Raw genomic sequence first — 72,089 nt, 5'->3', positions numbered from 1 at the left:
CGCGCAGCGCTGGCCTGGGCCGTGGGCAGCATCCCAAGTGCAGGTCCTGGTGCCATGGCAGCTTCTCGAAGGCACTGGGTGACGCCTGCCTGCTCCAAAGCACCCGTGTAGCCACCCACAGCTGTGCTACCTGCTCCGGCAGCTCTCAGAGGACATCCAAGCTGCTGGCGCGGAGGGGACACCCAGGCTAAGGCCCGCGAAGCCCAGGGTGGCAGTTTTCTACCCGACACAGGTACCAACTGGACCAACTGGGACACATAAGCAGATGTAGAGATGTAGAAAGCTACAGGGAATCTTTGATATATTTCTTTTTATCTTCACTTTATCTACAATAGTAATGATAGCCCAGCGCCCACTCCCATTTCCATTTCCATGTCCAGCAGCAATGCCAAAAGGCCCTGCAAATCCAGCCCCCTCAGGCTTGTGCTCTGAAGCTGAACAGTGACTTCATTGCTAAAAGGAGGAGTTTTCCAGCCTCGCTCTCAGTTCAGCCATCAAGCCATCGAACAAAAGTGAATAACCGTTGGCTTCAATTCTGTTGGTTCATTGCTGCCATTGCAATGAAATTGCAATATGACCTCTAAAATATTAACGTTTGGATTTCACGTTACCTTGCTGGCGTGCAGTTTTTATCCATAGCTTACCTGTTGTCCCAGGATTAAAGACTTCCTCCCTTCCCACACGCTCAGCCCGCTCCCGACCTCCATCCCGCTCCGTTACCCGCGCCCCGTGCTTTTCCCGGCGGGAGAACATCACTTCCCTCTCCCTGCTTACGGGGCCGCCTTGTGCCAGCCCAGCTCCCACGAGGGAGCTGCCCAGAGCCACCTGGCTCCAGCACAAGGGGCTCCCCAACCTGAGGAGAGCGGCAGAGCGCGGTGCCAACCAGCCCAAAGACAAAACCAAAGTGCTCCAAGGGGCACCAGCCCAGCTCAGACACAGCCAGGGAGAGGGCACCAAGTTTCTGTCACGGGCTGGGAGAAGTTTGTGCAAGGTTACTGGAAGATTACACAGAAGGGGAAGGGTGATTTGCTGCGGCTAATCTGCTCCAGCAATTCATTACTGTGAGCAAGGGAAATGTACCCCAGTTGTATTTAGTATTAGTGCTTCTCAATCTCCAAAGGATATATCATCTTTAGAAAGAAATCCCAACAGCTGAAAATCTGGATGTTGAGAAATATGCCATTAAATTACAAAGTAAATTATGCAAGCCTCTTGTGTGCGGTTCTGCTCTCAAAAAGCATTAGCAGCTTTTTCAGCTCTACACCAACAAGAGAGCAATTTCTCTACTTACAGACGCACAGTGAATAAGATATAAAAAGGTCCTCAAGAAAAATAGCTAGCTGGCATTTTCTGATAGGAGAGGCACAGAAGGAGTTAAAAACAGCACAGCATAGCCAGCAATTGAGAAGTAAATTAGTATGAGAAATTAAGCTGGGAGGCAGCCTCTGTCACACCAAGTTAGGTTGCAGACACCCCAAAAGCAAAATTAATCCAGGAAAGAAGGATAAATATCCCTTAATAATCCAAGCCAAATACAAAAACAAGAATATTTTTAGCTGGATACCAAATTCATGCCATCTTGAGGGAATTACCTGCTTGCTCAGGTTCTGCTCTCTGTCCCTACATGTGCAGACCAGAAGGGAAAGCATTAAGGTAACAGAAGAAGCCAGGGCACCGAACTGAAGTTTCTTATTCACTCTAAACTGTATACATTTTCAAGTACAGTTGATTTTCACTCCTCCAGATCTGATGCTGGTATCACGAAACATATATTAATTTTCAAAGTATACTTGCACAATTAAATTAATTACTTTAATAAAAGCCCAAAGTTAAATTTATAAACCTGAATGCAGGTTTTGGAATTGGTGTTCATTCTCAGAGTCACCACACTCTGCAGTAGGGTATGGACTAGCACAAATCTAATTTACCTGATACTACTCTAGCATTTCTTAAGACAGGTCTTGAGTGCTTTTATGACGCTTGGTATATCAGGTCTTTCATGTCTATGTGCTAGGAATTATACATCAACTACCAAGTTAAAAATAAATGTATAGTTTAAAGCAACACAAACCAAACAACCTTTCATCCCTACTGCTTTACCAAGTATTAAGCTTAAGTAGTTTTACAAAATCTAAACTGAGGATAATTTGCTTTCGTCTCTTTACTTGTTTAAGCCACTGAAGGCAGCCAAGTCACTTAGCTCTGGTTTCTGCCCAGTGCTCTTTCAGGTGCAAAGTAGCATATAATGAGTACATGCGCTTTGAAATCCATAATGAAAGACTTAAGCACTCATATAAAGCTGGGTTTAGACATATTTAGTCTCTGAAGCAAATAAGTTATCATACATCTTAGTGACTGTTGCTCTTAAGGGGACTTTTATTTCAATGACTAAAACACCACAAACTAAAGGGGATTTAAAATAACAGAATGAACGCCCGCTCTACAGTTCCAATACTAACACTGTGACATCAAGTGCCTTTTACTTTTAGGCTGAGAAAAAAACTTTTCCTTTCATACTTTTTGTTTTATAACCATTAGTGATATTTGGAAATAAAGATATAAAAATCCAAAAGAACTGATGGGTGTGGAAATAACTATCCATGGAAAGCAGAAAGTCTAAAGATAGACTGGACACATGGAAGGTATCACGCTGAAAAGCTCAGAAAACTTGTCTGAAGTTATTCTGCCAATCAGCAGGATTTTTTGAGACAAAAAGGGAAACAAAATCAACATTAATTTAGTGAGTGTTTTCTTGGCTTGCATAGTGGCTATTTTTAGTTCTCTAGTACTGACACAAGGACTATACGTGAGCCAGCTACTCCTCCTACAGGTCAGCCGACTGCTATCCTGGGCATGCAGAAAGCAATCTTGGTGTCTCAGAAGGCTGCGACTTTTTCGTCAACGTCCCTGCAATATTATAGGCAGCACAGTATTGCTGAAGGGAAAAGAGCATTATCATTCTGCTGTCCATTTCAAAAGATATTAAGCTGTGATCTCAACTGTTGCATCCATTACAGAGCCTATAGTACATTTTATAAGGGTTGGTTCTTTAACCTGAAGGCTTTGGCCAAATTCCACCTCAGTTACTGTCCACCTGAAAATTCTCATTAAATTAAATTGACCCTTCTAATCCCTTACACTGGTGTGTAGCAGTAGCCTGAACAGCTAAGAACTTCCTAGCTTTCATCTTAAAAGTGGTTCACTCAGGGCTAGATTAAGAATACTAATACACTTAACCTGCATAGGATAACTTGCTGCAGCGAGTATTTGTAGAATGCTTCAACATACACTTACCCCAGAAATATCGAAGTGAGAGGCACACTTTCATACCAGGGCACACTGTATACAGAAAAGAAACCAGGTAAGATTATGTCCCATAATTTGCTGAGGAATCCACCGACAGATAGTGTAAGCTGTTGCAAGTGAAGGCTGAGGATCTGAGTACAGACCTTTAAAGCACTAACTTTTTTATTAAAAAACGCTCTACACAAGCCACAACATTTCTGCTTTTCATACAAGCGAGAAATGTTTGTCATCTAGTTGTTATACGGACTATAAATTCATGGGATCATGTTACAGCTTTTGTTCTTTTGCTTGCAACACTTACTGGGGACATTTAATTTGGATTGCCCAGAATGACAGTGAACAGCTAAAGTGTATTCAGTACTTCAGGCTTTTGATAGAATAGATCTTATGCAGCACGTCTACCCTTCAAGAAAGCTTTCAGTGAGACATTATGCATAATTAGGCAGGGTGGAATAAGCACTAAGAACAATTCCTTAAAATATTTCTGGCAGCGAAGTGCTTGTCTTTCTTGATCGCCCCGTTCTGTAGAAAAGCTGAGAAGTGGGGAAACAAACCCGGGAGGTGCTGTGGCTTGGGCCCCAGCATCCTTGGATCTCACGGGTTGTCTGGATACGCCTGCCTTCCAAATACCTTCAGCAGCCACTGTCTCCTTTGGCTTCCTAGCGGCGCGGGTGCTGCCACCCTCCCCTCGTGGGGCTCTCCCTGGGGCCCAAGCAGAGCCGGGGACAATCCTGTGGCAGCGACTCCTGTGTGAGATGAGACCTCCGCACGGCAAGCCAGGTCCTCGCAGTGATCTGGGGGAAGAAGAGGGATAGATTCCTCAGAGGCAATAGTGAAATACATCCACGCTAATAAAAGCCTTTTCAGGTTTTGGCTTCAGAATAATATTTAGCTGACCAAAGTGAGGATTGCTGCGTAGCTTGTTGATAATGAGAGTCTCAGTCACCAAAGGGCTGAACAACTGAAGTATGGAACTTACTTATTTAACATATTTAAGCATAAATAAATCAACATGTTTCGGAATAAAATGGCTCATGCAGCAATTTCTGTATAGCAGTGCCGTAGAGACAGTATTTATACTACCTTCCAACAGATGTTTATCACTTTCACAGATTAATTTTATGCTACGACAGGACATTCAGTGCCTAGACACTTCAGTGACATTGAAGCAAAAGGGAATTGTGGCAAGGAGAACAAAGGCCACGTAAATTCGCCAGGTCTACAAAGGCAGCGGGCGCAGCAGGGAATTAAAGGGTAGTCCGAAGGCCCAGGCTTGGACAAACACCTACCTTGTCCTCGTCTCGTGTGCTTTTATCAGAGGGCTTGTGCACAACTCTGAAGCGGCCCAATTGCTGTTTCCTAGTCGGTGCCACTACGCTACAGCAGGTACTGCAATATATGCTCCTCTGTTGAGGACAAGCAGTTTGCATTTGCTGGCAAGGCTTCCTTGAAGTCCCGTGACAACCCATGTGCTTGAAAACAGGCAGATAAATCAACAGATAAATAAACAAGGAGATAAGTAAATTCCAAGATTAATCCCGAGGACCAGCGCGGCTGCACGTGTAAGTGCCGGTGCCGAGAGAACGGTCACTGCTACCGCTCAGCCTATAGACTCGTGTGCTCACGGCAGCCTTTTATATCACCCGAGAAGTGAGGAGCTGCTGCTCAGGCTCACACCCAAGCCATGTTTGCATGACCTTTTGCTTAGCTGATTGCTTTGGAGCTTCATTAAACGGCTGACTAAATACTTTTTTTATATATAAATATGAATGATCTCTGCCTTCTATATCTCCCTGATTTCCTAAGAATGCCAGACGTTTCCCAGTAAAGGCATTCATTAGCAGAGGCTTGTGTGAGTGGTATTTTAGTGCATTCATCCTTTAGGTCTCAGCATAGGCAGATGAGGACCATGTAATATCATGGAAAATGTCTACTCAACTGTAATTAACAAATGAGGTACAAATTTTGTCTAATTTGGCATATTTGAGCCTGCTCCCTTTCTAAACTGTTGCACCACAGCGACAGAACTGCTGTGGCAGAGCCCAGCAATTTCAGCTTCAACTGCTGCTGGATCTTAGTCTTTTCCACTCTTATGCAATACAGCTGTTGAGCAGAGCGGGCACGTTATTCTGCATTTCCATTTAATCTTTAATTGTAAACAGTGTGTGGGGGCGTGCAGGGATTGAACTCTCTTCATCACAGCTTTTGGAAGTTTGAGGAAGGAATTTCTCAAACACGAATTGAAAGGTAGTTTGAACTATTCCCATTTCACACCAGCAAAGCTAAAAGCAGAATGTTGCTTTTGCATACTGGGATGAGATAACATGGAAGGCCAGGAGGGGAGATTTCATTCTGCCTCTAAAATATACATATTAGTTCAACATGATCTTACACAATTTGACAAGTGTATTTTCATTATTAATAAGACGAAATGTAGGGCTTCTAATTAAGTGGAAAACAAATCAGTGTAAACTACAGCCAGAGCACACAAACCTATCACATTTTAAATTTAATAATAAATCACTTCTCTAAAGCCCAACTGATTTGTTGCATGTTCTTAGCTGATGGGAATTCTTCATTCGTGCATCCTTTTAAGCTCATTTGCTGCTTTCTGTCCTACTATTCTTAGTGCTGATATAAAGCACTTTTTCCCCCCACCACGAATGCCTGTGTTGAAATGTAGCTATCAAAATGATTAGCAGGTAACAAAAAGCCTTAGCATCACTCTCATTAATTTGGGGAAAGTGGGGTAATTTACAAGTGAAATGAAATGTCTAATATGAAACAGACAGTAAATTAGAACTGCACTGCTGGACTGTAAAAACAAAACACTAGAGAGAAAAAAAGCATGTTACAAATTTCAACTGGAAAAATGCTAAATAGCCCTTCCCCACAGGAGTTTCTGGAAACAAGTAACTAGTTACTTCAAAGAGATTTTAAATGCTATCTAGTGTGGAATTTGTCACAGGACTGCAACTATTCAGAGAAAATCTTTACCAAGTAAAGGTATATCTGCTTACACATAAGCTTAACTTGACCCTACGCATGTGAAGCAATGACTGTTGCAACTCTGAGCATTACGTGTAGTTCTGCTTGGCCACATCTACGGAACAGAGTGAACAGAGAAACATCCATGAGCGACAGAAAGGTACCACACTCGGAAAACCGAATGTAAATCACAGGGTGCATTAACACGCTTTTCCCTGTGATCTTTGGATACAAAGTGGTTGTAGTTACTTAAAAAAAAAAAAAAAAAACTTATGTGGAAAAATTAATACCATATAAAGTGATTTAGTCTGTAATAAAGACTCTTCAATTGCCATCCTTACTCAGCTTCATAAATCCTCACCTCTTTCAATCTTGGCTAACACATATCTGATAGTTCATATGATTTAATAGGTTTCATAGTTAATAAATTTCTTAGCAACCAGGGGAAAAAAATTGTTTCTGTGTTTAAGACAAGGATTTCAAGTGTCTTATGGCATTTTCTAGAGAATATGGGTACAACATAAATCTTTCTCTAGAAATTTCTGAATTACCAAATATATGCCAATCTCCCTATGTAATGGCAAGTTGTTTTCAAGTGTAGAGCCTTTTGAAAACTCCAGCCTAAATGCCAACAAGTACCACATTATCTTGTTTGGAAAAGTCCTCGGTTTTGCACAAATGACTAGGATGGGTCCAGATAGTCAGGAAACACACTCTTCCTTGCTTTCATTTGAGAAAAGTCACTGTGCTATGCTCCTTTCACGTGTAGAAATGGGAAGAAACAGGAGCAGCTCTTTTTACTAAGTGTTCTTACCTCAGGATAGCAAAGAATGCTGTAGTTGTTCTACTAATTCTTTTTTTTTCATGTACATTAATGTGTATCAAAATGTGTATATACTCTGGCACATCCCAAAGTCGAGATGCATTGAAAGTTCAGAAAGCATCTTTCTAAAATGTATTACAAAATTCATTAGAGGATAGTACAGAAGATCTATGCCATGTTACCATAAAATTATAACTGTTAACTGTTACTTACACAAAGCATTCTTTCACATTTAAATCAAAATCAAATTGTTTCAGCTAACTTATTCCTTAGAAAGTTAAAGCTAGGCATAAACATGCCAGATGAGATATTTTCTGAGAAATATATGCTGAAGAAAGCAGCATGTCAAGCATATGAATAAAGAATCCTACGTGAACCAAAGAAAAAACTGTAAACATTTTCCAAAGCCAAACAGAATTATCACCTGAGCGAGTATTTATTTGCCAGCATACATATCATATTCATCAGTGTTATCACAATGATCGAATTATGATTTTAAAAGTAGAAGATTCACAACATCAACAAAAACTAAGAAATAGAAAGAAATTAGGAAAACTTATGAAACTTGGAAACAGAGGAAGGAGGAGTGTGTTAGGGTCAGAATTGGCCTCTCAAAAATAAAAAGCTTTTTCCTTCTCATTATAATGTACTCTCAACTGCAGTTTCAACTGTTGATCAAGCATTACTGTCTTTTAAAAAGTGACATCTATTTGTTTAACACGTAGTGAATTCAAAAGGAAAGCAACAACAACCCATTTAAAGTCCACCCCCCTCCCTTTTTTCAAATATTTTCCATCGATCAAGTTCAAATGCAGAGAGCTACATTCCAGATGTAGGAAATAGTTTCTGACTTAGCCCGGAGACACCCATTCAGTCTTGAAATTAACAGGCACATCCTTCACCGAACGATCAGCGCAAGCAGAGAGAGCAAACAAAACACAGTTGCAAAGCTTCGAGTACGTAAAATTACTATTTTAATGTTGTGACAGATCCATGGTTTGAAAATATACTACAGCATGTTTCCAACAAATTAACATGGAATTAAAGTTACCTGTGCTGTATTGGTAAATATAACCACAAATAGCTGGTGGCATTTTGCCTCTCCCCAAAATCAGAACTGTAATGAAATACATACGCTGAAAGACCAGCTTTTTCTAGAAAGAGAGCTGACAAGATTAACTAATTTTACACACTGGAAACCCTCAAGATTAACACACACGAGCATAGAATGTTAAAAGTCGTTTTTTTGCTAGTTAATAATAAAGAAAACAAACCAACAAGTATCTGACAATACACAACTGGAGATACTGTACATACAACGTGACGCGTAATTATAAAACCCTCCGGGGATTTACAATTTGACACCCAATGTCCAGATCTGCATATTCGTTGCCAGAACTCCGTTTTCACACTGAAGCGCCATGAAAAGCATGTCTTCATCTGGATTAGGATGACAGTTCCAAACAAAGTCTTAAGAACTTAATAGGCCATGTAAACAGTTTAAAAACAAATCATTCACTCTGATTTTGTTACTGTCAAAATGTGAAACCAATTTTTGAGAATTCTATTTACTTAAAATGTAATAGAAAAAAAAAGATGATCAAGGAATTCTGAAAGCAGTGGCAAATTCAGTCACACACATTAGTTAGAGGCTCCAGGTTTCCATACAGAAATTAAAGTATAAAGCTGAAGAGGCTCTAAAAACAATATAAGCAAATCAATGAAAGAAAATAAAATGAACATTGATGTTCCAACTTCAAAGAGGACAGAAATGCTTTTTGCAAATGTTTGGGAGTGGAGTATGGTTGGTACCTGACTGCAATATACTCTTTTTTTTTTCCTGCAATTTTTAACAGACTGATATATAAAAATAATTTTCTGATTTCTGTGCCAAAAAGGACTTTCAAATAAGACCTATTCCCTTTAAAACTTCTCGGTGTCTCAAATATTTAAGGCTATACATGCACTGTATTTTAAGGATTTTCAAGTTGAAACAGTAGTTGAAAATAGTGTTATATTACATAAATTATACAATAAGAAGGATACTAGTAGGAAATGTACCTACAATGCAGCATGAGTCCATTTCTGTAAGACCAGTATACACTAGATAGTATTATATAATATCAGGACTTTAGACAGAGAAAAGCTTGAATATAACTGTGTTATCAAAGTTGTAAACTTCTGACGTGTATAAAATGGGTAAAATAGGCTAATTTGACAGCACTGTTTATTTATATTTGTTTTGTGAGTTTGCTTAAAACACACAAAGAAATACAAATCAAACACTTTGCTACTGACACAATAGTGCACAACCAGTAAGAAAAGAGGTATCTTGAATTCTCAGCTGTGAATCACATTTACAGAAGCCTATTTTCGTATTTGTTCAAAGAGATTCATTATATTATTTCTGTCTTTAAGCAACAGTAAGTCCAAACATTATTTGCCCCAAGAATTAGAAGGAGACGTGGATCTTTGGTTAACACCATGTGACTTGCATCAGACACAGGAATCAATTAAGAATAAACAGTTGTATGAGGAGGTTTCTTGGAAAGGGGCACAAGGAAGGAAGAGGGATTGCCTAAAATAAATAAATAGAAATGCATTATGTTGAACTGAAGGGCCATTTAAATCCTCCTGTCCTAGGAATAATCCTGTTAAGACATCTCTTGAATTGCAGTGACATTGTTTACACGCGATAACATCAGTTTCTCTAAGTATTAGTTTTGTACAAAAAGAAACAAGGCACCGAGTGCATCGGTGGTGTACAGACTGTATAAAAGTATGCCAGAAAATGCTACATACCGTATATTTAATACACTCTTTAAAATGCCATGAATGTGTGCTATCTCTACGCAATATAATGCTTCACAAATCCAATCTTTTATATCCCTATCAAAGAATGAATTAAAATGTGACAGACATTTTAATAATCTTGCTGATAACAGCACAATTCAATATTTGCATGTCAGTTATTAGCTTATAGTCACCAGCAAACAAGTTCAAAATTGCGGGAGGTCCAGGGAACTATAATGTATAACTACAATTTTGGGACAGAGCCAGCAGCCTTTACTCATGACAGATGTCCTGCTAAGGATGGAGAAGAGGCTCCGTTTTACCACTGCTGTTCATGTTCATGGTACCTTTCTGAGAGTCGTCGCAGACACAGATGGAGCTGCTTATGGGCAAGGTACTACACAGCATGAAAGAAGCGTGGTGAACCCAGGACCTGAGTGAAAGGCAGTAGGGTTCAGGCCCTTAGTTGTTATTTTAGCACTTAGATTGTTTAACAGTGATATAGCGTTGCTCATAGAGCATTTAATATTACATTGTTAAATCACCTGATACAAAAATAGGTAAGAAAGCTCTGTAAGAAAGTATATATACCATATAAGGAGAAACTTCTCCTTAAAAAAAACAAAGAAAGGGAAGAATTGAATAAAAGTTTTCACTAATTACACTTTGTCATGAAAATCACATTATAAACGGTTATCAGAAATGAAACAGTACCAAGCAGTAATGAACCTTGTGGTTTACTGGAAAGGACAGCAAACTAGCTGTATAGTAAGAAAAATTCATTGCTCTACCTTCTGCTTTGTTAATATTCCCTAACACATTCAACTGCTTAGCCATTTTCTTAAACGTTCATAACAAGCCATCTGCAAAATTCACTATCAAACCTTGTTCAAAGCCCAGCTCCTTGATTGCACTATGGCATAGAAATTACCTTACATCACAGAAGCTATGGTAATGCTTCCAGTTAAATCTGTACAACTTATGCTTTAGAAATCAAAAGTTATAAATCAATCCCTTTAAACAGCAGGCATGAAGCAAATATCCACAAGTTTTGGAAAGCACAGCAAAAGAATTACCTCGATACAGTGGGCAAGACTCCTGTCCTTAGGAATCAGAGAAAAAAGGATGACATTAATTACATCCCTGAATGTCCATGAGGTTTTCCTTCATAGTATTATATTAATGCTTCTGCTCTCCTGAGTGGGATTCTCAGAGACAGCCATGTCCTCCTGAGCAGGATTCTCAAGAGAGAAACATGTCTTAGGGGCTTTAGACCAACTGTGCCAGTAGGTGCTTCCAAGACAGTAAACCAAACCAACCCGTAGTGCCGCTGGCTCGTCCTGCTCGCTATTAGGTTAGCCTTGCCTGTCTCCTGGGCATAGCTAGTTCCTGGTTTCCATTGCTAAAGCAGCAGCACTTTCCCAACTCCTGGCATGTTCAGCTTGTAAGGACTTTATTCTACATTGTACCAGCAAATGTAGCAAAACCAGCAAAAGCCTGTCCATCAGAACTGAGCCAGCATATGTCAGACCACGTTATTCAGTTGCACCATGTTGTATCTGGACTAAACCTGTTAACACCAATATAACTGTGCCATATTTAGAGAGATATGAAGTTTGGAGCACAAGCTTTCTGCAACCTGAGGAAAGGAAGAAAGGAGGAAATCCTACTTGAACTTGTGGAGGAACAGTAATAAATTCTTAAGGCTATATTGATCTGTACCATTGTAGGCCAGTGGGCATCCATCCTGAACACTATTCACCTTTCTTGTATCTGTAAAATGTATTAGATAGCATAAAGTGCTTATGCAAATCTTTGAATACATGCGGTTTCCACAGCTGTTTCTCTGAAAAGGCTTTCCAAGGACCACGAGGCTCCACGAGTGGAATCTGCATCACTGTAGATAGCACAGTAACAATCCATCACTTATTTTAATGCTGTCATTCTCAAATGATATCATTTCATCAGGTGTTGATCACTGACAAGCAAATTCTCCTTCTTCTACCTTAAAAACCACCAACAAAATAGTCCAAAATCCAGCTTTGGTGTACTACAAAACCTGGCAGTTTAATTAAGTAGCCCCAAAATAAAGAACACTCCTAGTTGACATGTTCCAACAGTGAACAGTAAAGAGAAACAAAAAGAAGAGATAATAATTAAGCACTTGAATTTGTAACAGTCTCCTGATATTTGCTTTTTATCTCCGTTCGTAATTGGAATTACATTTGCTTAGGTGGCAGGAGGCAAGCTGTATCAGCTCTCTAATCTGCTGATCCTATTACACTTCCAGGGTCAAGCCGATCCTCCTGTTGATGGCCCCTGAGTTGCTCTCATTAACATTAATGGGAGATATGCATGCCTATTAAAGGGAGAATTAAATGAATGTTTAGCTGCTACTAAAAATCCAGCTTACGGAGGAAGTAAGTCTGCCTTACAGTTCACAAGCATAATATTAATATTAGAGATGGGAGGGCAGTACCCCAGAAAGAGGAATGAATAGGGTAAAGGGCTCAGCACAGCTCTCAGTTAAATCAAAGGGCATCATGTCAGTTAAATCAAAGGGTTGTTAGTTTCAAATCAGAACAACTAAGGCCAAAAGCCTTTCTTTAAAACATAATTGCCTGACTTTGTCACAAACTTTCTCACAGAATTATGTTGTGTGATCTTTATTCAATTCATACATTAAAATGTCTTCAAAAAAAAAAAAAAAAAAAAAAAAAAAAAAAACGGAAAAAAGTTTTTCTTTCCTCATCACATTAAACCTCCAATGCCTTGCATTTTGGAAACCATCAGGAGTTGCACCAGTACCTTATTGCAGAAGGTGCAGAGTGCCCCTGACTTCCAATGTCAAGTGCCTTCCATGAGTTTCTCAGGATGTTGTAGAGTTCATAGAAGAAAGTCATTGGCAAAAAAGGAGAGAAAAATCAGTGACATAAATACAGATTTTAGGCCAACAACAAAGGCATATTTGATCCAAAGATGTGGAAAATAGGAAGGTATTGAGGCTGGCCATCAGGAATAGGTTTACAGGTGAAAACATTCTCTGCAGCAGATACTGCAAAGTCTGTTTTCAGCTTGAGCATCTCTAAACTGATAAACAGACTCTTCAGCTGCAGTAACAGCACACACACAAACTCCCAGAGATCACCATATTTTGAAATCTTGTTGTTATCAATGAGGTTGAAGGATTTTCATTAGACTAGGAATTTACGTCATACTTCCCACGCAGCGGGATCTCAGGCGGCTGCACCGCGCTTCACGTTCGCCTGCCGGACCACGGTCTCGCCGTTACCACAGAGCAAAAATGGAACCCACCACTTTTTCTATTATTCTCTAAGAGGTACCTTTGAGAAGAGCAATGTGCAGCGTTCTAGACTTTAATCCAAATAGATCATATGCAGAAAGGATGAAATATTTTCAAGTAAAGAATCTGTAAGAACTTGATTGTTCTACAATAATTTAAGGCTATGTTATCAGGCAGGAAACAGATTCAAGAATTATAGCCTTTACATGGTACCTTGGCACGCAGAGAAGCAGTTAAATAATCTGCTAAGATCTTCCAAGTAATAATTGTACTTTTGAATGAAAGTAACAAAAAATATAAAAAAGCAGCACTGTCCATTCTGAGGAAAACAAATGCCTCGAGCCATCTCCATTATTTGTCTTGTATGAAGCCTGCTCCATGCTTGAGACTTAACTGAGTACATAACCTTCCCCACTAAACTTCTATGCATGAACCATGATGCTGGGTTTAACAAGACTTTATCTAAAGGCAGATTTAAAATAGAGAGTAGTTTTGCATAAAGCAACAAGTAAAACAAAATGGCTGCCATGTTGTAAATAATTCATAAAAATCCTATAGCAAATTCCAATAACTAGTGTGACTGTTTTTGCATGGGAAACCCTTATTTTACTGCCTAAAATTATACTTTCATTTCCATCCTTCATACATTCATTTCTACCTTTGTACAGTACAAATCCATATAAGCCATACTATTTTTTGTAAAGCACAAATTGAATCTAGATACCTCAGGAAAAGACACGTGATATAGAAATCTGCCAAATACATCCCAAATACAAAAGGCTGTTATAAATCTGCTGTGTCTAAGTTAAGATACCCCTGTCTTATGTGAATGATTAGCACGTAAAACTGAAGTATTGCACCCTACGAACTGAAATCCAAGTCATGACACTGTTAAGTTGAGCATGGATTCTGTCACAAGTTACCTGCTGCGCCTTCCAAATTGACTTGATTGGAAAATTAACCCTCCACTTGAAACAGTTTGCTCAGGACTTGTTAAGTACTGCACACTGTTTTATAAAGAAAAACTATATGAGTCAGCTATTAACACACAACTTTCAGTTTTACTAAGTAGCATCCCAACAGCCACAAAGAAAATGAGTAAAAGTCCTTCTGTATCTGTTGGAGATCTGCCTTTAATGGCAGTTTAGGCTCAGGCATTTGACTCATGCTTATAAAATTAATGTTGATTTTTATTAAATTCTACACTTCACATTTCGTTTCACAACCTGGCTAGCAAAAAGGACTGAAATTCACAGCTTATATTAGTGTAAGACAATTTCTGCTTAAAGAAAGTTAGAATCATATCTATTCAGTAGATAAGGCTTCTGCAAATGAAGCAATAGTACAATATCAAAAAACAAGCCATATAATAAGGTATTTTAAATCTAAATCAATTGATCTAAATCAAATCTAAATATTGATCTAAATCAATAAAAACTGAAAACCTGGTTCTCCAAATAAACCCTCCAAAGGCACCAAATAAACTAGGAAGTGGAATTATAATATCTTTTAAAAATGATCTTGTGAAGTTGTTAGTAATGTGAGAATTGGAGTATCATATTAAATACCTTTACTATAATAAACTCACTGTCTGCAGTCTCACTGTACTTGCCCGTATACCCTAAAGCCAGGACTGTTGAAAGGTATTATAAAGAAATTCAAGAGAAAAACATTTGTCCTAATGAGAATACTCGAGAGTACCACTAATTCACACACACACGCACACACAAAGTAAGAAAATAAATAAAAAAAAAAAAATCAAAATTACACTCTTCTACTCAGAAGCACTGCAATAGCCACTGAATTCTCATATTAGTAAGACATCATTATTTATAAGAAATATAGATTTGCTTACTTTCCATACACCAACAATTAAATGAAACTTATAACTACATGAAATGAATTGGGAAGCCTTTTAAAAAGCATTTACCTGATAATCCACAACTTCAGTAACCTGAACAGGACCTGGCAGTCAGCAAGGTAAGTGTGCCAATAGTCAAAGTGCTAGGGCCAAAGGGGGACCTCAGAAGCACAGCTGCTTTGCTCACGTCGGCAGAAGCTGTGGGGTTTCTGAAGGCAAACCTTCTCGTGATAATGTGGCTTCCTTTGCAGCTGTGTCGTCCCGGCAAAGCTGCAGCTCCCAACCTGAACGTGGGCAAAGCAAATTGCTTTTTGGGTGTGAGCGTTCATTCAACTGTTGGCAAGTTACTGGGAAAAAAAAAATTACTTGCTGATGTTCTCTTCTCTGAGAAGAAAGGTTCTAACTCCTGGTCTTCCCTCTGCTTCCACTAAACACCATACAGCAATCCCTAAAATAGTTCCTAAGTGGCTCAAGGGGATGGCCACTTCAACCAAAGTTGTTTATTCTGAGTAGCTCAGCAGCTGCCACTTCTTCACAGTCTTTTGACCTACCTCCTGACATTCTAGAGAAACTCATATCAATTCATTTAATGAAAAGACATCTTAGTAAAGTCGTCCTCTGTGACTTCCTACATTGGAATACATGAATACAGGAAGTGCTTTCAACAGAAAGTTACACAGTTTTACAGTACAACCTGTCTAAGGAGATTTGGAAGGGACCAGACTAATCATCTGGTCTCTTTGGATTAGGCAGAAGTACAGGCAGGAGGGAAAAACCCAGTTTACGCCATATACAGAGCTCATTCCTGTCACAGATTGAAAAAACATTTAATTTATGTCAAAGTTCACATGATGCCCCAATGCTAAAATTTTTCAAACCAACTGCATATTAAAAATGAAAAGTTAGTTGCATTAAGCTCCTGGAAATAAACTCAGTGTAAAACAACAGTATATTCATATATTCTATATTACTAAATGTTCTTATCCATTTTTTTGTTATTATTTTTCTTTTTTGCTATACAGATCAACAAGTTTTTCTCATAGTGCAAATTATTGACCCTTTATCTGAATGCAGGCGGTTTGGAAGCTACAAGTATGAGACTAAAAAAAAAAAACTGAACACAAGGAGGAACTTACATTAATTTGGAGAGTCTTACATAAAATATCTCAGAATGGAAAAACACAAAACAAACCCAAACCAATACAGCCTCGGGTGGATGGGGGAGGGACTGCTAGCATATTTGTGTAAAGTAAGGGTTCTGTGACACCAACAAAGCGTGTCTGACACTATGCAAAGATGATGTATTAAATCGCTCTGTTCTGCATGTTGTGCACTCTTCAAGACGGAATGTTGACTTCAATTTTCAATTTTTACTTCCACAAAAAAATCTCTTGATTGTGACCAAACGATGATCATCTCAAAAGACAAAACTCCCTTAAACCACAACTGTACTTTGCACCATCCATCCATCCATTAGGATTCGAGTAAAGTGTGCCATCTACATACTTGTTGTCCTTTAGATTCCTTCATTTCAGTCCAGTGATTGAGTTCATCTTCTCCTGAGCTGTTAAGACCTAAGGAAATCCACCCTATCATCTCTTTTCGCTTCATGCTGCGTTTATTATATACAGACAGTATGAGTGTCACATCTGAAAGCTGAAACAGGGCCACTTGAAAAACGAAGGTTTCTTTGTATACTGGATTTGGCTGCCCTCGACGGATTGATGTTTTGCATTTGGACATCTCTTGCCCCATGGAGTTCAGCAGTGTTAATTTAACATACGTATCTACAAAACAGAGCACATTTTAGAATGTCAGATATCTTAGATAAAAGTGTTAGATAATGAGATGTTATATAAGGATATGGTGTATACCAGGGTGATTGAACATAGCTTACTTTAGACACATGAAAAAGATGACAAAAGCAAAATATTACAAGCATGATAACAACTTAACTAGCTTCTGTACTAGGTAAGTGGGTTAAAGGTATACCCCATAATCCTTCTTCCTATCACCCCCTACTTGTTCTAAGCAAACTTAAATTGCATTAACACTTAGCAAGCTCCAACTAGCCACAACACCGTAAAGCAAACCACTGAACTCTCAGAGAATAAGAATAAACAAAGAAGAATGAAGACAACTAATCAAGAGAAAAAACAACAACGTTGATGTGTAGCGATAATATCAACGCAGCCAGAATGGAATGCTTAATAATAATCTCTGCATGGATGTGGTTTCTCACTTTTTTTTAATTATTTTACTCATATTCAAGAGCCAAACATAGCCAAGTGTATTTAAAGGCGGAGGCTTACACAATAGAACAAATCTCTTAGGTCCTAAATTCATGATAAAGGCATTTAATATGTCTTTAAAGAGAAAAAAATGTTTTGCTTAATTTAATATTGTTGTTTAAAACATTGCTTGTATGGAAGTACACTTAAGAAGTCGATGCAAGTACATGGTTAGCATACTCCAAATTTCAGTCTTTGGATACACACTCTTATTTTTAAAGCTTTTTATTTGACTAGAATCATCAAGCCATGTTACTGTGCATTTCACAAAGGTGTAATTGATTTTAAGAAACGTACAATTGTAGAAAACCTTAAGAAAACTGATTCCTTCAAGTTAATGAATAAAGTTTTTAAGAGCCTGGAGTCTCACTGCATGTTTTCACTGCTCAGGTACACTGAAATCCCATCATCCATACTCAGAGATAATGCAGCTTCTGCATTAAAGAGTGCCACAGATAATAAACATATACTTTTGTAAACCAATATGGTAGGCAGCTGTGGATAGCTTTACTGCTGGCAAGTTTTCTTTTGCATGAAAAAGACAACATCCAGTTAGTCTCTACAGGAACTCACCTCGGATTATATAAACCTGTCCACCTATCAAGTGTTTTAGACAACAGAACAGTCCGTCTGACAACAGGGGGTGGAAAGCAGTAAAAGAAATAATGACCAGATGTCAATAGTTGGGTGAGAGAGGATTAAAGGTTAAAGTTTAAGAGGAAACACTATTCACAGGAGCGGCAGAACACAAAACCTCAGCAGCAGAGATCAGAAAAAGGATTGAACAAAAGGATTGTTGGGTAAAATTTAATGAAATGAAATTTTTGTGCAGTTTTCGTGTAATCTTTAACAAAAATTACACTGTTTACATAGTGGGATATCTTATCACTAATAGCTACTGGGTTTTAAAGCACACTGAACATATAAAGAACCATGCAAATGGTTAGGTTATAAAAGACTAGGTAAAATTCACTGTATCCATTTTATCAAACCTCATACTTTTTCATGCAAACTCCAGCATATTTAGAAAAACTGCACACAGTACTTATACTCCATATACTAAATGCAACAAAATGAAAAATCATTGAATTGAAAACTAATCCTATAAATACATACTGCTTTTGGCCTTAGCTTTTATCATTTACATGACATGACTGTAATACCTCACTTCTCAAACAGTGCTGGTCTTGGTCATGAGAATAAGTCTGTAGTAAAATCTACTTCTTTTCTCGGACATAACAGTAACTGTCACGCAGAGGAACCAAGAGGCATTCTAACATCGGCTCTGATTGTGTACAGAAGTCAGCCAGTTTGCTTGCACTGAGCTCCTTGATAAGGTACAACATATCGTATAAGCAAGGGGAGGGGAGTATACACTATCAAGAAGTGGAAATGTAGGATTCGATATGTATTTGCTTCAAAAACATTCCACACTACTTGCATAGGCTTGCAACCTCTGGGATACAGAAAAGATCACTTATGGGAAAAAAAGTAATTGCTGCCCTTTCCAGGTAGTTTCTCAGGAAGCAAACAAAACTGGAGCTCTGCATGTGCTTGGCAGCTCTCCTAAGGGTTTGTTTTGTCAGGGAGCACTGACAGTCCAAACTACAGGCTTGGTCAAGCATTCCATCACCAACCCTACGTGCCTGAGTCTCCTTTCTGTAGGAAGGAGGGCACACAGAGAAGCTGCTACATCCCCACAATGCATTCTCATCTCTGCAGCCCCTTCTCTCCAGATCTTTTCCTTTCATTCTTTCCCCTGCTATGGAGTCATGGAGCCTTTCTAGCTTTCTCCATTGCTTCAAACAGGTGACTTTGGAGCAGCTCCCTAATTATACAGAAGCACCTCGGATTCTTCTTTGTCTTTCCTTCTCTAGCCACGTTAACAAAGTCTGGCTCCGTCAGAGTGAAAAGGATACAAAAAACGAAAGCAGAGCAAGGCCAAACCAAATGTAATTAATGAACAGAACAAAACATGGGTTAAGAAGGAAAGATGATCTGTCTCATATTGCGGGGCTCACTGCTAAAGTCTGAAGACAAGGTCAGATGCACAAACCACTTTTACAATGTTGGCCGCCTGTTGGGTAACCTACTGATGCTACAGAAATGTGGGTGTTAAAAACACAGGAAGAGAGCCCAAACCCTGAGCTTCCCGATAGAACCAAGAGCAGTTGGTCTGGCTACAATTTATGTAAATCGGACTGATTATCTTGAAAGCACTTCCTGCTTTCCCTCATCACTAGACTCTCTCAGCCTATAGCAAGGAATTACAGAGTAAGAATATTCTATGCATGCGACATATTCCATCTGGCTTAAATTTAGAAGTATACAAAGTTCACAGATATTTCAGACAAATGTGTGTTTGAATGAATGTTTGAACACTCAGTTTAAGTCCCTTCTGATGATGAAACTTCCTTCTGTGTACTATATATGCCAAAAGTCACAACTGAGTTCTATGTTGCCTTCTCTGACATTGCCAAACTACTTATATTACCTTCATACATGTGCAATTAAAGACTGCACTACCAACTTCCCTAGGAAGAGCAAGAGCTGTTCACTGTGTTTATATCAGTTATTAGCTGGCATATACTTTCTCTTTAAACACTGCAACTTTTTATTCTTGACCTGTCATATGAGGCATTAGTAATTTAGCAATTAATTATTACAATAAAAGTAATTTATTAGTCAGTTATCATGAAAAATTAAAAGTCTTGTCAACTTGCAATTAATATTTGGAATTTTAGATTTTTGCTATTTCCCAGTCAACTAGAAATATAAAACATGAAACAGATTAGTTGATGAGTGCTCTATTTCATTTTGCCTGGGTAAGCCTAAATGATAGCATTGACGTCCCCGCTATTGAGAGCCTCACCAGTTCTAAAGCATTAGGATGAAAAAAGATTTTCACTCACTGGGTGGTCTGTTTGCTGCCAAGTTTTTGAAGTGGCTGCCTTTTATCACTTCTGCTGATAATCTTCCAGTTGTGGCATTATAAAGGAGGCCAATGAGGATTTCTGGAGCTGAGCCATGCACCAGAGACTGACAAGAGGAGGTGCTTTCACTGCAGGACACTTCTGACATGCTCATTTGAGAGTCACAGCCCTGTAAACAGAGAAAAAGTTCTGAGTGTTTTATACCACAAAGTTACTGGGAAGTCAATTTTTGTTGTAACACATAGAAAATCAGGAAAATAAGTGACTGACAGAAGTTCCATTCCATCAATCAATATAAAATGTACTTCCTTAATATATACTCAGTTCACACATGCTAGAGGCAACAAAGACTAATACAGTCTGGAATTAAAACAATTTTTAATTCTGTGTTTCCATTGCTTCATTATTCAGGTAAAAGAAGGAAATGAAAAGCAGCCATTACAATCCCTAGTTGTTGCCAATGGTAAGATAAGACACAGTCTGTTAGCATCTCTGGGCACATTAAACTTTGGATCCTTTACTTTCCAAAACTGAAACTCCGAGGATAATAAAGTCCAGGAAATTCTTATTCATCCTTTGTAAAGGTTTTTCTCTAGACTTAGAATTTAGGAGCAGTAGAATGGTAGAACACGTGCAAAAAGACGAAAACTTACTCTGTCTAGCTGTCTAGAATATATTATCTTACAAGGAATTTAATTGATCCAAGGATACAGAATTATAATAGACCCTTTGCCTTGGGCAGGAAAGGCAGAACGTTATATGCTAGCAGCGAGCAAATGATGCTTTAATTTCCATCATATGAGCTTCCAGAAAATTCAGATTTTCCATGCATTCTCACTGTATCACCCAGAGAGAACACCAAGGAAGAGAGGATTAAGGGAGGAATCCAGCACCGACGGGGATTTCTGACAGCGGTTTTCCGCTTAATATGAGAGCAGGAGCTGAGGGATTGGACATTTGGGGTAAACCAGCTCCAGAGACTGCCACAGCGAAAGGGAACTCAAGGATACTGGTATGAGAGCGCACTGGTATCCGAATGACCGCTGCCTGTAAAGAGCGAGTCAAGTGACTTTAAGCATAGCAAGTACAATTATCTACCACAGTTATCAGATGTTCCCTTCGAAAAAAATCACTGTAGAATAAAGACTTCTCACTGCAGGACCTAAAGATAAAATCAGGGATACTACATATTAGATGTCTTCTCAAAAATACTTTCCCAGCGCAGACTTCATTGCTCAGATTGCAGAAATCTAGCTGTTTTGTTGTTTTAAATAAGGTATTCTGTGATACCCTCAGTTGCTGGTAAATAACCTGACATTTTGCTAAGCCCAAAAGCTGCATCCAGATTTATAACAGAAACATTTCGGGTCTCAGTTTAGGAGTTTTTTTTTCTTTTACATAGACAATATTCAAGAAGAGAGAGGGCTAACAAACTTTTCAAGAAAAGTTGTTACATTGTTATCTGCCCAAACTGTAAGCTTCCTGATCACGTTTCACATTGTAAAAACGACTGCAAAAATGAAAATTGCTAACTGGTACAAGACAAATACACTTACATTAAATGAAGCTTTAATCTCGTAACAATATTGCAAGCTACCTGTAAAACTACATGCAGGCCACTTTCAGAATAAATAATACCTTACCCACAGTGAAAACAGAATATTAAAGTTACCTACTTCCTTGAAATAATCTGTATACCTAAGTTTCTTTTTGCAACTCTTCACTTTCTTCCTCTATAAACAGTACATGTATTTTAACATGCAGAAAAGAAGACTAAGGCTTCATTTCAGCAAAAATCTTTTAAGGTCAGTGAACTACTGAAACAGTCTAGCGAGAAATTTTGCAGTCTTAGCTGCAGATTTTTCAGAAAAACTGTGACCAACTGTCAAGGTATCGATGATCTTGTGGCACAGCAGGGAGCTGAACTAGATGAGCACTTTAGGTTTCCTCCAGGATATAGAAATCTAGAACTCTAATCTATTTCTTGCAATTTAACAATGACAAAAAAATCCTCTCATTAGTAAACATGCATACGAAATAGATAAAAAGCTCTTCATGATACCAGTTTGATACTGTTGTGCATTACCGATTTTTAATTTTCAGATTTGTAACAAAGAGTTTGCCCTACTGACCTAAACCCTTCCTATATATAACACCACAGGTCAATACTTTTCTACACAGCTAACCTGATTTTACTGGATTAACACTTACATGAGTCAGTGCATTTCACTGGACTATAGCAGTAATATGCATTACATTCTACACAAAATAGATTTCTAATTCTCCAAAATATTGTCCATGAGGACTTCTTTGCATGTACTACCTAGGGAACAAACTTCTATACAAGAAATATTCTCTTATGATGTTTTTTTCCTACTCACTAAAAACAGAGGCTCCTATATTTGCAACAATTATAATGTATGTAAAATGCATTTATTTGTCTTCACTATAATTCCATGGAAACAGCAGGTGTTACTTACATATTCATCTCCTACTGTTATTTTTCTATACCCTGAAGTTCTAGTTCTAATTCTGCTGTTAAGTCAACTGGAGTTAACCACAGGGAATAAAATGGGTATTCTCTGAGAGCAGTTGAAAGTTCATTTCCCTCATAGCACAGGTTAAAACCCTGCCTTCACAGGCTTTAAAAAACAAGAACACCCACTTCTGTTTTTTTGTTTTGTTTTGTTTTTTCAAAATATACTTAGGAAAAGTGAAACCTTGGTGACAATCCTTTAGCAATAGAAATTTGGTTCACAGCATGTTAATCATTAAAATGTCTTTCTAGAATTTAACATGTTCATGTTATACCACTGTCTCTTACTGAACTTTTTATTCGCTACTTCCTTTTACTTCGGGAGGCAAATGCGAATCCCAATGGGTGAAAGCGGGAACCGAATCCAGCATTTTAGACAGAGGTTCTCACCCCTCTCCACCGCCAAGCCAGGGCTGAACAGTGAAGCCTCGGCAGAACGTGGAGGTGACGAGGGCACCCCCAGCACAGCAGAGGCTCCAGGCAGGCTGACAGACACCCAGGGAGGGAACTGAACCTGGGTGCTTCACGGGCTGTGTTTGAGAAAGCTACTGAGCCGCTTCCCGCGACACAGATTTTCAAACACGCAAAGAACTTAGTGCTGAAAACAGAGGCACGCAAAATAATTAGGAATGTCAAAGAATGGAGTTCTACAGTCTTGAATTCTGGCACCTAGATCCCACTCGTATCCTCATACACTGTGTGCTTTTATGTTTCTATGACCGTATGTTTTTGCCTCAGTTGATCACATGTGGGATGGTGATTCTACTTCCCACACCTACTGTGAGGACTGAGCTAATCAAAAACGAGAAGTCGGCAAACACATGATAGTCATATAACAAAATAATCCCTAAATTGAACAACTGATATCCCTTATATATATAAATATTTGCAAGAAATATCATGCAGTTGTTTTTAAAGGTATAACTTTTTAAATAAGTATATGGCTTTTCACAATTCTGCACAATACAACAGCAACTCTAATAAGAATACGGATACCAAAAATAATAACTGTGTGTCTACCAATATGAAAAACTACACATGTAGAAATGTACTTTTTCATGCCCTCCAGGAGAGCAATTTCGGTTTTAAGAGAGCAACTTTGAGTGTACATGATAACTTAAGGAAGACAATACACCTTAATTAACGAATATACTTAATGAAAATAACTTACCATAGTTAATTTTTTTTTGAGAGTTATCCATATGCATGTATGTATGGCACTGATTTCTACTTAGTGACAATAGCATTAACGTCCTTTTCTGCATAAGTGGAAAAATATTTAGCTACATGAACCTTGTAAGAATGTTAAAAACATTTGAGATAATAATTTTCACTAGTTTAGCAAAGACTGTTGCTAAATAGCAATCAAATGGAGAAACAAACATGAAACAAGGCCGGCTTTTAGAAGATTTCTTTGTGTACTACATTTCATTCTCATTTTGAAGCTTTTAGAATTTTATATTGTAAATAACTTATTTTAATTGGTTGTCCATCTGGACGCTCCTGTTAAAAGATTAGGTTTTGTTAAAGAAACACAACAGTACTGCAAAGCTATCTTCCTAAAAGATTAGGAAGGAAATTCCAATCCTTTTGTAGTTGACATTCCCGCACAATAAAATTAAGAGAATGCATAGCATTAGTATTCTGCTTTAAACTAATAATCTGAAATTGCAAACATTCAAACATATACACTTTTATGTAGCCTCACAAAGATTCAAGCTCCAGAAGGCATCCTTATTTAAGGGAGGTAATTATGTGTGACAGTTTCCTTGATGCAGGTCCCAATTAAGTATACTGTGCATTTTTACTCATGCACTTGCACTTTATACTATTAAGTCAAACTAAATGACAGTCATGAAACTAAACACCCTAATAATATTCCCATTATGTAACTTCAGGTTAGGAAACAAAACATAGTTTGTGTAAAGTGCTACACTTTAACAGTTGCTAGAATTTTGTATTCAGAACTTCCAAATTAAAATACTTCTGAGATAAAATATATTCAACATTAATGGTGTTATTCACACCAAGTATGTATTGTTTCAGTTACTAAACTATTATTAATGTAGCTTAAAATCAGATTATTTCAACAACTGATAAAATGATCATTTTTCACCAAAAGCTTCTGATCTGCCTTGCTTTTTACTCTCAAAAGTTTCTGTATTTTTAAAAAACAAGTTGTTTTGCCACAGGCAGAACACCAGAAAAATGAAGATCAGATGAAAAATATTAGGCTTTCATTAACCACAGTCAAGGGATAAAAACCTTAGAAACATCTATATTCCAACTTTAACTTACCACCAAAACTTATATAAAACATCCCTAATTCCATTCAAATCTTAAATTCATTCAAACAACTGACAGGAATTTCTGTACACCAGCTGAGGAGACGTTGTAGTGGTTCTGGCCAGCTCACTCTTGAGATGCTTTTCAATTCTTCACTTCCTCACCTCCACGGCAGTAATGAGTTATCGAAAACAAGCAGCATTTGCAGAAACTGGCCAACCACTTTGCTCCTGATGGACAGGATGGCAGCAGTCCCCTTAGAAAAGCCCTGTCCATAAAAATAAATCTGGACAAATGTCTAAAACTAATCTCTGAAAATATCAAGGTTACTCTGTGTGGGAGTGAAATATTCTCGCCGTGTCAATGCCTCATCAAGTGCTTCTTGGATGAACAGACTAACTGCATGCTACAATTTGGCTTGAATTCTGAGACAAAACCAGGAGGAAAAAAAAAAAAAAAAAAAAAAAAAACAGGAAAAGCAAATAATGCTGATTTGAAAGGCAAACAAATTTTTAACTGAGGCCATTAAACTCATGGAGTGATAGGTCCTTGCGGAGTCAGACTACACTTGAGTTCTTGGAACCTGCATCCGTAAGACCCAAGTGCAGATGGATAACTGGCTCTAGAGCACGATAACCACAGGATTTTGTTGGTTTTTCTTCATGCCCCCATCTCACCCAGGTGAAGCAGGGGTTAATACTCCTCTTGCCAGGAGACAGGAGGGTGCTCAGGGGCACCCAGCTGGCTGAAGCAGCCGCCACCCGGGGCCGACGCTGCCGCTGCTGCCTGCAGGGCTCTGAGGCAGCAGGAAGCGCTTTCCCGCGCAGCGCGAGTGACCCAAGGCGGGGACGGACACTGCTTCACGTGCCAAACGCTGCCAGGTTCCCTTGCAGCCTCAGGAACCAATCATTTAATAATTTTCTTCAGAGAAGTCATTTTTCCTAATGTGTCCAAGCACTGCTACTGATCGTTTCCGTCATACACCGCTGCTCAGCAAGCTACGCCCAAGACGTAGGCATCCGTTTCGGCGTTTGGAGTTAACTGCCCCTTACTTAATCAGACTTAATTTTTATGAACAAAATAAAAGCACTTATGCATCATCACATAGCAACCAATTTCATTTTATATAATTTCAATTATATAAAATCAGGAACAAAGCCTTTCATGTGAGTCTGTTAGAAAAGCCTTAGTTCTTTTTTCCTTAGTTGTTTTAACGTATCATACTGGTACTCACTGCTGAGTAAAGATACGTTATTGTTGAGTAAAGATAGGAATTTTAATATTTAGTCTTCCAAATACAACGCTGAATGGACCATACCATAGCAGCACAATAGTAAAATCACCAGAGGTGTAAAATATTAGCATTTGCACAAAACCTGACAGCTCTGCTCTATAATGAATAAAGAATTCCCTGAAAGAAAAGCCATTTCAGAAAAGCTTTTTTTTTTTTTTAGCTGAGAAATATAGAAAAAAAGAAGAAAAAGAAGAAAAAAAAAGAAGGCTTAACACACATCCATTAGAAAGAATATTGAAGATATGTCATGTATAAAGGGTAATATGGAACAAATTCCTTAAGCATAACGTGCAAACAGTGCAATCCCAGATGATTAACCATTGTCCCCAAAGTCTACAGAGAGAGCGAATGCGCATTTTTATAATTACAGGCATAAATGCCTTAGTCCACTTAAGAAACTGTAATTATTTGTCAGGAACTCCAGATATGATATGAACAAAGACGTACAAAAAAAATCCTTTAAATACATATGACTGTCTACCTCACCCATTTTTTGCTCTAGGAATCGTATCGTAGGGAAATTCAGTATGTTGGAAATGGAGAACAGCAGAAAGAAAGTTATATTTAACTCTTTACAGCAAACATTCCCTTATTGGCAATGCAAAATCAGATATCACTACATTTGCTTAGCAGGAAAAGATAAATTTTGAGTTTGAGGCAGGGGTTAACAGGGACTAGTGGGGCAGAGGAGAGGTAGGAAAAATCCAAAGGAAACCAAGCCTAAAGCCTAAGCCAAGCCTAAAGCATTTCATTACTCATGGGAATTTGTTTTAAGGAAGGAGACTGAAGAGGGAAAAAAGGTGTTATTTGCATATAGGCACCAACACGTATATGCCAATACCTCCTCTTATGATTGAACAACAATTTAGTGAAGGGCTGTCCAAGACAAATGGCAACAAGACTACGGACATAGACTGCTAATGCAAGAACTCCATACTATACACAAAGCAGGAGGCTGAAGCATAGAATGAAAACTTGCACAAGATGCAAGGATATAAACTATTCTTAAACAACCATAAGGCAAATGATTAGCAAATAAAATGCTAGTGCCAGGCACAGAAAGAAGCAAATCATAGAATCATAGAATCATAGAATGCTTAGGGTTGGAAGGGACCTCTAGAGATCATCTAGTCCAACCCCCCTGCATAAAATATATTTCTGCAGAAAAGATTAGCATAGATGCTTCAGTGGATTAGCAAGTTTCAGTGACAGAAGGTATATTTAATATATTAAAATTCATGTAACAAGAAGCAGTGCAAAAAATGGGGCACCTGTTATATGTACCAAAAAAATCATTAAAAAAATCTACCAAATATAAACACTTTCCAGCAATAAAACACTCTACAACTGAACTAAGTAAATTTAATTCTGAATTTACAATGTATCTAATCAAGGATTTTATAATAACAAGTAGACTAGAATAGTTGTATCTCTCCCAATTAAAACAATACTTTTCCTGTTAAGCAAATCTTGCCTGGCATTTATGAATGAATTTATGTATGAATTTCCAGAAGCTTAGCAGTTGGTTTTCTTAACTCCAAAACAAGGTGGCTGCCCATTAAAGCTATTGAGACGATGAGGGTTCCTTTCAAGCAATAGGTAGGGCTAAGGGAAATCTGCATGGGCTCTGTTGCAGCACACTGGAAAGCTTTCTCACTTTCTGCCAATATTCTTTCCTCACCCTTTTCTATTTCTTCCTGAAAAGAAGGGAGGAATACAGATCTGCCTTCCCCTGCCAACACCAAAAATAAAAAACAACCTTCTTCTATTCCATGATGACTTCTAGAATTTGGTTATACACACAAGCACAAGAAAAAGCTGAGTGCGTATAGGGGATATAGCAAAGGCCTGACCCACACACTGGACTCTTTTGACTTTGGTCAATTTTTTATCAGACCCTAAAAAATAAATTTAGCAAGTAAAATTAGATTTTTTTGTTCCTGGTTTTTGAATCAGCAAACTCTGCATGCTGAATATTCACGCTAGATAAGTGAATCACTCTGTCCTTCAAACTGATTTGCACTTTTTAAGGAATCATAAAAAATAGCTCTGCTATTGTACATTGATCCTCCATTAGATCCATGCTTCGGTCTCAACTTTTACTGATTAAGTTTAATTTACTTTTACTCATTGAATACAATGGCATTTTATTTTGCATGTCTTTTAAAATGTCTGATTTATTTTAGCCAATAATTTATATTCAATGAGAATGCCACCTCAACTTACCCAAATCGATTTGCAAATTCAGTCCATCTTAACTGTATCACTTCAACTGAAAAAGTGTCTCCTTTCTTTTCCTCTTCTTTTTCTTTTCTTTATAGCAAAAGAAAAACAAAACAAAACAAAAAAAGCCCTGCATGGAAGGATGCCCTCAATATATCACCTCCTTCCCTGCCAAAAGCCAATTATTTAGAACACATTCAGCTCCTAAGTAACTAATATTCAAGCCCTTCTAGTCTAGGGAGCACTGACCACAAAGCCACAGGCATTTTCCTTCTGGACAAATGGTGCTTAAATGGTTATTAAAAAAAGGAAAAAAAAAAAAAAAAAAAAAAAGAGAGGCCAAAAGTTGTCTGTAACAGTGATTGCAGGATTAACACAGACTCCTGGACAATATGGGATGTGACTTATTTCCCTTGGGAAGAAGGGAGATTCATGTGGAATCTCCTGTATCATTGGCAGCTGCCCTTCCCACTGGACAATGGGGTAAAGTGAACATAGACCCAAATCTTCTCTCTCTTGATAGTGATACCTAAGTTGGCCATGAAGTATTATCAATTTTGTTTATTAAAAATATTTAAAATTAATAATTTTAATACATAATTTGGGGGAATTAAAATATTTTATTCATTAGAAATTGTTAAGCAAGGAAAAAGTCCTTTTAAATTGGAATTACTTTTCACAGTATTACTTTTCATTTCAGACCAAACCAGAAATTAATTATTTACATAGTTCTAATCTGAAGTTATTAAAAATGGCTTTGCACTCAAAATTCCTCTCTTCTGTCTTTCTTCCTTGAGAGGAAATATCTATTGCAAACAAGATTTAATTGCTGCAGATGGAAGGCAGTAGTAGCATAGTGTGTTTTTTTTTTTTTAAATTGAATGGTAAAGAATTTACTATGATACACATATATGTCTAGCATGTAGATGTGTGCATTCACCACTGTATTTATAGACTGGAAATCTCTGAGTAATTAAAAGCAAAAATATAGGCAGCTTTTGCAGGCAAAAAAAATGTACGTGAAGAAGCTATCAAGAAATCTCTGCAATTACTGCACTATGACTGTCGAAAAATACTCAGTGGTTGTGATGACTCTATAAATATATACGGTATTCTTACAAAATTCAGGACACTGCACATCACTGCATTCTTATTCTGCTTCATTTAATACTCACAGACAGATTGTAAGAAGGTTCCAATATCACTGGTACTGACATCTTCCCTTGAAGATTCAATTTTGTTAAGTAAAAAATCTTTTCTCCCACAATCCTCTCTTTCTTCATGCGCCGTACACTGTACAGTCTAAAGCGAACTGCATAATTCCCAATCATCTCAGACTCGATGTGATTAAATTTGAATGTCTCTGTGAAGACAGGGCACGGTCCCCGCTGGATGCTGGTTTTTGCTCTCTGTTTCTTTATCGGAAGAAGAACTAGGTGTACTTGCCACGAGCTTCCACCTGTCCTGCTGTACGTTGGAACGTCTGTGACAGCCGTGACTGTCACCAGAAGCTTCTGTTCCTGTGAGTCATAGTCAAAAGTCACATCCAGAGTGCCATATTTAGCTACGGGCTCCGGATCAAAAGGTTTAGGAAGCTGCGAAGATGATCCTCGAGCTGACATATCCTGAAGGGAGGGGGGGAAAAAAAGCCTTTATTTCTTTATTTATTGTATTCTATTATTAAATCTGGCATGGAAATATAAGGATTTCTCTAAGCAGCATGAAGTAACTGTGATCTTTGTTCACTTCCTAAACAAGGTAATTAAAAACTGAAAGTATGAATGGCTCACTGGCCTAAGAAAAAATAAAAATAAATAAAATAAAATAAAAATAAAATAAAATAAAATAAAACTAAAAATAAAATAAAACAAAACGATTTTACTTGACCAATACTGCCAAAAACGAGATGCCATTCAGGATTAAATTAAGCTGTACTTAAGAGCTCTTCTGTTCCCCACATTAAAATGCATATACATTTGTTACAAGATGAAACTAGGTGATTTTAGTGTGAGCGTATCCACATTTTGAACAAACATACTTTAAAATTTTAAAACCTGCATGGTGATTGAGTGCATAGCGTGATGCAAGAATGGAAAACAGAAAATACAATGCTTGCACCTCTCGCTGCAGTCAAAGGCTCTACGTATGTACCAAAAAATAATACGGCTTTATTAATATAATTCCATTAGAACTGTGTTTGTTAAGACATGTCTGTTTTGAACATGCTTTCTGAATTTTCCTTAAGCAATGTCAATCCTGAAACTGTCACTTTAATTGTTGGATAAAATAGTGATCTGTTGTGTTTTTTACAACAGTTAGTTTGATAATAATGAAATAGAAATTATGTACAAATACAGGTTAAAAAAAGAAATACTAAATGTTAAGAAATAGCCAAAAGTAATTTCAAATAATTAAAACAAACTTATTCCACATTATCAAGAATATGGTTGCTTTACAAATGAATATAGCCTTTTTGATACACGAATGTTTTGCTCTTATTTTAAACTCGATGCTATGTACCTATGGGGATTGACTCCTCTGCAAGCTTCATTTTACAAGCTGTTGAGTGGCTATGAAAAAAAGAGGCAGCAACTGTCATTCTCACTGGGTACATATAGATTATTGCCCACTGTGACAAAAAAGGGAGGAGCAGAGTTTGATCTGCTGAGATCTGTTGCGGTTCAGGGACCATATATACCCAGTGTCTTTACCAGCAATGAAGTTCATACAAAGTGATCATGAGGCAGATGCCCACAGCTAAGAATTGGACAACTTCGTGCCATCCTGGCAGGTGAGTCCTCCAGATGTTGCATTAATGGCCCCAAGGCCAACACCAACTACAGGTCTTCCAAGAGAGAAACTGCTGTTGGCACATCAAGACTGCTCCTACCATGCACCCCAAAACTTCCCGCGAGGATGCGCTGTGTCACTCGTATAGACTTACCCATAGATGTCAGTGCAGGACCTGCTTGTTAAACACACAGCAAAGAAAAAGGTGCCAGAGGAGATGCTAAGTGCTCTGTAGGACTAGCTAGTAAAATAAATGCTAGCAGAGAAAGGAGGATTCTCTGGTGATAAAAAATAAATACATATCATCATGGGTTAAAAAGTTAAAAAAGAAAGGGAAATAGACCAAATCTCTATTACAATGCTTTTTTAAAGTGTTTAAACGCCGAAGTTAAAAAAGTGATTTTTTTCCCCTCCATTAAATGAGTTTTCTCTTATGGGGTGTTCAGTTTGAAAGCTGCCAACAGCATAATGTTTTTATTTGCATGGCTTGATGTTATTTGAAAATTTAGACAAAAGAAAGAGAGTTTTGATTTTAGTTCTTAATGAAATTGACTTTTCTGACTGATTTAGAAAAATAATTCACTCTTTTAGAGAATTTATTTCAAAGTTAAATTGTCATAAATGTAAAGAAAAATCTGACATCTTACTGTAATATTATCTGACAAGCTCTATTTTTTATGAATGAGCTATGATATTAGCATTCATACCTCTGTACACTGATCTTTAGAGAAAAAAAAAAAAAAAAAAGCTTCCAAAAGGTTTCACTGCACCTTTTGTTTCAGAGCATTGAGTTGTTCTCACTTACCTCTGGACTCAGGACAGCTGTGCTATCACTTGGTACATCCTCTTCATATCCTTTATTATGGAAGCTTTCTATTTCATGCCCCGTGCTTCCCTCACTTGGGCACTTATAGGAACACCTTGGACTGTTGCTGCACTGGGAAAATTCACATTTACCATCTCCAACTTCAGAGGGTGTACATGAAAGATGAGGAGAACCACTATCATCCTGGTATGGAGGTGGCTGCAGTTCATCTAGGGGAGGGGTCCTTCTCATCCTCTGAATGCAGTTTGCTGAGAATAGATGAAAATTCTCTCTTTGAGTACTAAATATATAGTTGTAATGGATAATATAAGCTGCTCATGAATAAACACAGCACATAAACAACATGGCAAAAATTCCAGGTTTGAATTTCAGACATACTATCTCAGAAACACCTTTGGATATTTTGAGTCAGATTCGCTCCAGTCAACTGGAGTGTAGACCAACTTTCCTTCAATGTTTTCCTGTCAAAATGCACTCCCTGGAGCCACGTTATCAAACTTCTGAACACCTCCCACACAGTTGCTCAACCAAGGAGCTATTCAATGCCAAAGGCAAAAAAAAAAGCCTTTGTACAGAAGTGAAGCAGTGAATTTAATTCATGGAGCAGCATTTCAGAGATAAATTCTTTATTACCTGGACGAATAAAGGGTACATACTCAGTGTCTAGAAGTTAGACACTAGGTCAGTCACTGAAGCTAGTGGCAAAAGCACCATGAATAATCTTGTGCTTGGGACGATTTTGATGATGAGCATCTTTGCTTCTCACTAACACTAGCTAGATAGATGGAACTGTGGTTATACAACTCCCCAGAAAATAAACCTAGAGTGCATGATTATGGATACACAAAGTTAATTTCAAACAATTACATTTCAGTTTTTGATCTCATATTTTACTACACAGCATTACACAGTTCACTGGAGTTGGGAAAAAAAAAAAAAAGGTGTGCAGTAGCTGAAATGAACGGAATACACAAGGAATAAATGCAAAGAAAATGTGATTAATTTTTTGATGTCTCTCATATGTAAGAATAACTTAGGCACAAAAATGTCAAAGCAACACTTTTGCTCATGTACGAAATCTACAAAGTTAATGAAAATATGAACATTAGACCGCTATAAAATATTTTGCTGCCCATTCAGCTAAGAAACTGATTTTCTTTTCTACATGACAAAGCTTGAACATTTCACCATCAAAACTCTGCATACAGCACTTCTGGGATATACAGCATGAATGGAATACCATTGGCCTTTGTGTTCTTTCCATCTTTCTTCATCAGTCCCTGCAAGCCTTTAGGTTACATCATAAGAATTCTCTCCCCTTTCCCTACTCTTTCCCCCGCCTCCCCTGTCCTTTGTTTCAAGTGGCAAGTGGTAGGGAAAGAACTGTTAAAAATAAATCTAGTTGCACTGCCTCTGCTGGACACCAACTGCACACTCAGGAAGGGGATTCCAAATGCTGAATTCCATATAGCAGCTTTCTGGGTTGGAGATGAAATTTAGGACGCTCCAGATGTAGTCTTAATATCGGATATCACTCTAGGCAGTAAGCACAGTTTGGTCTAAATATGTAGACCCTGAAACTGTGCAAGCCCTAAATTCTCTCCAAGTAGATCAACCTTCTAGCTTACAATCTGTGGATAAGGGATTAACAACATTGCTGCACTTATCACGCAAACAGTTATCTTTCAGAATGAGACTGAAAACACAAACACTGTGGCAATGTTAACAAATATTTAGCGAAAACGCCCCCTTTCTCCTTTTGTTTTCTATTTTCTTTTGGAAGTCTTTGCCATACACTCCATACTGCAGTATGCAGGAACAGCTTCTGGAATCCATCCATAGGAATGGAAAAGTCTAAAGAGCAGGCAGGGAATATTATGCTTAACTGAAGTTGTCAGTAAAGCAAACATAGGAAAAATATTACATATGAAACCAAGTTCTTCGGTGTAAGAGGCATAACATTGAAATTGGCATCCAGGAACAGAGAGAAAAATTTGTTTTTAAAATATAGAGAGATTCAGGAAAACACATTTTGGAATATTTGATGTAAATATCTTGTGCCCATGGACATCAGACAGACATTATTTGAGATTCTAAAATGTCTATCAAAATACTATGAAAACAATAAAGTTATATAAATATGAATTGACTATACTGTGATGAAAGAATTTCCTTTTCATAACCTATAGCATTAAATATTATTTCAAATTCTGAGCAACATTTCTGCACACTGTGGCCAAAAGGTAAGAAAAAGCAATAAATGAGACAATAACTACCATATAGCAATGACTTGATTTTTTTTAGTTGTAGTCTAGTCTACAAAGACTTTTTTTTTTTCTCTTAATAGAAAGATACCACAGCTTTTAAATAAACTTTAGTTGGAGTGAAAATGTCCCCTTATTTTCCCCCTTCCCCATATTAACTGAGGATTTTCATGGTAAGGCTCAGAGTACTGCAAATACGTGAAGATGTTCTAATAACTTAAGATATCAATGACAAATAACATCACAGACTGATATAAGATGTTGGGCATTTTGCTTGAAAATTACATAGAAATCATACCAAATAATCAGGTAATATTTTGCATAAGTATCCAATTTAATAATAATAAAAAAATGAATAGCAAAAAAATAAAGACCACTGAAAGTGGCTAATAATATTTGTTAGTTATTCTAAAAAGCTAAATCTAATGGTAACATCTTTCCCATGCATTTTTTCTAAGAAACTTTCAGCTCCAAAACAAAAAATAAATTCTGCAAGCTAAATATATCAAATTACAGTAGCACTTTAGACCACCAAGGAAAGGGTAGGTAAAAGTCTTTTAAGAATTAACTCCTTCAATTTAAATATTATTTCTTTACTAAATCAGGAAAAGGCTTAAATATTAGCTACAGTAAATAGCCCTTGTTCAACTGCAGAACAAGCCAAGAGCTATAAGCAAAAATACCCAGCACACACAAGTAGATTAGCATTTTGCCACTACCATCAAAAATTGGAAATAAATAAATTATTTTTAATACTGCTGGTCAAACAACAGAGGTTAATCCATTTTTGTAAGTCTTCTACCTGGGCCTTATTCAATACCAAGGGGAGATAACGCATACCCTGCCACCAAACTCAAGGGAGTACCAATAAAAACCGACACAGCGACCTAGGACAAATACTATTACTAGAACAAACAATTTATAATTATGCAAAAATAGACACTCATTTTCATAGTCATTTTTCCAAGTGGAATTGCAGTTTAAAACTACAAGAGCTTGCTAAATGCAATGCTTTCCATTTAGGCTTTTTGGTTATTACTCAAACTTTCTACTCCCTTCTCTGGGTCCGGCCCCTTGTGCCTGCGCAACATTTTACCACGAAGCTGGTGAAGTTCCTTTACATGTTTGCAATGCTTAGACTTTGCTGTCTTAATTATTCTTCCCCAAGGTGATCAGCAGCACAGTCCCAGCCTTCTTTAGTCCCTGTGTCCTGAGTAATTCCAAGACCGTCCATCTCATTAACATACAGGAACAGAATTTACCCTTGTGGTTGCAACTCCCCTGTCTCATAGGCAGCAATTAACTGCATTTTTTCAAGTTAACTCACATGTTTCTCATGCCTCTTACTTTACATATTCACACTATTGTGGGAGAACAGAACTTCATTAGGAATCTAGTTTTCAGTTTCTTTTAAACAAATAAGCTCTCTATAAATTAATAATTTCTGCAAGTCATATTTTGTAATTACCATACCATACTCAAACAGTATCTTTCCTTTCTGCTTTTCCACATATGCTATACTTCATAATTATTTATTTTTTAATATAACATAAATTTCAAGTTTACAAACCTTCAAGGGGTTCTATGTAAATGTTAAGACAATTTAAATAAAACATAAAATGAAATACTTGTTTAAAAATTAAAGAAACCTTTCTTATTCTGAATGATTAAATACCCTTAGAGGTTTCTGATATGCAGCACACACAGTCCAAATGGAATTTTCGTGTTTGAACTTCTCTCACATCCAAAATACTACATTGACTGAATTATTCCCCATTATAAAGAGTATAAAATATAAACATTAAATATTAAATGAAGACTTGGGGCTCTCTTTCCTTTAAAATGAAATGCTTACATGCATCTTTGCAGGAGCAAAACCCCTATTTTTTCTATCTAAAAGAGATTATCTTTGCCTTATTCAACCTCTTTTCCAAAGAATTACAAGCATGAGTCTTACTTGCTGAAAAAGGGGGAATTTAAGGCTTCTATAGAGCACTTACTGGCAATAGAAAAAAAAAATCTTTTATCAACTTTCTTCTTCCATTTGCCATATTTTAGGCTATTATGCACAGCACAACTGAATTTTTCATTCAGCATTTCCCACGGCAAACAAGAAAAGGATTTTGTATCTTATTGCACTTCTGATTTGCAACACAGTCCAGTAGACAAGTTGTTTTTCCGCAGAACAGTAGAGATACACTAGGGAAGAATTCCAAGCTTTTCCATTCCAAACTTGGGCTACACATATTAAAACATAATTAAGTAAGTGTCCGTGTCATTTCTTCGTTTCTTGTATTCCCAAATATTTTGGTCTTCTTTCAATGAAAATCATACATTAGCATCCCTTGAACTCATTTACACTCAATTTCAGGATCACTCCCTCATGCCTCATACTATATATTTTTATCATTAACTTGAACATCAAATATCTCTACTTAGCGCTCTCTCTACCCTTATCAGGATTTGCATTATCCAAAATACATATAAAAACTGCTTGAATCTATTGTTTCAAAGTATTAATCTCTTTCTGAGGTAAACAGCAATAAATCTTTTCAAACCTTCTAGTAGGTTTTTCTTCCTTTTAAAGGAGGCTGCAAAACATTTTGCAGTGAGTCTATTTTCAACTCTCTAAAGTTTTTTTGGAAGCAGAAATTCTTAATAGAAATCATATATCCGTTTGCCTTTCCATTATTATATTTCCTCAGGTAAAGTATTTATATCACATTTGTTCACTGCTCGATAGCAGAACTTTTCATTTTTTCTTAATTCAGTTTGGATGCTGGTTTCACTTTTGTTGTTTCTATAAGCAGCTAACTTTACTATTCGTTTATATTACTTTTCAGTAATTTCATCAATAAACATATATTCATTTGCACCTCTACTCCCTGTTAATTTTTCCAAGTTAGCCAAACCATTACCAAAATGGTTTGAAAAACACCACCTTTAAAAAGATCAATAAATTAAGTAGATTCATAGAATCTTTTCTTCTTAAGTATATTGTAAGCCCTGTTTGCTAAAGTTGATTGACAACAGCTTTGAAATCTTAGAGTGTCTCAGTGACAAGGAAATGTCTTTTATCATCTCTGTGAAAATTCACCCAAATTCAGCTGTTACCAGCATTTATGGATGCCTAACAGCGATTCTTTAGAGCTTAGCAGCTAAAAGCTCCAAAGACCCCATCCCCTGTAAACTGCCTGATGCCTCTGAGAATATCCATTTCTGACCTCTGTGTGTGTGTGTCTGTGTGTGTGTGTCTGTGTGTGTGATCATCCCTCCATACCTCTGGGCTGCAGCATCTGAATGGGGGCCTGGAGAAAGCTGCTTCCTGACAGGGTTATGCTTCAATCAAGTACATTCTTTCACAAAAAAAATGTTCAAATGCCATTCCAGTTTAATACTACACATGGACAGTTGTCAAAGATAGGAGTCATGTAACAGGATAAAGTGCTGAAAAGGTGAAAAAGACTCCACCTAAGTCTAAAATAATTTCCCTGTGACGTATTGCAACACAGAGCAAATATTTCTTTAATGTTCTCCCTTTCATTGTATTTGGTCTCAAAAGGATAAAAAGGAAGTATGATTAAAAAGCAAGATTAATGTATTGTATATATCTTTATCTGGAACATTTTAACATTTGTAACTTATTTCAGTCATATTAATTTTTAATTTGACAAAAAAGGAAGGCAAAGTTTTCCAAATGATTCAAACAAAGAAAAAAATCTTAACTCTAAGTAATTATTCATTTGATCATGCAAGTAAAATGCATTCAGTAGCATACACTGCACTTAAAGGCATTTCTTAATTACCATAATTCCATCATTCTCTGGCGGTGTTTTCATACTTCGATTTTAACAGAATGTAAGTACTACCTTTAGAGAGGTTTCCGCAGCTTAAAATAATTTCTCACAGTTCATTAGAAAGACAGCCTCATCTTTGTTGCAAAACTTCTTAAACTTTGTATTAAAAAAAAAATTCTGAAAATTTCCCAAGTATCTTTATTTCTCTACTTAGTAACAACCTGACTGGAGAAAATGAGCCAAGAAAGGCATTTTCCTTACAGGACTGCTTCCAGAACAGAAACTCGGCATTTGCGAGTTTGGGTGCAATTTGGGTGCGAGGGATGTTCCCTGCATGGGCTCAGTACCAATATAAACATCGAGCAGTGCTACAGTGATCCTACATGGCCATTTCAGCAGCACGAGTTAAATTTTCTGTCGTAAACTTAAGATATTTGCAGGATCTTAATTGTTTTGGGATCCCAGTTTTGGTTGCGACCCAAGCACAGTTTAGGTAAGAGGCAGCAAAGATCATTCTGAATCTAGCCCTAAATCATACACTAGTGATCAAAAGCTTTAAGTGTGGAAATGAAATAATTTTTTTTAACTCTAGTAACTCAGTTCTTGGACCATACTTCACTGGAATTTTGCTTCCTTTTTTATGTCTTCTAAATTATTAAGCTAAGTGTTCACCTGAATGTGTACCACCAACAACATGGGAAACAACAAATCTCCAGTTTCTTAAGAGACCTACCCCTACTTAATTTTCCATTTATCATCAATGCTCCATTGGAGGAAGAGAATGAAAAGACAAAAAATACAACATTAGTGTCGGAAAAAGTAAGAGGGAGAAGAAAAAAAGAAAAGGCTGTAAGAGAAAGTAGGTACAATGATACAGAATAAAGTGATCAGATCTTGTTGGTAGATGAACAGCAAAAGGAAGAGAAATAAAGGGAGGGAAGTTGGATAATTACAGAAACAAAGAAAAAGAAAACTGGCAGAAAAAAAACTTGCAGATGCAAGCAAGGATGAAAAATTACAAGCATCTAAAATAACAAAGCAGAAATGACAGAAAAATATAGGCGAGAGAATAGGGAAAATAAAACACCCTGTGACTTGCAAGATAGTCGTTCAGATGCAAGAAAGAAAGGAATGTCAACAGCAACAAGAGAAGAGAGAAATCGGAGGCTTCTGATTGGTAAGAATACCCATTTTTGTACCTGAAATTCTAAACAACCTAGAGAACACAGTCAGCTATATTCCACAAGAGGTAAAAGGGATGTTTCCCATGAAGCCTTTCATAATTATTCAGATCCTGAGACTCCAAAAGATCTTGGTTTCTCATCTGTTCAGGTACTTTCCCTTCCCTCCTTGGCACACTGACTCACTAAGTTCCTTTAGTAAAATGAACTTTTACCTGCATGCATCAGAGCACTCTTGCAAAAAAGGATTCTACAAAACTCAGAATTGTTTGCTTTTGGAATAGATGTCATCATCAAATAAAAACAACCCATGTCTCAGGGGAAGGAAAAAAAAAGGGTTATCTAATTAGTCATAGCAGAAAACTGTCTACATTTGCTCAAGAATTCTTCTAAAATGCTAAAGTATTAGGGCTTGTAGAAAGCATGACTAGAAACACTGGCAGTGGTAGCAAATCTGAGCCAACTGTCAAAAAAAAAAGAAAGGAGACTTAGATGCGTATATTGCAGGAGAAAAACAAATTCTTTGAGTACAAGGCTTCTTTCCTTTATGCAGCCAATAAGACTGCAAAGAATACGCACACACAAAAAAAGTGCCACTGATTAAGCAGCATAGAGATGGTCGGTCTGTTTCTCCTGCTCCAACAAGGCCTTAACCAAGTTTCCCTGGGCAGAAAGAGGCATGATGTTTCACTACCAAATTTCTTGCACTTCTATGTGGCACCTCTAAGACTTCCCACTGCCTCAGACAAGCTGTTTTGCTGGACTCGCAGACAATGCACAACGCAGTTATTAATACACTGCCCTGGCTGCAACAAAATTCAGAGAACAGGTGGTTCCCAAAATTTCTGTGGGGCTATAGAGAACAGTGCCTGCCCAGTGAAGATATTTTCACTGAGCTGGAGCAGCAGCGACAAGAGCGCAAGGCTACGCAGGAGCTTGGCAGAATGAGAGGACAGGGACAGAGCTGCACGTTACCTACAAGGGCTACGGAACGATGCGTCCGCTGCCCTCACACACTCGGAGAAGAATCGCTTTTCCCTGACATCCACCCAACAAAAGGGCAATACCAAGAACCAGAGTGCAGTCCATCATACTCAAGCCATCTAATCTCCCAAAACATTAACTGGTAAAGCATACCATCATGAAGATGGTCATGTATTTACAATATTAAACTCATTAGGCTTTGTGACAAAGCGAAAACATGCATGTTATTTCTTATGGACCTATGTTATATTTGCAAAATGTTAGGTACCTAATCTGAAATTACTGTTTGATGCTTGGTGAATAAGATGCTGTAAAGGTGGTATATAGCAGCTAATTAGTAATCAGTCTGACAGCTAGAGCTGCAAAATGTTTGTATGATAATTTCAAATTTGAAAATGATTTATTGCACTCTACATGAAATTAGTGTACACTCATTCAGAAAGTCAGTGATTATCTTGAAAAATACTGCCAGAGCATTTCAGTAGAGAATGAGAGCAGTCCCCCAGTGGAACAGATTGCTCACATGGGCTCTGTAACCTCCAGGCTTGACAATTTTAAAAGCTCAAGTGGCCGAGGCCCCGAGCAATCTGAGCCAGCTTTCAGGTTAGCCCTGTTGTGTTGGGAGACCAGACTAGACGATCTCCACCGACCCCTTTCAGCATATGATTTGCCAATTTGACAAAACTTAAAGAAAAGGAGTATTATATAACCAAGGGTTGGGGATCATCTCAAATATCTACACATTTTCTACAATACAGCAGTTTAACAAGCCATAGCCAAGTATAGCCCTCTGTATATGCCAATAACACTGCTGATTTCTGATCTATTATACACTTATATCTACCAATATAATACTTTCATTGTTAAAAAATGGAAGAAAAAAGAAGAAAGCAAGAACCTGAAGATATTCAGAATTCAGAATGTTGCACTGCTGCTGACTAATTTCAGACAACGTAATATGACTTCAAAATTTTTGAACATGGCAACATACAGGTTCCATATAACAAAACTAACTGTAGTTTAATTATACACACACAAATCACACGGGGCCACATATCAGTAACATGCACCATTTAAGGTTTATGAAAAATTAAATATATTTCAGATTATACTGATAAAGTAATATCCATTACATAACGCTGATTTTAGACAGCAAATATTGACCTTTATAATTTAGCAAGTAAAAAAGCCTTAATTTTCTTGCTATTCAAACTTTAACAATGAGTATGATAGCTTAGATGGCAGAAAAAGAAGAAAACCCAACATTTTCTATCACTTTACATTAACATTTTGACCAGTCAACAATTCAGCAGTGATGAAATGTGCAGTTTGATTCAGAGTAAGACAAGGCTATTTAAATAACTCAAAATAAGAAGCGGGTATTGAAACATTAGAATTTTGATAAGCGATCACAGCTGCACTAGAATTAGTTTCTATAGCAACAGAGGAAATAATGTGGAGAACTGCACTGCAATGCAAGATGGATTCCTTACAAACACAGTGCTGTTCAAATAGAAAACTTTAAAATTATTCACTGTATTAAAATATTTCCATTAAAATGCTTATTCAAATACTCTATACCTTGTTCTTTGTATATTGTTCTATTCTGTCTCTCCAAGATTCAATTCTAGTGCACCGATTCTCGTTTCATACTGCATTTCACACTCTCCTGTTAATTAAGGTGAGGTAAGCAAAGTGACTTACTGTGTAAAATACTGTATTTTCTACCTCAAACAAATCTGTATTTTCATTCTTTTTATTATTTCAACATTGATGTACTCAAATTTATTTTTCCAACAGTGCACATGTAAAATATACCAGAATGTTTTGCAATGCTATTCATAAGATGCTGCATCAGCGCTTTGAGAATTAACATCATTATGCAACTTCTAAAAACTTGCAATCATATGGGACTTTTATTAGTTTTTAATCGGCGTGTTCTCTCATGTCCTAAGTATGATTAAGGAACCATAGCAAATGTATTAGTATTCATGGACTGAATTCCCATAACATGGTAAGGTAAGAGCCTTGCAATTGAGCACGCCTTCAGGTTTTAAATGCTGCCCGTTTTTAACGCTGAGAAATATTGTTTCATGGCGTCTTCTCTGACTCCAGCTATTTTTGGCAACTAATTAAAAGCATATGCCTGAGCCTTTTATGTATTTTGCCCTTCTAATGAGACCTATTACTCTGGCTTATTCTTCCCCTTTGAGTTCCAAAGCATCTTTCCAGTTACCATGGCTACGGGAGAGGTGCCTTCCCCAGCGCCAAAGGGCAGAGGCTGCCCCAGGAGGAGCCTCAGCCATCGACACAGGAGGAGGGTCTCACGTCTTGGGAGTGTTTCTTCTCCCCCCCAGAACAACAGAGGAATGCCATACATCACACTGGCAATGAAACAAGCAAGTAGGTTCTTTCCTATCCTGTATCTAGCCCTGGTTTTCAAGGAAACCAAAGTGAAATGGATGAAAGCGCAAAGCAGTTGAATCTGACCAGCCCTGAAAGTGTGCTAAAATGGAAATGGGAGAACCCAAAATAATTCCAAATTTGCTGCTTATTTTGAGTTGACAAGAGGTTAACTGTTTCTGAAGTACTGACGAATTTCTCTACTGCGGATGTACAAAATGCAGCAAATTTCAGCGGGCAGTTCAGAAGGGAACTGCAGAAGCACTGTACTAAATTCAGAGACTGCATGTAAGCTACAGCAAACTCCCTTAAGTAGAAATTGTTAGGCCTTCTTATGCCAATTTATCATGAGAATTGTCAAAGACAAATTGAATTCCAAAAAGCTGGAAATAATGTGTACTAATCAGTGACACAGAAGACATTGAGTGGTCCTGAAGGAGAAGGCAGCTAAGTAAACTGGTTTTCCTATTACACAAGGAGAGTCTGTCCTCTTCTTGCCAACAAAACTCTCTTCCACTTACCTAGCCCAGTTTACACAGGACAAAATCCTAGTGCAGATACTAACCTAATCTGAATGAACATACAAGAAGTAAGGGAAAATGAATTATGGCAATATGGCCTCCATACAGACTCATTCAGAACTCTCGACTCTGACTCTATTGAGTTTATGGCAAGAAATGAGTTGTGTGCTTGCAGCAAAGGCAAGTAACTATTATCCACCCAGGGAAGAATGGCCAGGCAATACCTTTCTTCTCCTCAATTTGCTAAACTTCTCTATCACAGCAAATCACACCACAGAAAAAGATGAGTTATTCACATCCACCAGCTTTCGGATCCACACCTGAGCCAGACATACCGAAGCCTAAGATCCACAGTCTCTTCTCTCTCGTTTGCATCAATACCACACAGTAGCTTTACCATTTCTGATATGTTTTCCAAAGACATTTAGGTACTAAAGACAAATTACTTGGCTTTGTTTTTCTTATAATGTCACTCCAGCTTACGCTTGCATGGATTTCATAAAATGCATTTCTTTTAAATTTAACTTTGAAATTCTCAGGTTATGATATTTGTTTTTGGGGATGCAAAACAACAATGTAATACTCTTACTGTGAGCTTAGTAATAAGGTATATTCAACTATAAGTAAAACTTTGCATATTTTTCTAGCTGAAATTTTCTTTGAGAACTAATTAAAATGTAAAGAATTCAAAATGAGCACTACTTTGTGGTACTTATGGTAAACAAGCTGTATTATCACAGTATTTATAGTTCTGCAGTTTAATGTTGGAACCCCTCTTGAAAAATTGAGTATCTGGTACCAGAGGGACATTTACCCAACACTCAGTAATCCTGCCATCACAGCCATCTTTACACATTCCATTATTTCTTCTCTGTACAATATTCTCCTGGATTACCCACAATACATAAGCTCTCCCATCCCTTCTAGAGTAAAAATAAATATCAAACTAGTATTTTTAAACAATAATAATAACCTTTGTTATCATCTTTCATCACAAAAGTTTTTAATTCTTCATTCTCAGAGTCTCAAAGATGTCTGGAAATGGCCACTATTGTTCTGTGCATCTCCAAGGCCACAGATTGTCTTTGACACAGATGACTACAGTGTTTTTATTCCCAAAGATCTGTTTTTTAAAGATTCTTTTTGTTGCCAGGAAGGAAACAGCACCAGGAAAAGAGGGCAATTCAGAGCAGTGGTTCTTGTTACTAGGGAAAGGAATTTTGCTCTGAAAACTGTCAAAGGTAACAGCCATTATAAAATAGGATGACAGCTTTGTCTAAGGAGAGAATTAGACATTAGTCTTTATTAATAGATGAATTATTCTTCAGCTACAAGGAAAAATAATCACAAACTCAAAATACATTTTCAAATTTCACCAGAGGTATTTAAGAAATGGCCAATTTTGTGTGGACCAACAGTGTATGATCCAAGATCAGTTATGAGAAAAAACGAACAAAGAAAAGCACAGAGCATTGCACAGAGCAGAGAGTTTCATCCTCAAGAGCTTCCAAGTTACGTGTTCATGTGTAAATTTTCATGCAATACCTTTTATACTAAGGAGTACATGAGTAAATACTCTGAAGTTCAGGCAAAATAAATCATTATGCAGATGATGCAGAGCTTATCGTAACCAAATGTGAAACATTACAACCAAAATAATTTTGAGACTGTGGCTATAGGTACAAAATTGATATAAAATCGGCCTAATTTCTGTCCTGTGTTCATTAGACTTTAAAAATAAGTTCGGTAACTTTGTAGAGTTTCCATGGATGCTACAAACACTAAAGAGTATATTATATCTCCACAAAATATACCAGAGATAGCATTGTATTTTTCATTTTAGGATTATATTCTTTTTCTATTTTAAAAATTTACAGAAAGATGGACAAAATTCTAAAAAGATACTAGCTGTTTTAAATGTTATTCAAAATAGCTTTTTCAAGGGCTAATGGTTTCAAAACAACATTTCAAAAGCCATTAAATACACTGCCACATCACAGATCACTGAAGTAGAAGAGTTACTAGGGAAAAAAAGATCACATGTAATAAAAACAGGAGTTATGAAATACTGCTAGCCACAAAAAGTTTGAGCAACATCAAATAACATTACTAAACAAGATTCTTTGAAGATAGGAAAAAACGAAACAAAAAATCAGATCAATCACTAATCAGACCAAGCTGAACGACAGCGGCTATTTCCTTTTCTGTAGGGAGAGGCAGAGTTGCCCTGATTTTTCTCTTGTTTTCTGGCACAGATGTCAACTCATTGCAGAAAAAGCAGTAATCATTTCACCTGTTCAAGCAGTGCACATGAGCGGTATTTCAGCCGAACATTTTGAAAATGGAAAAAAAAATAAGGAAAAAAACAAAAACCCAAACACACTTGAAGACAGCCCCTTGAAGAGATCAACCTTTCATAGTTTTTTGTTCTCCAGGACTTGGATTTTCCAAATACAACAGTCTTACCAACTCTATTTTTAACCTGCCGCTCATATAGGATACTTAAAATTCTGAACATGTTTACATTACCCATCCAGCAGGCTAATGGAACTGCATACCAGACAGTCATGCATAATTCAAATCAATATCCTCAGGCTTGCAACTCTAAGTCAAAGCTGCCTTTAAATAAGCTGGGTGTGACTTTAACATGAATAAAATGTATCTAATTCTAAACCTTTATCTGACAAATTGATACATCTTGCAAAGGAATGTCATAAATCTCCTTTAAAAAATATAGCAAATAAAAAAAAAAAAAAAGGATAAATGAATACTTTTTAGAAAGCACTTTTCAAGGCAAAATTTAAAGTGGTTGAACAAGGTTCAGTGCAAAGGTTACAACTAAACAGCAATATCTTTAGACAGAAGAAGTACAAATATATGTATGAAAACATATGATGGCAGAATATTAAATGGTGCAGAAAGTGAATGGTGCAGAATTTTGAATTTATGAATTTAAAGATCAAGCTTTCAGTTGTACTGGACATAGGTGATTCCACACCGAATATATCCAGTTTAGCATGCTGGTTAGCTTCTCTCTGAGGTCCAGAATCAAATTTTTGGTAATAAAATAATTTCTCTTATGTGCTTTCAAGAGACCACAATGCCATTGCAGCATATAATCTTCAGCCACACTGTAATGACCAGAAGCATGGAAATTACACTACCTAAGAATCCACTTTCAAAGTACTTGACAATAAAGTGGAGGAAAGGTAACTGGAAGTTTAAAAAAAAAAAAAAAAAAAAACAGTTATATTATACATCTCATGCTTCCTTTCAAACAAATATATCTTGATAATTCCTGAAAGCACAACACAAATGTGTTGTAAATAGCATATGAAAGCTTATCTTGACATGGAAAAAATCTGACTTCTGATACAATTGTAGCATATATCCATGCAATTAATACATTAAAAAAAAAAAAAAAAACTATTGTTCTTGCCAACAGAAAAAGAAACAGGAAAATGATATAATAGTTGCCTCAGCACAAATACGGATCAAGACACAAAAGACTACGGAAAACAGGAGATAACTGCTACTAAGTGTGCCATCTATAAAAGTCTAAAGTCAAGCAAAAGGGAATTATATTTCCCCCTCAATGAAGGGGAAATATCCTCCATAGAAGTGCACCTATAGATTTTATTTGAAGTTGAGAAACTGCAGTGATAAGACTGATATAACTGGAAGGCGCATATGTGCCTTGCGCTATTCCAGTTCATCTCAAGTTCATCTCCTTCTCTCTCTTAATATGATGGAGTAAGTAACAATAAAAAAAAGTCAGTAAACTCACTTGGAAACTACATGCTGAAACTATTATTTTTTAGTTATTTCTAATGTATCTACATTTTTTAATACTGTTTTTATCAGGTTTCCTGTTCACATATTTTTAAAGTTATGTTAGTGAAAGAAACCAGTTCTCAGTCAGAATTAGCACAAGTCAATTCAGGGAGGTTCATTAGGGAAGAGATCTTTTTCAGTGTTCTAGTACTATCTCTTGCGTTTATATAATAAAGAGATTTGTGAATGTGGAACATCTATGCAGAGTAAAATGCCACAGGAAATATTTCAGCTGTAAATACACACACAAACATTTCCCAGGTAATGACAAACAAAAGCAATCCTGACCCCTTCATAAATCATAAATTCAGATAGATGAGAGACGTATTCAACTATGTCTAAATTAAAATGGAAAAAAAAAACTGTGAATATTAATGCATGATTTACATTATTTCAGACATCCTACTGCTAAGGGTGCCTTTCTTCAAAGCCTTCACGTCACTGCAGAGCATATTTCCTAAAAGATTTCAAAATGCTGGTAGGGCAATCTGCTTTGCGAGTTTGCTCTGCGCTCTCGTACGCATCAGGAGAAACCCTTTCCCACTTGTTCTCCCTTTCCCGTCTTTTTCTCACTATTTTCATTACTATTTTTCATTACTATTTTTTTCTTTTAACCTGTAGATGATTGCTTTAATATCTTCTTCTAGCACCTCCACTGTTAATTTTGGGTATATCCAAGCTTTCAGAATCATTCAGTTTTACTCTATCACGGACCTCCCTATGTTACCTTTGGTCAACAAGAGCACTGTCATGCACTACTTCAGAGTTTTTCAACTCTGCAGTAGTCATGCACTATTTCATAGCTTTTCAACTCAAAAAAGGTCTCAGTACAACTCCATTCTCTTAACTAAACTTAGCCATGAAATCACCTTTGTCTTTAAACTCCCATGTATACTTACTTCCATTTGTGGAAATTTTCCAAGAACATTACAATACTATTGAATTTCACATGTTATCTACTCTTATCTGTGGATTCTTATGCTTTCTACATCTCCAGAGTGCTTGTCTGCCATTCACATAGAGAACCATAACTGCAGAACAACCATATCTTAATACTTGAATAATATTCCCTTAATACTAGAATCTTTTTAAGAGAGAGAGTAACACTTTAAAGGCATAAAGCAGCTCAGAATTCAGAGAAATTGAAGAATATCAGAAAAATGAAGATTTTCTTTCTCCAATTTTTAAGGTCTTCAAGCCATTTTACCACCCAATTTACTCCCTTCTGTTTACCAGTCTTCACATAATCAAGATTTAGAATTTTATCATTAGCACCACGTTGTTGTCCATTCTCCAATACTATATAACAATTTTTCAATTACTCTTAAAACATGAAATTTCAAGGATGAATGTCACATAATAGAAAACAGAAGTATATGGAAGCTGGTATAAATAGCCACATGGATAAACAATGAAATCTGATTAACAAAAACCCCGTAATTAAAGCATTTCCATTTTCCCTCTTTCAAAAAGAAAGAAAAAAATCCAAAAAGTGTATCAAGAATGGTATCAGCTGAAGGTGATGTACACAAGTATGAATATCTGCAGCATCTCATAGCTGTAACCTTATTCAGCCTTCAAAATACACTTCGAAGCATTTGGGAAATAACTGCTCTGCTCTAAAGACTTTCTTAAGTGTCTTTGCTTAAGACCCTTTCAAAATGACTTGCATGAGCATAACATTGTCTCTACCAGAGCCTCAGGCTACACAGAATATTTCCTTTCAACAGATACTACACCAAAGAAATCTCACAGGTCAGAGAAAAGTTTGCAGCCACTTTCCTACTAAATACAATTTCCATTATACTTTAAATTTCTTCATTAAAAGCACATTAGAAGAGAAAGGAGAGAAATAACTAAGTAAAGATCACAACATGATACAGTACTCAACTGAGCATTTGATCTTGCAATCCAAATACTAGCTTATAGCTCTTACGTCACTACTTACACTATACTGTTTGCCTGTAGTTCTCAGTATTAAATATGCACAGATAGATACTATCGACTCTGAATTTTGAGAATTTTGTGGCCTTAGTTTGCTGAACACAATACAATCATATTTCCACCTCCTTCCCACAAGAGAATTATTTTAGAAAACTAGGAGATTTATCAGTATGCCAGTTTGAGGTGCTTGTCAAAGAGCTCCTCTTGCTTATGTTGGAAATACATTGAAAGGAAATCTCTATATATCCTCCAAGTGGTTCAACAAAGACACTTTATCTAAGAGATGAAAACTAAGAAGAAAGAAAATGCTAAAAGCTGCAATAAGGAAACAGATCCAAGAGATTGCAGAAGAACAGTCGCCTTCATGTGCAAAGATTGACACTGGGGAGCAAGACAAACATATGTCCAACAGACACATCAACATAAAGCGCCGAACGCCTAAAGAAGAATAAAAGTGGGGAAGAAACTACAAAAATAACATCATACTCTACCTTCACAATATGGAAAAGATGGATAAACTCCAGTAGCATATGCCTGCTAGAGCAGCAGATTCTCATTTAAGAGAACTTATGTTTTCTCAGTGCAGTCTTTTAGTGCTTCCATATGTTTCCAAAAACCCTTGTGAAGTGTAAGGCACTTGGGCCAATCTCAGAAATGGAGTCTCTGAACACACGTGTCTTCAGCCAATCGAGACGTTAGAAACAGACTTTAAAATAGGCTGGAGAACCTGTGGCTGCAATGCACTCATAACGTACAGCCAAATAAAGCAAGCTGGCCTGAAGTATTCTACCTTTTTCATTGTGATTGTCACTCAGTACATCAGGACCAAGGTTCTTTATTTTCTTGGTAACCACTGGAATTCCACACAGCTGTTAAACATTAGGGCAACACAAGCTTTAAGAAGACAGCAAATTATCTGTAAGTTGTAGAACTGCTCCCCCCTCCGCACGCGCGCGCACACACACACACACACACACACACACACACACACACACACACTTATTTCTCTGAATGTCAGAGAATCTTGGTTAGAAAAGCATTTGACACATACCTAAAAAATACCTACTGAAAAAATACCTACCTAAAAAATACCTACTGAAACTACCGACTACTACCCAAAAGAAAAAACATTCTACTTGCCTATGAAATTGCAAGGGATAACAAAGGCAGGTTCAGGAAGTAGCCAAATATAGCCACTACCAAACACAATAAAGAGGCTAGTTTAATACCAATTTGTACATTTTTGGGAAAGTGAAGTTATTAAGCATAGTCCATTTAAGACTATGACCAATAAAGATACTAACAAATATTTTTAATTACCAATTAAAGTTTGTAAATAAAATGCTTATCTAGATCCCCATTTAATTAGGTTATTCCTAATAACCTCCTGTTAGCAGAAACACCTCACATTGTTAGTTTCACTTTTTTAATTCTTAGGCCTTTTTTTGATGGGGGCGGGGGTGGAGTGGCTTTTGGACTTTTTTTGTCATCTACCTTCTGGAATAAATATGTAATATTACAGCTTCTATTAATTTCCTCTTCCAGAATATTATTTAAAAATTCAGCAGACTCATAAGAGCATTTGATATGGCAGGGAATATTACAAAAATAATTGCACATTATCAAAAATAAAAAGAAAATTGTATCGGGACAGGAAAAAGAGCAAAGCTGACTTCAGGAAGTACACAGAGTTTCTTGAACAGCACAATAAAGACCAAGATAATTTCAAAGATGAGAATGGAAACTTTGGGCTACCCCTAAATCCCTGAGCTCTAAGCACAGAGACTGAGTTAAGCCCACATAAAGATATCAAGAAATACTGGAGATATGCTGGTTTCTATCCAGTGATTGAGAGCTTTGAATCGCTTGTGTCAGAGTTGGGGATTTCAACAGAATTCAACAGAAACTAAATGCATCGAATATGCTACAAAAACACACAAAGCGGATCACATAATGGGCATGAGCACAGAAGAATGAATCAATTTAAAAACCTAGATTTCATAGAACAAATCAATCTTTTACTACAATATTCCATCATTGAAGTAAAGAAGAAATAAGATACTGTTTTCTTCATTTTTGAATAAAACATTATATAAAATCCTATGTCAAATCTCCGTAAATATGCTGAAAAGAAAGATTAATATGGCCATCTAGAGGAGAAAAGAATAATTTGAAAATATACCACACACATGCTTTCAGGCTTCAGAACATCACATTCCTAGAAGACATACAGCCAGAAAACTAATTAATAGATAATAAATAAATTTTAATATAATACAAACAGACCTTTCTATAGTGCAAGCATTACTATATATATTTCACTGTAATTTTCCAATTTTTAGCAATGCAAGCAAAGTTTGCAAGGTGTATTAATAGAAACAAGATTGTATTTTTTTGTCCCTTACACTGTGATATTCTTTTAGCACACTTAAGTGCAGACCTTGTCTAAACAAGCAGATATTTAAAAAGATTAAAGTATAGAATAAACAGTGAAACCGCTAACTGGTTCCTTTCAAAACACACAGGACACTATTGCAAGATAAAATATATGACAGAGTAACTGCTAAATAGAAAATAACACAGAAGTTTCTGAAAATGAAATATGCATCTTTATCAGCTCATATTACTCTTTCTCTGAAGCAACTTTTAATGATATCATCAGGGATGAGTTGAGAGAAAAAAGAGATGAGATAGAAAATAATTCTCTCATCATTGCAGCAGTATCCAAACCTGTTCAATAAAGGCACAAAGGGTGCCTTAGGCTAGAATTACAGCAAAAAATATTTAAAACTTAGAATAAAAATCACAAAGTATATATAAGGAGACAAAAGAACATAGCCAACAACTACACTAACAATCATTTCTCATATTGAAGTACATAGGAACATATTGCTTGTTCCCTCTTGCAAAGAATTTCCTGATGCTCCCTACTTGGAAACTTGAGATTTTAGCCTCATCTGTTCAGTGCAGAGTTTCTCTGAACACAAATGAGCTGTTTGGTAGTGAAAGCCAGCCTCACATGCATTTATTTTTGACTGCAGTTTTTCTTCACAACATTCCCATCTTCTCTTTTTAAGGCTCTAGGATGGGCTGCTTTCCTTCTGAATGTAACATAACAAGACAAACTATCTTTTCCTCTTGCCAAACACTTTTAACATTGTGAAGAGATTATTTATGTTTGAAATAACTTAGGAAGAACATAAAGTTCCACACACTAATTAACTACTCTAGTGTGCCACCTCCAGGTCACTAAGAAGAGGTTCTAGGTTGCTATTCAGTTGCTGTGTTCAATTCCACAGAATCTTTTTGAACAGTTGTTCACAATAACGGCTTGCAAAGATGAGGTAAGATCACCACTCTAATTTTCAAGCATTTTGTAGAAAACTGTAAAGTAACTGCAGGCTATCAGACAAATAAGGCAGCCAATTCTCCACTCCTTCTTCCAGAGAATGCTCTTACATGCAGCAGAAAAAGCAAAATATTGACAGTATTAAGGCTCTTCGTAAGCAGAAATATCTGGTTAAAGACTTCATAATTTGGGAAGTCAGAATGTATATATATACAAATATATCCAGAGAGAGAGAGAGAGACAGAGACAGAGACAGAGAGAGACACACACATATTTTTGCTTTGCTATCCCTTCTCACTGTTGCACTTCTTCATAAATGTATCCAAGAATCAGTTCTTACAGCCCCACCTCACCTCTGCTCTTTCTTCCCTAGCTGCTGGAGCTCCCCAGTTTTTCCAATGGTTAAAAGCAAAGGAAAGATCTGAAAATTCTGATGATCGGAAGTCTCTTCCTCTGAATCTTCACTGAGGACTTTCATGTCCTCTATACCTATACCTCAGAGTAATTAAAGAGCATGCACTAATTTCAAGTTACAGCGACAATTCGACTTGTAAATAATAGACTTACGTTACACAGTAGATTTTTTTCCACAAAAACACTTTTGTTTTGCATATATTTAGGTATAAACTTCCTTACAATTATATGTATCCACTCTTTGTTACAAAATCTTAAGATTAAAAAGAAGTGTTCTAATATATTTAAGGAAAGATAAAAAATATCTTACTATTATAGAGCAGCTATACTAGAGCCTGACTTTTAGCTAATTTCAACTGAAGCTCCATTTTGTGAAGCTAGAAAACAACTGGAGATACAGTTTTCACATGTAACTATTTTCAAGCACAAAAAAGGCAAGATATTAATAGCCAGCTAGCTATGATCTTTACTGGAAAGTAAGAAATATATACAACAACAGAAAACATCTTATTGTTTACATCCTACTTTTAACTTCATGGAAGATGCATATTAATCTAATTTTCCTAATTATTTATTTGATTTCAAGGAAAAATCCAAGATATTCCAGTAATGCACATGGCAATGACCATGTGCACCATGTGCAATAGTCAGTTGCTTTGCTAGTGATCAATAACCATTTACTTTGTTATGACAGTTCATCAATAAAAGCATAACAGATCCTATAGCTTGTCTTGTTTGCATTTATAATACCCCAGAATTTATTAAAGGTTTCCATGATTCTTTCCTAAATCAACATAATTTCCAGAAGACTCCCCAAGCAATAAAATTACTATTAATAAAATTGTACATCATGTAATATAGGAATAAATTGCATGATTTCGGTATTTCTGGAAGAATAAAAAAGCAAGTTCATACCAGTTTTTGTTTGAGCATGCACAAGTACCTGGATATTTCTTACAGACATTGATTATTTGCAAGTTAAGCTGCCCTTGTCTAAAACTGCCTTACCCAAAACATAACTATAAAATGAGAAATGAAAGGAACACTCGTGAAACAATCTTACCTTCATCTATTGAGGCTTCACTACTGTACCCATCATATTCTGCGGACAGGGGACTGTATTTTTGCCTGGTTTCCCACACATAGTTCTTTTGCTGCCTGCCATCCACCACCGGCAGCCTGGAACTCTGGGTTCTGGACAGGGCCTCGTGATATTTACCCAGTGCTTCGTCATCACTCTCAGATGATGAGCCATGCTGGTCTTTACTCATATAAGAGTTGTCTGTTGGAACAGAATAAAGCAAATCAACTACAGCTCAAAAGAGAATGAAAGCAAATAGAGCTTAAGAGTATAAAAGCATAAAACTTCTTTAACAAAAAAAGTAAAATGGATCATTTTTTGCAAGGTAGGACATATTTAAATTCTTGAAACCCTTCATTTAAGATGAAAATACTCTAAATGTATAATGTAAAGTAAATTCATTACTGATTCAATATCACATTTGGGTACCTTGCATGCAAACTGAACCAAGGTTAGCACTGCCACTACTCTGTGTGAACAAGTCCACAGCATACAATTTGTCAGTGGACTTTTATTAACTACTGAAAGCAGAATCCTCATGCCATAATGTTGAGTCCCTGATTCTGTGGGGGAACATGGTCTAACATACTATCCAACCACGATCCAGCTCTTTTGCTCTCTGCCCTTTCTTTCTTCCTCCCAAGCTCAGCCATGCCCTCTAGTTTTCCATGCTACATCCCGCTAAGTCCCAGTCTGCATGCCCTTCCATATCCAAAAGTACCCAAAGCAGGATGAGTCCTGCTCTGTTCTTCAACCCTGACAATGAGGCACATAAGTGCAACTGGAAAGGTCAAAGAATTTAACAAAGATATAAGAAGTTTTTACTGATCATTTTCAAAACAAAGTTTCAAAGATTTAGAACTTTGACAAATTTAGATGCATTTTCCTAATAAAAAATTAAAAAAAATAAAAAAGGGGCACATTTCTGACATGGGAAAAGTGCTCTTGCACATTTCAAGTACATTATCCAAAGCACCAAAGTGCCAAAGATTCGTAATGAAGCAGATAAGAAATGTATTTATTTTCTACACAGATAACCAGTGTGGTTTTTGCCTATTCCTAGAAACAGATGAAGACTTTAAATGACAGCATAAAAGAATGATCTCAGACAGAGAGAGATGCCAAACTATGCCAGATTTCATCCCAAATGCTTCAAATTTGGCACACAGTTATAAGCAACTGAAAATAAGGTCTTGAAATGGAAAATGTCAGGGAACTTTAACTGCAGATGGTGCTACCACTCTAAATGTAACGTATACTTGAGCTTAATTTGGTATTTACAGGAAAACTGGTGCCTTAACAACTGCTAATGAGCAAACAGATCTTTTACCTCTAGGTTGTAAATTTTAATTCAGGAGATGCTAAGGTGCTCCCCATATACGGACAGCTATAAAGCAAGTTTGTTGATGCTGGTCACATACTGATGGATATCAAACAAAGTAGAACATATACTGGATGGCAGATTCCCTGCAGCAGCTGAAAGCTGTCTGGAAAACGAAGCCTCTTTTTCTGCTACACAAAGCAGAAGCCTGTGTCTCTTAAAATCCTCAACAACCTGAAGCCTGTTAGCTGGGAAACAGCTACAAGATGTCTTCACAGCTATACAAAAAGTGAGGCATGCCAGAACTGACATACAATGCCTGACATCAACAATATATATACATATTTTAAGCTGACAATTACCTTTATTAAAAAAAAAAAAGGCACTGTGAAATTGGGTTCATTAACCAATCTGCTTAAGTATCAGAAATGTGACAGTACAGAATCTGGCAGAAACACTAGAAGATTTCCAAAAAAAAGTTTTGAAAGTTATGTCTCTAATAGCGCATTCAACTTGGTAAGCATCCAGAAGTTCCCAGTGATGCCATATATTTATTCTCTAACTCCTACTTTAAAAGTACAAGACAGAATGTGTACTATTCCAAGTCATGAAACCTCTTTAGAGGACTTAAGAATCAAATTAAGGTTAGAACATGAGACCTATAAAAAAGAATAATACAACCATATTTCCTTTTTGCGGGGGGAAAACAGCCTCCAGAAACATTTAAAAAAATGTTTTTAATCCAACTAAATCCAAAAAGGTTGTGCTTTTTTATGCCTCTTCCTGCCACTTCTGATTTTTTATGTTTTATACAGAAACTTGCCTATTATTTGCCTATTATTAACCTATTAAAACTTACTGAGTGCTTATTATGGTACCTACGGAATATTTCAATATATTTTCCAAATGTCGCATCATATGAGGAAATAACACACATACTGATAAGTAATTAAATTAAAAAAAAAAAGTTCTATTATCAGATTATAGATCTCATAGAAAGAAAGCATGTGCTGAATTCTAAAAACTCCCCGCACATCCAGGAAAACAATTGTGCAAAAATACTAGATTTCACATCTTGCTCACAAACTATCATTGCAACCTCATTATTATATTGTTCTAAGACTAGATGTTGCAGGCAGTACAGGCAGCATCCTCACCAATAGTGCATACATTTTCTCTCTAACGCTATGACTTTAAGAAAAGTCTTGTTCAGTTCTCTTTATACTTAAATTTACTTAATTGCTGCTAGTCAGTGACTTCTCTGTCTTAAAGTTATCTACATATCTCAGAAATTCATTCTGAAGATCTACTAGCATGCAAATAAAACAAAAGTGCATTTTCTTTTAATCTCATCGCACTCCATGCAAACTTCAGAGACTATGAGATTTGTACAATTTGTAAACAATTTTAAAGCACAGAAAAACCAAGCCACTTTCAAAGAACAAGCATTTAATTCCCAGTTTTCAACAGAAAACACACAAGGCACTTCAGAAAAGTTGAGAAAAGTTTCATACAGAAAAAAACTTAGAATATATAAAAGACATCTAATAATCAGTTCCATTAACTATATATTTTTAAAGTTATTCACTTCAAAGAAATATCATAATTAGAGGACGAAGTACCTAGAAAAGAAAATTTATTCCCTTCAAGGGAAACAGTATCATTAACGTGAAATCCACAAGTTAGGTGAAAAAAGCAAAAAGTGCCATAAGTTTCAGGAAAGGCTGAAGAATGAAGCTTGCTCAAGGACTTCTCACCTTTTTCTGCTGTCTTCTTATTGCTTAGCTCTCTTGAACTTTTTTCTGATTCTTTAGGAATTTTCTTTTTACCTGCTTTTGTCGTTATAGCTGATGTACTGTCGCCATCCTTTATTACAGATTTTCCTTTTCTGGTACAAAAGGCTTCAGCTTTCTTTTCTTTTAAGGAACTATCATTGTGTGTCTTTTTCAAGCTGGAATCTGATAATTTTTGCTTTTGTACTTCACTCACTTTTGTTTCTCTATCTTTGGAAACATTTGTCTTGGCCACTTCTTCAAAATCCTTCAAACCAGTTCCAGATGATCGTGGTTTATTTTTTCCTTGGAAGTGATCCTTTGAACTAGCTGATACTGCATGTAGGCAATTATCTTGTTCCTTGAATGACCCATCCACTTTCAGTTTGGTGCTTTTCAGGCTACTACTCTTTGAGAACTTATTTACTGAATGCTCATTTCCTCCTACTGCTTCCCTTTTAACAGTTCCTCCTGCGTTCTTCAAATCCTGAGGTACTTGTGCATCACTGGAATGGTTTTTGCTATCCCTGCCCTTAAGCTGGCATTGTTGTTTGCCAATGTCATGGTCGCCAGCTTGGTTTATATCTGATGAATTAGGATATTTAGTCTCCTTACGTTCTGCAGTACTTCTTTTCTCTTTCATATTATTTTCCTTGGAATGAGTTAGCAGTGTATCCTCTCTGCCTTCCATGGGTTTTTCATTCTGTATTTTGGAGCTTTCCTCCTCCGCACGAAGGCCATTTATCATGCTGGTTACTTGTTCTGTTACTGAATCGGCTACACTGTAGCCGACTTCTCCAACAACACTGGTCAGGTCATCTACAGCATTGCTCAGTGTATCAACCAGAGAAGACACAGAGGGAAGGCTCAGATTTTGCTGCAAGTTCCTGAAAAACGCCATTTCTTCAATTTACGGATCAACAATAACTTCTCTGTAGAAAGGTCTTCTGCTTCACAAGGAGGTCAACTCCATTTCTCCAAGTTCAATTTCATAGCTATTTGCTTGTATTACCTCTAATACACTTAATAAGGGAAGTTGCAACTTTGTTCTTTCCATTCAACAAGCATTGAAAATAATCAGAAAGCAACATAAGTATCTTCAAATGAAGCAAAAAATAATAACAATAATAATAAAAAAAAAATTTCAGCTAGCAAGTGACAGTCTTTCATCAACAGCAGTAACAAATAACCATAATAAAATTCATTATTTTCAAAAATAAGACAACTTTGTGAGGAGGAAATAGGTATTTTTATTCTATCCTGTAAAGAAGAAGTTTTAAGACATGTAAATTATATCTTTTTTATTAAAGATACACTCTTTTTTAAAAACTGTAATAGCTTTACAACAATGCAGATCAGGGGAAAAAAAAACAGGGTGAAAATCACACAAAAACACCACCTTGTTGTGCAGATTTCCTATCCTGTTCTCTGGTGCCTCTTTCTTCCTCTCACATGAACTAACAAAACCCGCTCAGTCCCTGCAGCCTAAACACACAGAAGAGTTTATTTCATCAGCCCTCAAGCTCTTTCTATTATAAGGTCTAATTTTCCTTGTGTCTATATATTAAAGACCCTTAAAGACCTCGTTCTGTTGAAAAGACGAAGTCTAGAACTAGCTCATTAGCCAGAAAAGAGGTCTATTTAATTTCCACTGTTTGAATTCTTTCAAATTATTTTCCAGGTGAGTAAATGCAACACCACTTCTGCCAGGTCAATCAAAGATTCAGTAGACTGAGCAAAAATTCAACAATCCCATTCTCAAATTAATTTAAGATGTATTTATAGGCATTTATGGTATGTTTTAAACACGTTCAGGGGTATTCTTTTATTGGAAGAGATGTACCTAAACAAATGCCAACTTTTGGGTCAAGTTTTGAAAGTTTCTTCCCTTAAACATAACCAAAAATCATAGGATGAGTCAATAACATATATCCTTCCATCACCTGAGTTGTGATTTTTTGCTCATTTCTGTATTTCATTGTAAAATTATGTAAGTCATAACTTTAGGTTTAATAAACCATATTTCAGACACTTACAAAGTTTATCTTGTGAATTCTTCCTCGCAGCATATCCCGAATCAAGATCTGGGAAACCACCCACATTTTCAAAACACATCTTCTTATTAATATAGAAGAAAAGAAGCAACATGAGGACAATGAACACACCAACAGCAGACAAGAATCCAATTGCTTCAGGAGACACTGAAAGAAAGAGAGAAACAGGTTAAGCGGAAAAAAAAAACTTTTACGAAGTTACAGTATTTTATCAGAACTAGTCATTAATAAATATTTCTAAAGGTTCAAATATACACATAAGATATAGCTGAAACACTACTATTTTATTTTGAAGAAGTGTTCAATTTTGTTAAATTGCATCAACTTTTCCTCCTCTAATCATCTTTCTAAAGAAAATAAAATACCAGGTCCTAATTAATTAAAGACTGATGCTGTGAGCAAGAAGTCCTGCTGGAGTCCCATATGCCATAACTCTGCAGAAAACCAGGGGACTATCAGAACATGTGAAGGTTGATGATTTCTGATGAAAAAAAATCAAAGGTAGAGAAAGTCAGAGCCCCAAGAGCATCGCCTGCCCTTCAAGATGTTGGCTCCATGGGCTCAGGGCCAACTTAGAGACAGTGCAGCTGAGGACAGACTAGTTCTTGCTGCTCTCTGACAAGCAGGATGCTATGTGAAGAGGAGTGGGGAAAAAAAAAGAAAAAAAAAAAGAAAAAAAAAAGAGCAAAAGCATCTAACTGGTATGTGGATAGCTTGTGTGTAAGAAGAAAGAGTTAAGTGGAATAGAGTGCATTTAATTGAAATCAGGTAGAGGAACCATGGCCTGAACAGATTGACAAAGTCATCAGAAGTGTGCAAGAAACAACAGTACATAACCGCTATCGTCCAGGTAACTGATGGGGACTTTAGGGCATCTTTGGGGCATCTGGTCCTGTACAGCATTTGGGGCATCTGGTCTTGTATAGCATTACTGATATGGTGGCCTTAGAAGAATCTGCATGGCCATCATGTCATTAATGCTGTAAAAGACCAGGATTATCTAACAAATGGTTTCAGAACACAAAATTCGGGAATGGATACAGCAAATGGGACCAATGAAAAAAAAAAAGGCATTAAGTGCAGATTGTTTATTTGAAAACAGGCTGGACAGAGAAAGGGATAATGAAAGGTAGCAAGGAAGAAGGTCCAGAAATGGAAGAAATAGTGAATAAGTTTTTAAAATGCTACTAACTAGGGCTATCAGAACAATGTCCAATGTTTTTTGAAGTCAGCCTGATCCAAATAAGACCAAAGACCTAGCCAAGAGCAGAAAGTCTTCACTCCTCAGTAAATTCCTTGCTCTAACAAGAGCAGAAGAGCGGACTGATTCACCAGGATACAGAGACCAACAGAAGTGACAGCAAAATAGGAGGAGGTGATTAGGGACAAGTTAATAGGCGCAGTGAGGAAATAGAAGTAACGAAGAAGGTGCAACACCAACGGAGAAGTTGGAAAGTAAAGACTTGTAAACAGATTAAGACTGAATGGATACAGAAAAATGGAGACTGAAAAGAAAACAGTACCATGAACGGTTTGGATCATTTCATATTCCCACCACTGATTATCTTATTATATTATCTTATTATATAATTCACATACAAACTCTTCTATACCATCTGTCCCTCATTCAAGAGAGGATGAACCTACAATGGAAGTAGTGGAAGAGACAATGGGCTATTAAATACCAACCTCTTACTGGGCATTTTCCAACTCTGCAATAAGTGAAGAAAGAAAAAAGTAGGAAAAAAAATGCTGATTTTTACAGGTAAAGCAGTTCAAAGTTCTAAAAAAATGAATTCTGTTGTTCACTCTGTTACAACTTTCTAATAATATTAAGCCGAAACTAATAAGACCTCCTATTTTCAAAACTGTCCATTAGTCACATCCTTTATCTTCTATGACGCATTTAGGTCACTTTTCCTACTTTATTTTTACATGTAGCTATAAATAGTCAGCATTCTTCAATTAATATTGTATCTGAACATAGATTAACTGTTCTGAAAAACAAGGTCCTAGCCTTCCCAAATCAGGTATGTAGGCATTTTAGGTTAATAGAGCCTTTGGGTTTTCCAAAGAATTTACCTAATACAACGAATGTCATATTGACAATATATGGCATTATTTTGTACGTATAAAACATCTGAAAGTTTAGTGCTGTTAAAAAAAAATAACAATCTGAAGGGAAAAAAACGGTAACATCAGAGCATCATCTAGAAGTATGTTGAAAGTAGACATAAGAGCTAGACATTACATAAAGATAAGGGAAAAATAAAAGATATGAAATCACTACTCATTTGTTCTATGCTGTTTCAAAAGAGGAAGATTCTAAAATATGGTATGATAATTTGCAGATCCCATGATAATTACAGAATGCAAAATTCTTCTCACTCAAATATGTAATTCTATTTTTTTTCTCCTAGATACTTATCTTTACAATTTTAACTTTTTATGCCTTGCATAATTCAGTCCTATAATAAATATCCTTAAAAATGCCCATATTAAGGCACAAATAATTTTATCAGGTTCTTAAAAAAATAAATCTTCAAAAGGACAGTTATTTATCCAGGAAAAAGGTCATCTTTGTACAAAGGAATACAACAGAAATGTATCAATACCATTCTCAGCAAGCATTTAGAACATCCAAACTCTCCATAGGGCAAGGAAAATAAAAATAAATAAAAATCCCAGAGATAAGCAAGACTGATTTACAAGAGAGCAAGAAGTGCACTTACTACCTTACAACCAATTAAACTACAGTTTGGGAGCCTACAGAAACTAACCTCTAAGGAAGATAAACTGTGAAGTTTTTAGATTTAGTTCTATTAAAGCTTTGCATAGTAAAACTAACCTAATATCAATGCAGAACCTAAGAAAAGTTTCTGTATTTTTTTTTCTGTAGTATTCTGGGTAACTAAACAAGATGCGATAGCATAAATTTAATCTAAATGCTCTGTAGTCATCAGAGAAACAGAGGGATGACCAGAGTCAGACCATCCATCTTACATGATTAATGCCAAATATGAACAATTACATAACGTGATATTCAAAGTATTTAATATGATCACAAAGTGAAAATTATTTCAAGAAGCAGAATACTGAATCTTTAATGACTGCATCTTCTAGGTGGATAAAAAAAATATATGTCTCACGGGAAAGAGAGAAAAAAAAAAAAAAAAAAAAAAAGCCCAGTATTTTGGCAGTCTACCACATCCAGTAGAGATTTTCAAAACTATGATTGATTGTCCTACAACTCACAGCAAGACTCGCACCCTTCCAGCATTTCGGGCTGACCTGACTTCACACCATGATGTTTACTTGTCACATACACTTGAAAGGCTCCCTTGGGCCTTTCTGCATCTGAGCATGGGAGTAAGACGTGCAGGCAAGTGGTAGAAGGAAACTGTGTTCCTGCTGACCAAGAGTAGCCCCGTGTCTCCTGCAGAGGCAGGTTCTGATCTCCCCCACTGCTGATGAAACAAGGGACTGGGGCACTTGTCCAGGGAGCAGAGGCTGAGGAAGGGGGTTGGCAAGCCTGAAGGAAAGGAGGCTTGGGCGGGGGCGGGGGGACCCTAACAACAGCCTCCCTCTGCCTAAACAGGTTATCTGAACTGGAAGAGTGTCTTACTGATTTGCATCGCAGAGGACCAGGAAACCATGGTCATCAGCTCACATAGGTGGGTTTTTGACTTGAGCAAGGAAGTTAATTTTCACTAGGAGGATAATTGCATAATTACTGCAGCAGGTTGCCCTTAGCAACTTTGCCCAATTTCAGTGCAACCCTCTTTTGTACAGGAGACTGGACTACAGTGCAATTTTTCTAGAGCTCTATGATATGCAGCAAAAGACAGATTTTTGTGTAGTTTTGTTTTTGTAATAACATAGATCGATAGCACAACATCTCAGTATGATGTCAATTATTTGGCAATCTAATCTTAAAATGTAGTTTTAAATTTTTCTATGCATATTTACCTTGCTCAGCAATCAAAGCTATTATGACCTATCGAACTATGTGCAATATGCAAGTTAGCCAGAACCTGAACAACACAATGACTTTTTCTCTCCCTTGCTCCCCCAACCCCATTCTGTATGAGTTGTACAGTTCTCTATGGAAACACAGTATCTGACGACTTTTTTTCTGGAGTGAAAAGAACATTGGCTGGTGCCTTATAAAAGGCTGAAACTTAAGCTGTAGTCAGACTAATTAATTATTTATGGAATTCAGTGTGAACATAGGACTTGAAAATTATGTTTTCATACCAATTTGCATCCATGTAAAGAACTTTAAAAGCCTTGTTCCCAGATTAAGTACATTACCAAGCTAAAATCCTTTAATTTAATGCCATTATAAGGCCAGAAAAATAAAATTGTACTTCAATTTTCCACATGCAAATGTGTACAGACTCCTGTCGATAAATGAAGCTTTTGTACATCATATTAATCCTTCAATTAGCTTCTTCTAGCTGAAGCATCAACCAGTTCCACTTCATAGGCAGAAAAAAAAATGCAAGCACATTTGGCATATAAAATGCATCTTTATCACATACAGCACCAGAATTACCTTCATTCAAAACTTATAACACTTTAAATTCTGACCTGCTTTAGCACTAATTGTACCATGAAAAGCATTTTCAAAGCCCTCACAAATTCATAGTAGTTTGTTTTACAATCACTTTTATCAGAAACCAGTAGGAAGGCAGCATTTCTGAGCAGTCCAATATCAACTTCAAGTGTCCTACTTCCATAAATAATTATTCCCAGTTCTAATGTTAAAGAACAACAAAAGTTTGCAATTTATACAAAATAATATGAGAGTTTTAGAAATATTTCTTAAAATTCTTGCTACAAAGTTAGTCCTAATGAATTGCAGGCCATGGAAATATCATGGAAAACTGTACTCATAATACAGAAGTATTACAGTAACATCACACTTAATAAACCTTTATTATTACTAGAATTAACATCATTACAACATGAAGAGACAGTAAGTCTCCATCCTAAACATAGAATTAAGGTCTCCTTCTCAAATATAATTGTTGGTATTAAACAATTATTGTTTTCCAAAAGATATTTCAAACAGAAAAGGAAAAGTATCTCTAAATAAGTAGCAAACTAAAAAGAAGTCCAAATGGTCAAACATATTAACAGAAACTTAATATTTTAATATACATCTACACACACACACTGCTATATTAAATATCTACACTATACAGTCTTCTTTTTGTAGCACACTCCACATCATACTGCTCACTTGACTAATAAAGTACAAAGCCATACAGTTATCTCAGTGATGTTTGATTATTCATTTACAAATGCAATCCTATGTCTTCTTTGGACAAATTAAGTAACTATGGGAATGATGCAAAGAACCAGCATCATCTCTAAGACCCTAGCCCAAAAACCAAAAAGTACCAAAAGATGGTACTGCTTTTTTGTAGGTAGTTTTTACATCACTGTAATGTGACATTGCAACAAAACAAGCTGTATGGTCCAGCTCAATGTATTTTAATTCCAACACTATTTATTGCTGCTTGTCATTATTTCATACTAGCTTTAAGACCGAAGAATAAATAACAAAAAAAAAACAAGCAAACAAAAAAAAGCACATTACTGAACTATAAAGCAAGATTCATACCTAGACTGCCTTTTCTTCCTGCTTAAATTATTTATTACCAAATAGCACAGGTTTCTTTCTCACAAAGAAGTCATGACACAAAGGAAAGAAACCAAACACACACAAACCCATATGCCTTGGATCAGCTTTGAAGAGAAATACTTTGGTGAGGCCAATTAACCAACAAGAATAAGAACTGCATTTTCGTGTGTCAGTTTGAACATTAGTATCTTTTCTGATAAAAAATAATAATTACATACTGCAGTGTTCTCTCTAATAAGTAACTAAACCTGAAGGTTGCTTACGATTTTTGTCCTCTTTCTTAAAAACTCACAACACAGAGCTTCATGAGAATTCAAGAAAATTGCTGTTTTGTTGTCTGGTACACAAGCTGAAGCAAACAGAGTAATTAAAACAGAATTTAGTTTAGCTAAATAATATGTTTTACCTGAAGAGTGTAATCTTTTTATACAGTGTTGTTTTAGAAGAATTTAGAAATGAAATTCTTGGCTATCTGCACATTTACATGTATGAAAAATTATTTTAATCAGTCAGATGTCACCTACTTTGCCTTTTAAGCAGCAACTTGACTGTCAGTATTAATTGATGTTTCCACTAAAATTAGTGAAAGACAATGAACTGAGAATTCCCTCTAACCATTTTATTAAACTTCTCAAAAAAGGGAAAAAAAGAGAGAGAGAGAAACAGCATATTTCCAATGCTTTTTATTCCACTGTTCTTTCTTCTTTCTCTACTATATATCAGAGAATATGATTATATGTGGGAATTCTACACATTTACCAAGTTCTTTGTTTTGCCAAAGCAAGCATCAGAAAAAGAGTTTTAGCTCAACGTAAAACAAAACACAGCGATCTTATCTGTAAAACCAAGTTTGTTTTCATATTTTTGTTTAGCTACCCCCCCCAGGTAATAATTTAAAGCAAAAACTTTTCTGTATGAACATGCTGAGCATTTCAATTCAAATTTGCATTTCTTCTTTTTTTTTTTTCCTGCAAGAGTCATTTTAATTCAGCCAGCTACTAATGGCCCATCATCTTATTATGTTAAATGAATATTTTACACTGCTAGTCCCAATGATGCTCCTCCCTTTGTGTTTTTTTTTCCCTGCATTTTATATATTGTTTTCCAGCAACTTTATGCACTCCCACAGGCTTAAGTAACAAGCACTCACAATACCAGCTACCTCTATTTCATCATCATAAATATCTCTATCCAGTGACAGAGTGAAAAGCAATCCTAAATGAAAATAAACATGAAATAATAATTTAATTTTGATGCAGTACTGAAAGACTACTTCCTAAACAACACCATTATTGCAACAATCTTTAGCAACGTGAACCTTTCATAACTTTTGAAAGACTGACAGAATCACATCAGGATGAAAGTGATTATTTAACTTGTTCTTCTGGAGAAAAATGCCCTTTAAAAGTATTATTGCTATTACTTTCAAAATAACACAGGAAAAACAGCAAACATACATTTTTTATATATAAAAAGTCATGCATTAAAAAAATGACAAAAATAAATGTGCTTGTTTACATGAAAAAATATTCAAATTACTACATCAGTATAGCTACACTGGAGTAATGCTAGGTCACTTGTATTCCAGTGGAAAAATCATTGGAACTAACAGTGGCTTTTATCCCCCATTTGGTTTATTTCACTTCACATGTGTGATCTGCCCTGTTACAGAAACAAATCAGAACCTTTTTCCCCCCAATTTTCTTAAAATCTAATTAAAAACATCTAATAATAAAAAATATCCAGAATAAATTCCAGGTCTTTGTACAGGAAGAACGTCCAGACTGTATTTTAATAAAAATCTATTTAATTTTAATGTTTGTAACTGAATTACTTAACAAGCCATTACCTCAGCAAGCCAACTACTCATATGCATAACAGCAAAATCACTTGTAGCAACTGATATTCCTTATGCATACTGCCTCTGCAAGCTGGCATTTCTAAGAGTCCTTTCCTCGCCTTTCAAAACATCACGCCAAAGCCATCCTTCAGATATTAATTTAATTATAGGAAGAAGAGGTGCTTGGGCTCAATAAGGGCTTTGATGCAGCAGTGCTCCTGCACCCAAGTCTTGCTTCAGAAGGGCCTGAGCTGCGGCACCTGGAAGAAAGTGACTCCACGGGCACTGCTTGGCAGGAGACTCCTGAGCTCAGAGGAGCAAGCAGAAACATTGCCTGCTGCACGAGCCATTGTCCCAGAGCAAAGCACCCACTTGCTATAAAGCCTCCTCTAGGCCAAAAGCTACACAGATTAGCTTTCCACAGGGTCAAAGATTTAGTACTTATTCTAAAGTTATTAATTCTAACATTATTACTTCCAATTTGAATACACAGGCATACCCATACATATAACCAAATGTGTACTAAATTTAGTAGTCTCAGAATAAAAGATATAGAACTTCATGTATTTCTACCCTGAAAATATAAATAGATGTCTACATAAAATTTAGTACCGTTATGAACAGATTAATTACATTTTTCAGAATGTATCTAAAAATGTAGCTTCATAGTTTTTTTTTTAAACACTAGAGTTTTTATTCATTTCTTGGTAATAACAGAAAAAAAACTCTGTACTCAGCATATATGAATTCTGAAATCAATAGTAAGAACATGCGTTTGTGAGGTTACATAAATTAATGAAATTTGCTACAGTCCATGGCATCATCTCTCAAGTATTTATTGGCCTATAAGGTTCTGCCAGTTGGATGAGAAAGAGAAACATGAATTTTCTTTGCTCCTTTAGTCGAACTATCAAAAAAAAACAAAAAACAACTTGAATGCAGTTGATTCAGTTAAAAAAGTATGTATTTCTAATTGCAAAATGAAACTCATGAATAAACACAATTTTCTTCCTATCTGAATTAAATGCAGCCAGCAATTTAACACTAGGATACATTCGAATGGATACTGTTAGTTGTCCTAAACAAAAAAAGGGACAGTATGTGACTGTGATGGAGGGGAAAAAAAAAAAAAAAAAAAAAGGAAAGAAAAAGAGCAAAGCCATGCACACATTTCTCTCAGAATTATTATTAAAAGTCATATTTTCCACTGTCATCCAAGGAAACTGTCTTTTTGCAACTTCTTTATTTTCATATTAAAGAAGATCTGTTCCATTATTAGTCACAAAGACAGTTTGCTGAACAACTTCTTTGTTTGCAGGGATGTCACAAAAATAGAAAGGAAGAACACTTCATAAAAGGGGTTTATAATTTTTTTTTCAAAAAAGATCTCTGCAATTCAGACCTTAGACAGATATTCAAACTACATCTCTGAGGTTTAGATATGAAATACATTGTCAACTTTAGAAGACTGCCTTATATGACTTCACAAATACATAAACAAAAACCAAAGGTGAAAGAGACCTAAAAACAATGTGATTATACTTTTTTTTTTTGACATAACGTTGTGACTATGTGGCTTCAATGAATATGCATGCATTATAGGGTTTTTTTTTCAGATACAGCTCAGTATTGTTAACACTCATCATGAGTCTGTCATCTGTACAAACAGAACATGAAAACAGCCTTAATTAATAGCAGTGCATCTAACAGCAGTCAACTACAAATCAGACTTACAGCCTCACTACCATGCGCTATATAGCCAAAAAATACACATTTTCTGGAAGCTTGATCTCAGGTTTCTCAAATTCTTTTATGTCCACAGTCAAAGGAAGTTCTTATCATTCTCATGTCTATCTCAAAAACATTTAGGTGTTAGTTACACTGTCTGCAAAAATATACACTTTTAATTGAATAGGATTAAAGCATAAATATAACTTTTGGGGAAAAAGCACCTGCTGCTGCGCCAAGAACCTTAAATGACCGAATGTCACTGCTAAGAAGCGTTCTTCTTTCATTGGCCAAATCACCAATTTGCTTTGCCAAAAAACAAATATGAATTTTGGGACAAAAGAGTTCCAAAACACAACATCCATACAGTTCAGTCACTTAACTGCATTGCACACAGAAGTCACAAATGTGCTGCATTACTAAGCTGCATTACAGTAGCTGGTATCTCTAACACATTTTCCCTTTAGCTGGAAAATGATGTGTTTTATATTCTGCAGTCATTAGCTATTATATAATTGCAACCAAATATACATTTTTTTCAGGACATGATATTTTTGCTTTTAGAAACGCCTTTATGAATCAGTTTAAGATCTTCCAGAAAGGCCTATCAGTTTTCTTATTCTAATCAATTTCTTACAAATTTACTCACAAATACTGTGTTAAAAGGAATCTAATTGAAAGAGCAGCATAACCAAACTATATTTTGCAGATTAGAAGACCACCCATCACAACTTACCCTGGGTAGTCATGAAGCCACAAGCACTGTGTGACAGGGGAGCACATCTTGTTCAAGATGGTCAAAACAGCTTTTTTCTTAGCAAGTCTATGTTCTGCCTTATTACAGTATTGACTATTTATATTAGCCTTTGGATATTCTCAGATATTCAAAATGCATTCATCTTAAAAATCTTTGCAGCACAGAAAGCTAAATATAAACCTATAATCATTTTTATTTCAGTAGAAGCATTGTTAACATCAATGAAATCTATGCTTAAAAAAAATCTGCACTGTTTGCTATACCACTAATACCAATACTGTAGCCCTGAATACCTAAAAAGTAAGAATAATGAATGTTAAAAAAGTGCCACCTGCCTTTTCTTAATTGAAGAGAAATAAGAAATGCAAAACTTCAAAATAGAAAAAAGCTGACAGGTAAACTTTTAATGATTCTCACTTTAATAAGTGAATATTTTTAGAACAAGCATTTCCTTCATAAGCTTCATTTTTTGTTTCTACAATTATACCTTCATATATACAGCTAGAAGAAAAGAAAAATTTCAACACTTAATTAATATGAGGTAGCTGTCTCTTCCTTCTTTCTTCATACATACTATGGTACTGCTGAAGATTTCCTTACACAGCTTGGAGTTGTATGGTGTGGTCACATATGGCTTGTAGACCTTTCCGATGCCTTTACACATCTCACCATTTGAGACCCCAGGGTTTCTATTTCCCCCAACACAGATGGGTTGGCTGGCAAGATGACGACAATGTGGGAATGGGCTGGTTTGCTAACCAGAAAGAAAAAGTAATCTCCAGGAACAGCTCTTCTTCAAGTTGCATAACATATAGGATATGTTGTATACATGCCAATTACACTCCATCGCTAGAAACAGGAAAGTTTTCATAGCCTTATTCATAGAAGACATATGCTTGTTTGCTAGCTTTTCCTCTTTTCGGTGGTGACCGTTTCCTTGAAGACCCCTCAGACACGGATCACGAAGAGGGCTGAAGGACTATATAGCGGTGGGAAGCATCTTTTCGTTATTTCTGAGCAAAGGGTGCTAATGCCTCTCAAACTCAGTCAAGGGCCAGCCAATATAGAGGCTGAGGCAAGAAATTAGTTTTGTGAGAGTTATTTAGGCTGACTAATGTGACCTTTGTGTGCACACTGACTGACACCAGCTTAGTGAATGCTTAACTTGTCTATCAAACTTCCACAGTGATATCATGAGCCAAATAAGTCTTGGCTTTTATAGCACGGCCACGAGACTGTGAAAGGAAAGACCTCAGTGCCACAAATCTTTTGAACAGCTCATTCCTTTATGTGTTTAAGATGAGCATCCAGTAGCATCAAGGACAGCACTGAAAGGCCCGATTTGATGAGCTCCAGATTCCTGGCAGCCTTTTATTCTCATATTAGAAAAGCCTTCATATATGACAAGGTAAATATGGATCTTGAGCACACATTCAGATCTTGGCAAACAAACAGATCCAGACAACTAGCAATGAGATGCACCAGAGATGTTTGACCACTGGCTAAGACAATAAAAACATTGCGTGTATCAGGTCATGAGAAGTGTTAGGTAATCACTATAGAAAAAGCAAGGATAAACTGCCAAACAGCTGAAAAAAGATTTGTGGTTACAGAGCACTTCCCTCAACGGGAGAATTGACACGAATAAAAATGATGGCAGGTGAGCAGGGAGGAAACCTTAATGGATCCGCTTCAAAAAGTCCAAGGAAAAACTTGCCAGAGATGTGACTGGGTACCCCAGGTTAGAATATTCAGGAGAACTTCAAGAAAGAATGAACTCTACATACTACAGATATAAATGCTGGTAAGAAGTTACTTCTCTGGACCAATTTATAATGACCAAAACTAAAACATAGCAAATATTATTAAAAATTGTTTATAATGTCACACAAATTACAAAAGGAGATTAGACGCCAGTGTTCAGACATAACACGGACCCTTAAAAAAAAGGCATGTTTTCTACAATTTAGCTTTCAACTTTCCATTAATAATAAAATCATATAAAAAGCATTGCCTCTAAGAACATACAGTTTTTCTTAAATTCAGGACAGTGCCCTGAAATAAACAGGAATTAGCATGATTGATAGATTTTTGAAATTTCATCAGAAGGCTTCCTGACCATCCTGCTTCAATAGGTTTCAACATTTTAAAAGAGTCTGTTAAGGCAAGAATACAGAACACTGCGTGCCCCGAAGTCAGCGGAACAGGCAGACACCGACAGCAATAAAGAGGGGAAGAAAAAAAAACAAGTACATAAATAAAAGAGCATCAGCAAACTCCTCAAATAAGAAAAAAAGTTTTCTTATAGAAAATAAGAACAGAACGGGTCACAGCTTTTAAGAAGAAATAAAATTGATTTTAATTACAATACTATCAACCTACCCACAATTCTTTCAATCACTCAATTAAATGTGCAAAAGACAACTTGTGACAAAGCCATTTTTCACCAAATGAATGCTGTATATGTGAACAGCTTGGAAACTGAGCTATATTCAAAAGCCAAGCAAATTTGATAGTTTGACAATGCTGTTTAGGCAATCTTGCAGCCCTCTTCTCCCACCACTTTCTCATTCCTTTCCTTTTAAAAGCCATTTGACTCTTTTGACCTAATAATGAGATAATTCAAAGTTGTTATTGATTTTGAAGAAATAATTCTTCTTTTGAAAGCTTAGTTTTCATATCAGATGCTCAGTGACCCACCAGCAATGCCACTGGCAAGGTAAGCAGAAAGGAACATATTTACTTGCAGGAGAGAGAGAGGAAAAAAAAAAAAAAAAGAAAAAAAAAAATCTGGCCTGTAGACCAGTTGACTTGTACCATCAAACTGCAACTTCAGCCACAGTTACTCAAGTTTAAACTTATAAAAGCCCTCTCGAGTAAGATTCTGTTTTATTCTGTTTACCAATTACTAGTTTCATCATTGACACAGTTGTTTTCA

The 72,089-nt window shown here is 36.5% G+C and overlaps 1 protein-coding gene across 2 annotated transcripts; it reads right to left on the bottom strand.

Annotated features, from left to right (window-relative positions):
• Positions 1-16,290: 16,290 nt before the first annotated feature.
• Positions 16,291-59,328, bottom strand: SYT14 (synaptotagmin 14). Of its 2 annotated transcripts, none has more exons than XM_010223830.2 (7): positions 59,156-59,328; positions 54,009-54,227; positions 32,234-32,502; positions 29,814-30,263; positions 20,279-20,468; positions 17,940-17,996; positions 16,291-16,862 (listed from the first exon to the last, which is right to left on the bottom strand). In XM_010223830.2, the coding sequence occupies exons 1-7, from the start codon at positions 59,265-59,267 to the stop codon at positions 16,549-16,551; spliced, it is 1,611 nt and encodes a 536-aa protein (XP_010222132.1). In that variant the 5' UTR covers positions 59,268-59,328; the 3' UTR covers positions 16,291-16,548. The 2 variants fall into 2 exon arrangements, with proteins under 2 accessions (XP_010222132.1, XP_088387795.1); XM_088531669.1 differs by lacking the exon at positions 59,156-59,328 and adding an exon at positions 57,105-58,027.
• Positions 59,329-72,089: the final 12,761 nt, after the last annotated feature.

The sequence above is a fragment of the Tinamus guttatus genome, unplaced genomic scaffold (assembly GCF_059628265.1).
Source record: "Tinamus guttatus ecotype Peru unplaced genomic scaffold, ASM5962826v1 Tinamus_guttatus_pri_ptg000033l, whole genome shotgun sequence".
Classification (NCBI taxonomy): Eukaryota; Metazoa; Chordata; class Aves; order Tinamiformes; family Tinamidae; genus Tinamus; species Tinamus guttatus.
This window is presented reverse-complemented; position numbering and strand designations above follow the sequence as displayed.

Coding starts and splice junctions, on each gene's coding strand:
- SYT14 (XM_088531669.1), bottom strand. CDS start 58,020: ATGGCGTTTTTCAGGAACTTGCAGCAAAATCTGAGCCTTCCCTCTGTG. Junction 30,264..32,233: donor CAGCTGTCCTGAGTCCAGAG/GTAAGTGAGAAC, acceptor CCCTCCCTTCAG/GATATGTCAGCTCGAGGATC. Junction 16,863..17,939: donor ACAGGTTTATATAATCCGAG/GTGAGTTCCTGT, acceptor TCTGTTTTGTAG/ATACGTATGTTAAATTAACA.